Source organism: Pinus tabuliformis, chromosome 3_2, assembly GCF_031772625.1.
Source record: "Pinus tabuliformis cultivar Carrire ecotype Pingquan chromosome 3_2, CPIR1, whole genome shotgun sequence".
Lineage (NCBI taxonomy): Eukaryota > Viridiplantae > Streptophyta > Pinopsida > Pinales > Pinaceae > Pinus > Pinus tabuliformis.
Window position 1 is genome coordinate 993,307,533 of NC_142302.1, and position 72,089 is coordinate 993,379,621.

Consider the following 72,089-nt stretch of genomic DNA (forward strand, 5'->3'; position numbering starts at 1 on the left):
GAATTCACAGTCTTTTGTAAGCAATTTGAAGAGTGGAGATGTTATTTTGGTAAAGTTTTCTATAAATCTTCTGTAATATCCTGTAAATCCTAGAAAACTTCTAACATCTTTTTGACAATTTGGAATAGGTAACTTGGAGATAACTTCAACTTTATACTTTTCTACTTTAATCCCATCCCCTAAAATATGATATCCCAAAACAATACCTTCCGTAAACATCATAAAGCATTTTTCACAGCTTAATGAAAGGTTTGTTTCTTTACATCTTTTAAGGACTTTTTCCAAATTTTCCAAGGCTTCTTCAAATGTGTTACCATAGACTGTAAAATCATCCATATATACCTCTACACAATCATGTATTAGATCAGAAAAAATTCCTAGTACTGCTCTTTGGAATGTTGCGGGTGCATTACATAATCCAAAAGGAAGCACTCAGTAGGCAAAAGTTCTCCATGGACAAGTAAATTTGGTCTTATCCTGATCTTCAGGTGCTACCTGAATTTGATTATAACCACTAAAACCATCCAAAAATGAAAAGTAATTTTTACCTGCTAATGTATCTAATACTTGATCTATAAAGGGCAAAGGAAAGTGGTCCTTCAAGGTTGCTTTATTCAATTCTCTATAATCAATGCACACCCTCCATTTACCGTTCCTTTTAGGCACTATCACCAAGGGAGAAACCCACTGGCTATCTGAGACTGCGTAAATGAAGTTTACATTGAGTAGTTTTTGGAGCTCTTCTTTCACAGTCTCCCTAAGATTTGGATTCATCCTTCTCTGAGGTTGTTTGATTGGTCTACTATTTTCCTCAATATAGATATGATGGATGCAAGTCTTAGGGTCAATACCTTTCATATTATTATACTCCCATGCAAATGCAGCAGAATGTTTTTGTAAGATTTTGGTTAGCTCTTCTTGTTGTAAATTTTCTAAGTTTTTGTTGATATTCAATGTTCTACCTAGAAAAATTTCAATTGCAGAACTGCCAAACTCTTCCATAGAGTAAAGAGACATCTACCTAGATGACAAGTATTCAATATCAGAATCTAACTAAAATTGTGTGTAATCATATTATGAAGATGTTTCAAAATTTTCTAATGTGTTCAAAATTTGACTATCCTCACTAATTTCTGATATAGTAAAGATAGGTTGTATAACATATTCATCATTGACCCATTCATTGTCATCTACTTTTATAATTGCTTTTGCTGGAGGATACAAAGTAAATTTATTTGTTGAACTACCATCGGAAATGTACATGTCACCAAATCTATAACTAATAAAAGCATCAATTGTGGCTAGCCAAGGTCTTCCTAAGATGAGTGGGTGTCCTCCTAGATTACTCTTTGGAGTCAAAATTATGAAATCCACAAGATATTCCCAAGAATCTAAGGAGACTAAAATGTCTTCTAGTACACCATCCGATTTGATTACTGATCTATCTGCAAGTTGCAGTAAGGTAGGTGTGTAAAGAAGATTAGGAAGTTTAAGTTGTTCCATAGTCTGTCTACTCATAATGTTTATAGCTGCCCCTAAGTCAATCAATGTATTTGGAATTTCAATCCCATTTATGTGTGTCTTGACAATTGGACTTCCTAGATTCACATTTTTCTGCATGGTAATCTTTCCCATCATGATATATGATATTTCCTACTAAGTGGATTCTTTTTGTGTCTCTTGGTTTCCTACCTGGTCTTTTGATACTCAACTCCTTTATTGTTTTTGCTAGAATAGGAATTTCTCTAATGGCTTGTAACAAGGGAATCTTGATACAAACATTCTTTAATTCATCTAGGAAATCATAATCAGGCAACAAGATCTGTTTTTCCACCCCCCCGTCAATTTGTATTCTCTCAGGAAAAGGAGGTGTGGATGTAGATACAAGTTGCTCAACTATAAGAGTTGTGTGGGTTGACTCTTTTTTTTTTCTTCTTGAATGGTTGGGTTTTGAAGGGATGTCTCTTCAAAACTTTTATTGACTTTCAGAGAATCCTCCTTAGAAGCATCTTGCTCTTGAATATCTATAGAAGGTTTTTCCTTTTCTAAAATCCTACCAGATCTAAGTTGAACATCATTAAGATCTAGAGGAACAATCATGTAAGTAGCAAATTATTATCCTTCTACCATGTAAGCATTCTGAGGGTTTTTATTATTGGGGTTTGGTAATGGTTGGGCTGGTAGTTGATTTGGATTTTGTTGAAATGGAAGCAGGAGTTGAGGATTTTGACTTTGTTGAGGAGGTTGTTGTTGTGGAAAGAGGGCTTTGATTTGGAACTTGTGGTTGTGTATTTTGCTGTTGGTTTTGTGGGGGAGGATAGCTCTGATAAGATGGAGGATATTGATAATATTGAGTAAATATCCTATGGATTTTGTACCCCTTGTGCCCATGATTGAGATTGATACAAATTTTGAGGTTGAGACCAAGGTTGTTGCCAAGAATTCCAATTTGTTGGGGGTTGAAAATTCATTGGATTGTTAACTCCTTGATTTTGTTGCCCTTGCCAAGGTATTATTGAAACAAAACAAAGAGGTTCTACAGAATTTGGGACTACTTCCTCTTGAAAGATAGCCTTAAGACCTGGGATTGAAGGACAATCCTTGGTCTCATGACTTTCTGAACAAATCATAAATGTTTCTATAACTTTTACATCTAAGGGACATTCTCTTAGAGCACGCTTCTTTCTACATTTTGGACAAAAGATGGCTAAGGCATCAGCTTATGTTTTCTGCTTGTTTTGAATTTTGAGGGTGTCTAGCTGCTCACTAAGGCTCCCTAGAATATCAGTTTTGAACTCATCAAGCATATTGCCAATTTCTGCCCTACTTACAGTTCCAGTTGTAGATTTGTTAGCTCTAATAAGAGAAGGATCTCTAGGCCCTTTCCCAGTTTTAGATTTTCCTCTTGAGAGATGGACACATAGTTCTGCTATGTCACTCAATGGAAGTTGAGAGATGTCTCCCTCCCCCATCATGTTTAAAATATCTATCCATTCATCTCTAATGGCTTTCAACAAAAGGGCTTTCAAGGTCTCTTCATCTAAATTGTTCATTTTTTCTCTTTTCAAGTTGTATTGAAACCTCTCAAGCAAATCCTCTAAGTTTTCATCCTCCTTTTGCATCATTTTGAATACCTCATCCTTACGATTGGTAGGCATACAGTTATTCGAGTATATATCCAAAAATGCCTGCCTCATATCATTCCAAGTCCTAATGGATTGAGTGACTAATCCCATAAACCATTTCAGAGCAGCCCCTTTCAGTGTTGAAGGGAACAATTTGAGTTTTTGAGAGTCTTCTAGATAGTCATAGGTTCGGCATAAGACTTCAAACTCAAACAAAAATGTTTCAGGATCCTCACTTTGCAACCCATAAAAGTTTGGGAGGACGGATGGTGAAATGTTTTTCATTGTTGTATGGGTCTCCTCATCTACTATAGGGAATCCAAATGAGTTATCTTCTTCCCTTTTTCCTCTACCTCCTCCATTGTTACCTCTACCGCCTCCATTGTTTCCTCTACCTCTACCTCTACCCCCTCCTCCAAATAATGAAAATTCTCCATCTTGCTCTTCCTCCGCCATGATAGTTTCCTCAGAATCTTCTGGCTCTTCTATTAATGGCTGATGAGAGAGAGTTTCTACCTCTTCTTCTTCTCTAGGTATTTCTACTTCTTCAACTACAATAGGCTCCCCTATAGAGGTGAAAAAGGGTTCTTCTCCTAGATTTGATTTAGTAGATGAAGTGAGAGAATCTTATAATTTAGTTGTTTCCCCTTGAATTCCAGGAATCCTAAGGCTGGGAGTATGAGTCTGGGATGGAGGTGTATCCTGTCTAATCCTTGGTGGAGTAGTTGGAGTTGTACAAATCGAACTTATGCCCCTAGCTATAAATCTTCCCCTAGAATCTCTTTCTCTATGCATGTCATTTTTTGTTGTTTTCAATGATTTTAATTGGACTAATAATTGTATTTTAGTTTATTTTATTTTATTTTATTTTTTATTTTCTGATCCTCCAGATCACACTAAGTGCAAGAGGAGAGCATACTCGAGAAATTATTAATTCTTTTTTTTTTGAATGTAAGAGATAGGCTACCTAGTTACACTTCCCCGACAACGGCGCCAAAATGTTTAGTCAATTTAGTGTCCTAAATTGCTACATAAATTGTCAATCCGGAAGTCATAAACTGATGAAGTGTAGTGCACTATATGTGCTAGATAACCCTTTTTTTACCTCACTATTTTCAATTTTATGTTGTTTTGGGGGTTTTGTTCTGTTAGTCTCCTAAAGTGCTACAATGCAATTGAAATCCTAATCTGTTGTTAAAGTAAGAGTTTAAAAGTACTTTTTAGATTAAGTTTGGATGTGGAGTTTTCAAGAAGATGAAGACAAAGCTTATTCTCTTGCTTATTGTGATGTTTTCCAAACTATGAGCTTAAGAGACTTTTAAATATGCTATCTACAAAATCAAAACTTGAATGAGAGAGTGAATGTGTAGCTATATAAACCAAACTAAGAATGAAGTACTAAAAATGAAACTACTACCTCTGTTGTCCATCCTATTTGCAGAATTAAAATCTAATGAACTACTGCAACTTAAACCAAAAGTAAAAACTTGAAACTGCTTTTAAACTAATGGTTAGCCAATAATCTCATCCATAATCATAACATTTCTCCAATTAACTTCTAAATCAGTGTTAAGCTACAGGCTCCAGAAATATCATCATATGGCATGAAAGAAATGACATCTAAATTATCTAATTTCATACTAATGAAAAGCAAAGCCAATAATCTCACCTATAATCATAATATTTCACCAATTAACTTCTAAAACAGTGTTAAGCTAAAGGCTCCGGAAACATCATCATATAACATGAAATAAATGACACTAAACTATCTAACTTTACACTACTGAAAAGAAAAGCCAATTATCTCACCTATAATCATAATATTTTGCCAATTAGCTTCTAAAAACAATGTTAAGCTAAAGGCTCCGGAAATATCATCATATAGCATGAAAGAAATGACACTAAACTATCTAACTTTACACTAATGAAAAGCAAAGCCAATTATCTCACCTATAATCATAATATTTCGCCAATTAACTTCTAAAATAGTGTTAAGCTAAAGGCTCCGGAAATATCATCATATAGCATGAAAGAAATGACACTAAACTATCTAACTTTACACTAATGAAAAGCAAAGCCAATTATCTCACCTATAATCATAATATTTTGCCAATTAACTTCTAAAATAGTGTTAAGCTAAAGGCTCCGGAAATATCATCATATAGCATGAAAGAAATGACACTAAACTATATTAAACAAGAAAAGGTACTGAACAACAAACAGATCTCATTAAGAAAAAGCATAAACAACTTTGAATTTGAAAACTAAAGTACAACAAAAGGAGTGAGTCCCAATAATGCTACTTGATGCAAGAATTACAACTAAGAAGCTCGAGCATAAGCAAATTTAAAGACCTACTGCTACTCTGAAATGCATCTATGAGTGTTAGTAAAAATAAGTGACAAGCTGCAAAACATGTACAAGGTTAAAATGATTATGAACATAAACAAAACACAAGCAATATATAGTTTGAACGAAAGGAAATACCCATGGAACTATACAGAAACGAAAAGAAGAACCTCAGCCACGCAGGGGCCCTCTGCATAGCTTTGGATTAACAACGCACTGCTACTTTAAACACGCTTAGACAACCATATAAAAACAGACATTTATATTATGAAAACAGAGCAGTATGTCTCTTGTCCACAGAACATAAATTACACTATATCATTAACATAAAAATGTTAACTAATCTGCGTTACAAATGCTTGAATTTATAGAAGAAATTGCTAGCTGTTGCTAAGAGGAAATTCTTCAGTGATGGACATGTGAACAGGTCATGTATCTGAGGATCCAACCTTCCAGTTGCCATAAGCAGTAAATCTATGCATAGTGGATGTTGGATTTAGTTATGCAGATGGAAAAAATGAATCCACGAGTTCAGGAATAGCTTCAGACTCCTCTTGCATGCAGAAACAGAGTTCTAACCGGCATAGAACTTCTTCGTTGACTCCCCTTTGACCAGGGTCTTTCCTTCCGAATCTGACCAAGTGAATAGGACCCTATCCATGTGTTGACATTTCCTGAGCTGCCCATGTGTCTCATTCCTCTTCTCGACACCTGTAACCTGCAAAAGGATGAAGATGGTTGCGGAAATGCCAGTTAGATGTGGAAAGTGGCTACATTCCGTAGCTGAGAAACAAAACCTAATCCAAATAACACACATAATGATATAATTTAAAAATCACTAAAATACACTCCTGGGATCAACATGCAATAACTTTTGATAGCTTAGGATGCACTGGCACGGGAAAATAAAGGAAAACGGGTTTAACAAAATTCTTGAAAAAGAGGTAGTTTTGGGGCTCAACAGGGTGCTTCTATGTCTAAGAATCAAATGTTGCTAGTTCCACAAAATGAGAAACGTAAAGAAGTTACTGCGACGCAGGATTCAGATCACACGGTGTTAAAATCGTTTTTGCAAGCGTGCATGAAGTTATTACAAGATCAGAAGGTAGTTGAAGGACTGCAAGAACTAATAGATAATTATGCCAGCAAGGATAAGCCGTTACCAAAATAACGGACAGCCAATAAGGTGAACCGAAGCAAGAAGATAATTGGTAGGGGGATGCGGTTGAATGCGGAGATTGGTGATTTCTAAATGGACCAAGCAATCTTAGACTTTCGCTCTGATGCTAACTTACTGCCGAAGAAAACTTGGGAACGTATGGGAAAGCCTAAGTTACAGTGGTCGCCAATTTTGCCATGCATGGAAAATCAACAATAGATAATTCCAATGGGCCACCTACATATAACTATGCTTTGGAATTTTAAATTGTTATGCATTGGTGTATGATAGATGTGATTTTATCATTGTAAAATCACATCACACACAATGCAGTACTCCTAACTTTGTAATTGAATGACTATTATCTGAGATTGTATTGCTTTACACAAGCATATCTTCAAACTATCACAAAAATGGTGGTGATTCCTCCTTCTTAGCATTATAGTATGTTTTTCCTTCTGTTAATTCCATTATGTTCATATTCTTCTTTGTATGTGTGCTACAATAGCTGCTAGAAATTATTTCATGCTTCCTTACAGATCCATGTGTGTTGATTTATTAATGCATAATGCATGTATGAAGGGCTGAAGTATATCTTTAAACTTCTCTATAAGAATCATAGCACCCATCCTCTCTTCAGTCCATTATTTCTGCTTGTAACTCAAACAAGTGTAGAATTTCCCATTGCTTGTGGCTCTATGTTTTCAACATAGAATTCTGGATGTTTTGGGCTCTATATGATGAGTTATGCTCTCTCCTAATCCTCTCTCATTTACTCAATAAAGCCTATTAAGATGTAATCCCCTTTGAAGTAATCGACCTCCGCTATTCTATGTGATACTACTAGGAACTGTGTGTGTGAGGGAGTACCTGAAATACATAACTCATACCTTTGGAGGAATGAACCAAGCCCCCTCATTATATTTTATTACATAACAATTGGAGTGCTAAAAAACCTTAACATATAAGCTTACAAGCACTCATTTATTTAAGATTTCCTAGGAAATGGTCTACAATCAACCCAGAGGTTGTATCTAGGGAGCTTTCCTTGCCTCCTGTTGCACTTGTGCTGCAAGTGCAAGATTTAGTGAAAACATCTTTCTGGTGCCGTTTTCAGGGAACGGATTAGAATATTTTTCCCTAGGTACAACAATGTTTTACATTTCCCCTGTTAAGTGAGCTAGGGAAGTGTCGTTTGAAGATCTCTCACCTTGGCGACTCCACTATCAATTCTATGGTAAACATCCTGGCGAATCCACTGCCCATATCTCTATTTGATCATCCTGGCTTTCAAGCATCCCCATACTGACTCAGATGTTACAACAGCCCAAAACTCTCCCTTCTTTTGAAGCTGAAATCACTCATATAGGGAGGTTTTCAAGATGGCCCTTCCTGCATTCCTAGTCAACAAATTCGCCCCACTGGATCTTTCTTCTATTGTTGGTTCTCCCAATCATGTCCCTTCATTTCATGAGTGGGATAGCTATTTGCCTAGATTCAGTGGGAGCACAAAGAGAAGGCCTGACCAGCACCTCGAAGAGTTTCATGAATGCATGAAACAACAAGGTATCTTCCTTGAAGATGTACAAATGAAGTTGTTCATGTATTATTTAGAGGGGGATGCTAGAGTCTGGTACGGAACAATACCTTGTGGCAGCATATCTTCCCTAAAACGTTTTCATATAACATTAAACCACTACTACAGAAGATCATATCCACCGAATGCTCTATTTGAAGATTGTTGCGCACATTTTAAGGATGAAGACTTTCCCAAGGTCAAACACCCTATTGACGATGTTTGTGGAACTCCTCTCCAAGAAGTCATCTACTCGCATCAAGAAGTATCACAAAATGAGTGAGAAAGTGAAGAGGGAGATATCCTTGAGCTACCAATAGACCCTCAGGGGTCTGACTCGACCGAACTAGATGTTTCTCCTTCCTCTGATGAATACGACTCGGCTGGAGAGTCGAGTGATGCAGAGCCATAATGCTTCCAGTCATGGGAAGATGCGCAAGAAGAGGAGGATGATCAGAAGGTTAGCAAAGAGGCTCTAGTTCATAATGCACACCCTTCACACGAAGAACGAGATCAAGACCCTCTTCTAATTTGTGATTCAAATTATTCAGAGGAGGAAGAGATGGTCGTGGAAGTTCAGAAGGAGTTGTTTACCAGCAAGTGGGGAGAAATCTCTCAGTAGAAAGTTTTTCAAGAAGAGCCCAAAGTTGAATTGCTGCAGAAAGATTTCCAAGACAGTTGTCCCATTGAAAAATGGGTAGTAAAAGTGAAGCAACCAATATTCCTTGAAAATATTGAATTTGAGGAGCTGGAGGGTGTTTGTAGCTGCCATAACCAAAAAGACATTAGCCAAAAGTATGCATGTGAAGAAGAGGCTACTGTAAATGTTCCTTTTCTATTTCATAACCCTGTGGCTGAATACATGAACCTATTCATAAGCCAACAACAAAGGTCATTTCAAGAGCATGTATCAGGTTCCATATTTCCAGATTTTTCATGTTGCATGCCTATTTTAGTTTTTCTTTTTCAACAGTATGAAGGCATGTGGTCCAGTACTCTTATGCTAGCTTATTTCTATTGGAAAATTAAACATACTTAGCAGAATTAAGTACTGTCCATAAGTAGGATTGTACATAAATAAGCTCACCAGTTGAGTATTTACTTTTCAGTCGTTAGAAGTTTTATTTCTACATTCTAGATTGAGGAGGAAAGTCCCATGGAGATTTTGTTGATTACAAGTATGCATTTATTACTGACTCCATGCCCAATGGTGAAGGATACTGGTCTGCAGGTTTCTCATCCCCTTGCCAGCAAGGCACTGTCCCCAATAGGATCCAATGTTGTCACCCACTTCTTTTTCAATCACTAGATGCTTCAAAAGCCAAAAAACAGTGATGTTTGATGCCAATGTTGTCACCCTCTCCATTGCGTAGTGCTTAGAATAAGCTTTCTAGTGTTATATACAAGTCCAGAAAAGGGTTCCTGGATCAAAAGTTAGACCCTATTGAATAATTCCTTTGAAAAACTAAGAAAACAAGGAAAATGGCTAAGTATGGATGAAAATCGTAGTCGAGACCTGGGAGGCTCATCGCATATCGCATATTGGCGTTCAGATGAGTATGGAACACTGACGGAGCATGAAACAATGATCTTTCGATTGTCGATATCGCATATCAGTGATCGGTGGGACAGGGCCCAACATTTATTGGCTATCGGCAGGGTCCTAGGGCACACAACTAAGGTTATCAACATATTACAGTCCCGAACGGCAATATCGCATCTCGTAGATCTAGCGGTCCCTCAGTTACAGCATACTCCAAACCATGTGGGAGACGATTTGCGATATTTTGTTGCGCCGCCGGGGAAGGGCCGGAAAGTGTTAATAAAGAAAATCATGGAAAAACAGGGGTTGGGCCTCCCCTTTTCTCTCTCCTCGACATGGAGAAATCCTACATCTCAGTGACCCCGCATCACTGTAGTCCCACAGTTAGGCATATCGGTGGGTTCTAAAACATTAAAGACCTGCAAACCGCCGATTTGTGATTTTTGTGTAACATCATTGAGGGGCTGAGAAAATAATTTACAAAGGAAAAGGCCGACAAAACTAGGGTGACACATGGAAGTAATGATGTCACCCCACAGATCAGTGATCACAACAGTTAAGGGGTAAAGGCTTAAGAATGCGATTACGATATGCGGTACTCCTCCCCGGGATGCAATAAATGACTAGGGCAGGGTCTATAAGGACCTCGCGTCTAGACTATCGGCCCATGCCAAGGAAAAATCATAGAATAGGGAAAAACAAAGTTGAAGTGTCGATATGAGGGAGAAATCGATAACAATGGAAAAAGGGCCCAGATGCAATATTTCATAACACATTTCATAAAGTTGTCGCATTTAGGAAATCGGCCAATGAGGGACTTATGTGTTATAAAGAAAAAGGCCCCCGCACAGCAAGTCAAGGGCTTAATTGCTTAGTTCAGGCCCTCGATCACGTGAATGAATAAACTGAAAGCATAGGGGCCAAAGGGGAAATTAAAAATGCTTGCCTGTTCGTCTTTTTTTAATGATAAAGGTCTACAACACATATTTCATTAAAATTGGAAATTTTTTATTACAATGACATTACTAGTAATGGATTTTTGGTTATTTTGAAATTCTATATCCACTATTTAATTCCAAATTTAATGAAATATGTGTTCTACGACCGTGTTTCACAGAGAGCATTGTCACGGAGATTTAAATGGGTAGATGGGATGACAGCTAAGGACTTTAATGGAGCATGGCGCTATTGCAGATCAGTATGGGGGAACTCAGGAAGTCTTAATGGCACGACATGGTGCTCCAATCCATTACACAAAAAATGATCGCTCGGGCACACGACTCTCCCACTCCACTTCCTACCCCACCAAGCAGGTCACTCAATTAGTTAAGGCAGAATTGATAGAAACCGACCAAGCAGCAGTGAACCGTCTCATCAACAATGAGAAGCATGATGATAGTAGGTACGTGGATTGATAGGGCCTCCACTAGAACAACAAGGTGACACCTCCTCCTTCATCTCTCCATATTGTTTATCTGTGCTTTTATTTCTGTTTATTTCAAAGAAAGGGATTGGATCCCGATTTTAATCTTTTTGGGGCAACAGAGCCTAACACTGGCCGAGACAACTAATCTAGCATGACAGCTGGGGCTTAGGCTCAGATATTTTGTAGGCTGTAATTCGAGCTCCCCCTCCTCTTATAAATACGGGGAAGCAATATTATACATTGGTTCCAGAATTTCTCACTCGAGAGGGTTGAACTCTATGATACCATTTTGGCTCATAACTCTATAAGTGAATGACTATTATCCAAGATTGTATTAATTTACACAGACAGATCTTCAGACTATCACAAAACTGGTGGTGATTCCTCCTTCTTAGCATTACAATATGTTTTTCCCTCTGTTAATTCCATTATGTTCATATTGTTCTCTGTATGTGTGCTACAATACCTGCTAGAAATTATTTCATGCTTCCTTAAAAATCCATGTGTGTTTATTTATTAATGCATAATGCATCTATGAAGGGCTTAAGTATATCTTTGAACTTCTCTATAAGAATCATTTCACCCATCCTCTCTTCAGTCCATTATTTCTGCTTGTAACTCAAACAAGTGTAGAATTTCCCATTTCTTGTGGCTCTATGTTTTGAACATAGAATTTTGGATTTTTTGGGCTTTATATGATGAGTTATTCTCTCTCCTAATATTCTCTCATTTACTCAACAAAGCCTATTAAGTTGTAACCCCCTTTGAAGTAATTAGCCTCCACTGTTCTATGTGATTGTTGGGCCGCCAAATTAACATACACTTTCACTCCATTTTCACCTTTATCCTCATTTTGTCACCTCATTTCCTCACATTATCATTATATTTCCATTACCATATGGGTTCATATTTTCTTTTTCCAAAGTTATTTATTTTATGTATTTAAAGTGAATTTATGATTAAAAGTTAGAAAAATAACCTGTATTTTCTTATACCTAAAGGTGGAATGAGTTTGGTGACATGTGTAGGTGATTTGGAAGGTTCCAAGACACTCTTATGTGGCCTCCAAGACTCAAATTCGAATTCTCTTGAAGATTTGAAGGAGATTTGGGATAGGGGTCAAGCATATCTCATGGAGAAAAATCATGGATAAAGGAATATGTGTCTCATATTGGTTGTAACCATATGAAGGATTTGTGGAACTAGGAGGGATTAGTGGATCTCCATTAATGAGTTAGTTGCTTATGTTTTTGTATAAATAGGAGTACCTCCTCCATTCCAAAGAGAGGAATCTTGAAGCATGTATCCTAACTTATGATGGAATAGAATAAAGTTTTCTTTCTATAGTTTTAGATATAAATTGTCTTAATATAGTATATGAGTTTATGGAATAGTTTGTCACTTTGTTCTTAAGAGAATTGAGCTCACTCTAAAAGGATCAAAGAAACATTTTATTTCATTATAGATTATATTTTCATGTATTTACTTAGATGTTTGAATATTTTTCATTATTAATGAATGAATTTTAGTTTAAATCTTATCAGTGTATGAAAGGACAAACAAGGGTCTAAGTTATCCTTTCTTCCATTTGATATGAGTAATAATTGAAATTCATTCTCTTTTTCTAGTTTCAAGTGATTTTCTGAATTTCCAGTTTTACAACAATGGCATTAATGATGAATGCATTTGTAATGAAGAACAACAAGGGCCTCCTTAATTAGGAGCCTCTTCTATTATTTGTTTATTCATCTTAAGCTATTGTCCATTAGTGGTTTTTGATTTCTGTTCATGAAGTAGTATTCTAGAAGAAGGACAAATCTAGTTCTCCTAAGTTAGGAGCCACTTCTCATGCTTATTACATAATGAATTAGAAATTACTTAGTTAAATTTTATATTTGTAATATGCACTTCTAAGTTTTACGAAACCCCTAGGTTGACAATTAAATAATAGGGATTTAACAGACAATTTCACCCAACATTTTGGCGTCGTTTCCGGCAGAAGAAAACTTAGATGTAATTAAGTTAGGAGGATTGTTTAGGAAAAATTTTCTTTTAAGGTCATTTTCATTTGGGGTTAGATGCATTTATGCATTTTTCATTTAAGTTTATTTGCATTTGCATATAGAAAACATAGAACATTAAAATCAAGAACCCCCATTCATTAAAAAACAAAAAATAAAAAATAAAAACAAAATAAAAATCCAATTGCAAAAACAAGATCTGAAGAGCTTCATGCTATGACAGTTGAAGAAAATAAAAAACCTAAAGATCACATTCAAATTTGGTTTCAACTAGTCAGTCTTCATGATCATGTCCAAGAACTCAATAGGGTTTATTTTTCAAACTTGGATATGAGTTTACTCATGATCTTGTTGCGCAAATGGATGCATTGGAAATTCTGTTATACTTAAGAGAAATTTTTATTTATTTTTCAATAAAATAGGACTAACAAATAAAAAACAAGTTTTTGTGATTTTTAGGATAAATTTGCGATTTTGTGGTGGAGTAAAAATTTTCAATAAACAAACGATTGTGAACAAAGAGCACAAGCGAAGGTGGAAGAATGATAGTTTCAAGTAAGAGATCGATTCTTTTCATTTCTTTTTTACATCCAAATTTTTAAGAGAGGAATCAACTAATAAAAACTTGAGTATGCTTTCCTCCCGTGCTTTGTGTGACCTAGAGGATAAGAGAAAGAATTTTCATATTAGTATATCTTTTGTTAAAAAAAAATCTCTTTCATTATTTGTTTTCTTTTAATATATATATATATATATATATATATATATGAAAAGTGAATGGAACACATGTAAATTGAAAAACAAAAAGAGATTTGCTTATCTAAACAAATTTGAAATAAAAAATTAATTTAAACACAATCAAAACAACATTAAAAAACAATGAAATAATAAAAATAAATAAAAGCACAAAAATGAAAATGAGAATAAAGAAAATTTAAACAAATTAAAAAAAAACATGGAAGCTAAAGAAACGAATTGTTTCAAATGTTGTGTGATTTTGAAAAAATTAAAGGTCACTGTGCATTCTCCCGATTAAAAAAAAAAAAAATCGTGTGAGCAGAGGCCAAATTAGCAGAGGTTAAAAACGTCATTTTTAAAATGCATTTTGTGACCAAATGAAAATGAATCTAAAAAATATAAAACATGGGTTTTTCTCGGGTGAATTATGTTTTATATGTGAAATTTCCTCAAAATTCATAAGGGTTTGATAGATTTTTGGGGTTCTATGGAGCCTTATTTGCGAGGTTGCGTGAAAAAAAGGGTTTTCAATTAAATGTAGCTAGCAGCCAAGGCCAAGGCCACGGCCATCCAATGGCCCAACCATAGAGCCATTGCCAGCAACCCAGCAACGTTGCCAAGCTGCAGAGAAAAAATCAATCAAAAAAATAAAATAAAATAAAATTCTTACCGCAGATTTTTTCAGAAATGAGATTTTCTACATGTTTACAACCTGCAACAATATATATATATATATATATATATATATATATATATATATATATATATATATATATTTCCCAAATTTTTATAGAATATATATATATATATATATTTCCCAAATTTTTATAGAATAAAAATTGGTTAAAAAATCCACTTTCTAGGCAAAAAGGATGAGTTCAAAAAATATGAAAAATGATTTGGAAAATATTTTGGAATCATATTTTCCGAAAAATCTTGGATTTAGATTGGCCACTTGTCAAGTTGTTGTTTCAATTTTCAGTTTTAGAATAATTAAAATTTCCAAAATTCCATTGAATTTATAAATGTGACTTGTGATCTGTTGGTAAGTCATTTAATTTTCATAATGGAGGTCATGAGTTCAAATCTTGTGGGGATTGGAGTTTGTTATTTATTCTACAATATTGATACAACATTAATTAAACAACAATTTTTCCACCACATGGCAGCACAACATTGGCCAATATTGCACATTCATCGCCAGATCATCAATACACACACACACACACACACACACATATATATATATATTTCCCAAATTTTTATAGAATAAAAATTGGTTAAAAAATTCACTTTCTAGGCAAAAAGGATGAGTTCAAAAAATATGAAAAATGATTTGGAAAATATTTTGGAATCATATTTTCCGAAAAATCTTGGATTTAGATTGGCCACTTGTCAAGTTGTTGTTTCAATTTTCAGTTTTAGAATAATTAAAATTTCCAAAATTCCATTGAATTTATAAATGTGACTTGTGATTTGTTGGTAAGTCATTTAATTTTCATAATGGAGGTCATGAGTTCAAATCTTGTGGGGATTGGAGTTTGTTATTTATTCTACAATTTTGATACAACATTAATTAAACAACAATTTTTCCACCACATGGCAGCACAACATTGGCCAATATTGCACATTCATCGCCAGATCATCAATCAAACTGTCAACATGTCACATCATCCATTTTCCATCTCACCCACTGCCACATCACTATTATACAGTCACCCTCCATCTGCCAGCTCATTTTTCAACACTGAAAATGGATCAAGAAGAATAAAGATAAGGGTGCTTCATCTAAAGGATTACTATTTTGCAAAATGCAGATAATCCTGTAGATGGAAGATTGATTAATCCTGTACACATGCGTTTTCATTTCATAAAGTATTTTTATATGATATTGTTTCTTTGAGTCTTGCAGGTACAGAAGCCAACGACATCGCAAATTGGAAAATTTTATGTCATGATTTAACCGAAGAAGATTGATAGGATTTTTAGATGCGGGAAGGGCGCAATCCTGCAACTGAGAAACCTCATGACAATCTTCATTGTTTCACCCAAATTTCAAATAAGCACAACTTTCTCATACAACATCAAATTTCAACGATTCAAGCATTGTTGGAAAGATACCGACGAGATCTACACGATGAGAAAGATATCATTAGAATTTGAAATAGTTAAAGAATGAAGAAATTGCTGACAAGATATAACAGGTAAAATGAGGCACTAGTTACAGCACATGTATAAATTCTTTCAGTTTTTCTTTCATGAATTTGTTTTATTAGTACCAATTATCAATTTTTTTGTAAATGTCATAAATAGAGAGATTGATCACCTCTTTCATGATAAACTTACATTTCATTGCAAGAAAAGTACTAAGTTTTTGCAGGTTCCAAGAAGATAAATAGATGACCACAAGCAAACAGTGTCTGTCAAAGACCACATTTCATAAATACATCATCAGAGAAACATAAAAGGTTAGACTTCAAGCATGAGGACATGCTTTTGGGTAAGCCAAGGGGAATAATATCATCATGTCCATCACATCATTGAAAATCCTCTCAAAGACCACATTTCTTTCATATGAAAATGATCAAAGTAGCAACAAAGATGAAACATCAATGCATGAGCACATGATGTCAGATCAGAACCATCACTTGCAAGCCTTTTAGATGCCAGTGTCTTCATTGCATTCTCAATTTTTCATTTCATTTTCCTTTTCATGTTTTCAGATAAAACATTGATCCATTGTTCATTTTCCTTCACAGTCATTTTCCTGCCTCACTTTCACTAACTTGTAACCCATCAATGAAAACATTAAGCTCCTCTACAAAGTTGATTCATTCCATTTCCTTTTCATTTTTCCAAATAAACCTTGATCCACTACAAAATTTCTCATCCATAATCCTTCAAAATTATTGTTTCATGCTCGAGTTAGATGATGGAGGATTCCTTAAGGCCTCCCTTCTAACAAGTCTTGGCCTATCAACATCAGCACATTATCTAGGTTCAAGGTTAGAGTCCTTAGTAGTACCTTGAGACTTGTATCCCTTAATGACAGGCTCTCTCACGAGCAATCATGGGAATACACCAATTTCCCTTGATCGTTGTATCTTGCAAGTGGCTCGACATCAGCTCATCTATTCACCCTTCGCAAGATGTACTTAGGTACCTTGTCACTCATTGACATTAACAGTGAGTTTCCTCGCATTGGTTAACGACATATATCAATGGTTGGTAATCCAATGACTTCTCTTCATTCTCGACATCGACACATTTATTCGCATGATTAGAATTGTACCATCGGGTGTTGTAATGATTGAATACTATAGCATTTTAATAGTTTACAATAGATCAATTTCTTATAAGAACAATAAAGATTCAAATCTTGTCATCAGAAAAGAGAACACAGAAGAAGATCCAAATTCTTTTGTTTACATACTCCATGATCCAACAGCATCAACATCCACACTCTTCAACATCCACAACTCATGTACATTGAGGGTAAGTGAAGGTATGTGGTTTTCTAATTTTTAGTCATGCAATTCCTTAAAATTCTTAAAATTGTAACTTTGGAAAGTTCCTCACTTCCTTTTTCACATTGTCATATCTCTAGTTGGAGGGGGAATTCATGTTCATACCTCATATTCACATTTCGCGATATATATCACATTCATATTCCATTATCACCTTTCATATGTCATATATGTCCTTTATACACATGCCATCCTAACCAACATACTTTTCCAAACAACTACTATTGCATTATGATTCAAAACGTTACATGTTTTGCAAATGATGATCATAGAATGAATGGTTGATTAAATGTTTTCAAAGTCTTTTGATGCAACACAAAAATAACAAAAGTATTGTTACACAAGAACCAATACTAATAAAAGTTGGTTTCCACACAAGAACCAACCAAAGTAATATGTTGCAATCAAATATTTTTCAAAATGACACTTTGCAAAAGGAACAAAGTTATCAAATGATTATGCGAAGATGAAAGAAGAATTAACATCAGCCAAAGTTCATATAAAAGGAAGACAATTCAAAATATCAAATCATGATTAAAGTAAATCAATGCAATAGATTGCATAAGGACATGAAATAACTTAAGTTGTGGGGTATGTTGGGTCGCCAAATTAACATACACTTTCACTCCATTTTCACCTTTACCCTCATTTTGTCACCTCATTTCATCACATTATCATTATATTTCCATTACCATATGGGTTCATATTTTCATTTTCCAAAGTTATTTATTTTATGTATTTAAAGTGAATTTATGATTAAAATTTAGAAAAATAACATGTATTTGCTTATACCTAAAGGTGGAATGAGTTTAGTGACATGTGTAGGTGATTTGGAAGGTTCCAAGACACTCTTATGTGGCCTCCAAGACTCAAATTCGAATTCTCTTGAAGATTTGAAGGAGATTTGGGATAGGGGTCAAGCATATCTCATGGAGAAAAATCATGGATAAAGGAATATGTGTCTCATATTGGTTGTAACCATATGAAGGATTTGTGGATCTAGGAGGGATTAATGGATCTCCATTAATCAGTGAGTTGCTTATGTTTTTGTATAAATAGGAGTACCTCCTCCATTCCAAAGAGAGAACTCTTGGAGCATGTATCCTAACTTATGATGGAATAGAATAAAATTTTCTTTCTATAGTTTTAGATATAAATTGTCTTAATGTATTATATGAATTTATGGAATAGTTTGTCACTTTGTTCTTAAGAGAATTGAGCTCACTCTAAAAGGATCAAAGAAACATTTTATTTCATTATAGATTTTATTTTCATTTAATTACTTAGATGTTTGAAGATTTTTCATTATTAATGAATGAATTTTAGTTTAAATCTTATCAGCATATGAAAGGACAAACAAGGGTCTAAGTTAGGCTCTCTTCCATTTGATATGAGTAATAATTGAAATTCATTCTTTTTTTCTAGTTTCAAGTGATTTTTTGAATTTCCAGTTTTCCAACAATGGCATTAATGATGAATGAATTTGTAATGAAGAACAACAAGGACCTCCTTAGTTAGGAGCCTCTTCTATTATTTGTTTATGCATCTTAAGCTATTGTCCATTAGTGGTTTTTTATTTCTGTTCATGAAGTAGTATTCTAGAAGAAGGACAAATCTGGTTCTCCTAAGTTAGGAGCCACTTCTCCTGCTTATTACATAATGAATTAGAAATTACTTAGTTAAATTTTATATTTGTAATATGCACTTCTAATTAGTTTATAATTGCATTCCCTTCAATTTCCATAACTTATCTTCTAAAGCTGATTATAGTTGCATCTGAGGTCCCATATATTTTGGTTTGCTTCTAAGTTTTACGAAACCCCTGGGTTGACAATTAAATAATAGGGATTTAACAGACAATTAAATCACCCAACAGTGATACTACTGGGAACTATGTGTGTGAGGGAGTACTTGAAATCCATAACTCATACCTTTAGAGGAATGAACCAAGCCCCCTCATTATCTTTCATTACGTGACAGTTGGAGCGTTGCAAACCCCACATATAACCTTACAAGCACTCCTCTATTAAAGATGTACTAGGAAATGGTCTACAATAAACCCAGAGGTTGTCTCAGGGATCTTTCCTTGCCCCCTGTTACACTTGTGCTGCAGGTGCAAGATTTAGCGACAACACCAGGGATGAAATTTTGTTCCAGTACAAAAGTATATCAGAGGTTCTTGAGTACTCTTGGGTATATTAGAGGCACTCTAGTATAGCAAGTATATGGGAATGCTCTCATCGAACGGTTATGCATTAGACAATGCTAACACAAACTTGTGCTCCCCGTACCATCGAGTACATATTGGGAGACTCCACTAGGTTTCTATCCATTTGCCACAGGTAACTGAGTCAACCACCTTATAGATGTGATACACTGAACACAACATTCAAGGAGATCATTCATCGTACGTTAAGTCTTTGGTTCCAGATAAGGTGTATATAATGGTTCACGGATACTTGGTAAACCCTCTTGCCTAATACACCCTTTTTTATTTTTTTTTGTTTTTAAGTTCTAAAATTTAACTACCCTCGATAACATGACTTACCTATGCATTTATCCTTGGCCTCGTATTTCCTAATTAATAGTAAATTTTAATTATAGGCTCAAATCAACCACCCCTTATTGTTTTTGAGAGAAGGTCATCATGGCTGAACAAACAGTTTCACCTTACATTTCCCCTTCATCATCTGACACTGAAGGGTCATCACAAGGAGTCCATCTTGAGATTTCACAGTCACTTGAAGACCAAGGTCTTGAACTTGGAATTATCCCGAGTATTCAACCCCTTTCTTCTCATCCTCCACCTCGAGACTCATCATCTCAGGAATATGACCCAGAAACTCCTGAGAGTCCATAGAGGTTTGTATTATTCCCTTTGAATCCGCTTTTTGATCCATTGGTCATATCTCCTCAACTGTCGTATAGTCCATACAATAATCCTAGTGTGCCTTTGGAGTTATCTCCACCATCATCTCATATTCCCCCTTGCCAACTATTTCCACCCATGGCATCAGAAGGTGATTTCCCAACCTCTCCTCAAGGTCCTCCATAAGTCTCAGCGACTCACATTCCTGATGTTGGCAATAGCGATGAATATGACTTTCCACCTGAAGGATTTTTGTATGTGGGACATGTACCACCTCCACCACCACCTGAAAGCAGTGAACCTTTGTTTCCACCTAGTTATATCGCTTTGGCTCAATTGGTTTCAGATAATCCAAGTGCATCTTCACTTTATCACAATCATCTTTGGTCGTCGGGCACGATGCCTACTTTTGGTTTGTTTGTTTCAAGCGTAGCCTCTCAAATTCCTGTACCGACTGTAGTTTCTTCAGTTCTTTTACAATTTACGGTTATGGTTGGGACAATTAATGTCCCTATAGTTTCTTCGGGTCCTCCATTAAGTGGACAATATGTTCCACCACCTATCCTACCGCATGGGAGGCATCAACTACCTCCTCCATATGTACCTCTTGTTTCAGGTGGAACTTATGTGATTGGATCTCAAAATCATGCTACCTGAGCTAGTCAACATGTTGGCAATGTACCTTATCCTAGTGGATCATCTATTCCATATGGATCAAGCCAAATCCCATATCAACAACCTCTTTTGGCCTAGATACCCTACTAGCAACCATACCCTATGTATGGATCACAACAGCCTCAAAATCCACCCTTTATCCAAAAGTGAGGCCCCCAAATGTAGCGTAGTTCAAATCCCTTATTTGGGGCATCTGGTCAATTTCAAGATGCAACCTTATCAGTACCAACCTGGAACTCAACAAATTCCGCAAGAAAAAATTCCAATGATAACAACCTTATGTACAACAAGGACCTTATGTGCAATAGGTGCTTTATCACAACCATTGCAACAGCAAGGACAACCCTTGTAGCAACAAAACCAACCCTTGTATCAACAAGGTAAACCCTTACAGCAACAAGGTCAACCCCTGCAGCAGCAGGGTCAACAATTTTACCACCAGGGTCAACAGTTGCAACAACAACCTTATAATCCATACTCTTCGCAAGTTTTTTATCCACCTTATGGTTCTCAACGTCCTATGACAAGTCAGTATCAACCTTACCCTGGTAAAAAACCACCTTTGTGGGCACAAAATCCACCTTTGTATGGTCAGAATACCTCTTAGTGGGGGTGATATCAAGCTCCCGATGGTAAAAAATCGCCACTTTGGCGGAAAAACCCATACCAACAAGGGTGCAATCCATAAGTTGGGCCTTATCAAAGGCCTCCCATGCCTTTCAATCCACAATTTCCATTTCTAGCAACATTAGAACTACCAGATGTGTCAAGACTCGCGATTGATCCAATACTCCATTTGTCATATTCGCCTCTGGTTCCTACTAAGGTTCTGGACAATTGTACGAAATTCGAAAGAAAGTCTGGAGAAGATGCCCAGGCCGACGTTATGACTTACCATTTATGGTGTTAATCCAATTCTTGGGTTGAGCACTCCATTCGTCTACGTCTTTTCCAGCGAACCCTAAAGGGTGTTGTCACGAAATTGTACATCGAGTTACCTCAAGGTACCTATCAAGACTTCAACTCTTTCGCAATGGCCTTCCGTACTCACTTCCAATTACTAGTTCGCTATGAAACTAGTACTCATCTGCATTAGGGGAGTTTCGAGGTCTAAAATGGGCGTCCTAAGGAAACTATAAAATAATAGTGGAAATAATAAAATAATATTAGATTACATCATCAAATTTTAGAGGGAAAAAATAAAAAAATATTTTTTCAACTCGTATTTTCAATTGATCTCCCTATGGTTTTACTTAAATTTCAAGCATAAACACTTGTTGGATGCATAATTTGATTCCTCGTCGAAAGAGTACCCATGTTGCATACTTTCGATGGACCCTGCTACATGAAAAATGAGAAATACATGAAAAACGTGATTGCAATCACTTTGTTTCATGTATTTTTCATTTTTCATGTAGTAGTGTCCATAAAAAATATGCAACATGGGTACTCCTTGGATGAAGAATTCAATTTTGCATCCAACGAGTACTCTCACTCGAAATTTGAGTAAAACCTTAGGGAGATAAGTTGAAAATACAAGTTGAAAAAGTAGTTTTATTATTTATTAATCTTTTTACTTTTTTACACCAAAAATGGTGAATCATCCCCCATGGTTGACATCATCATCTTTAATCCCATTGGTTCTTATTAATTTTATTTTGGTTGTACATTTTTTTTAGGAGGCACATTTTAGACCTCAAAATTCCCCTAATCCTTACGTCTTTGAAACATAATATTGCTACGTACATCTCTAATCATATCCATGAGTAGAGTTTAAATGTCATCTTATCAAGTTTGATATACTTGATGAGCTATATCTGAACGGTTTACCAAATAATTCGTCAATAAAATTGCTAAGGACATAGCTATCATGGGTGGTTGTGTGACCGAAGATCAAGACATTTTCTGTGCCCAATATTTAGATTTGGTATATTCCCAATCTGGCACATTATATGATCTCTTGCATTATGATCTGAGACCATCTATGGATCTAGCATCCTTTAAACCTCTAGATGTACCACCTGTCGATGGCATTATTTGGTTAGTAATTCAAACTTTCTGTAAAGCTTCTTCGAAGTAGAAATTCATTTCAACTACTACATGCAATCCTCCTTCGAATTCCTCTCCAAATCCTGGTAAAACCTTCGAGGTTAATGTCATTCATTCTACCGTGATAGACAAAACCTCAAAAGGTAAAAGGAAGGGTAAAGGAAAATCCAAATCTAATACCCAAAAACAAGATCCTCCGAAATCATTTGCTAAAGATGCATCTAAATGTAACCCCAAATATCCTTGCCTCATTTATGAGGAAGATCACTATACCAAGGATTGTCCCCGTCGTGCTAAAGTTAGTTGCTTGTTAAAAGGTACTATAGGGACACTAGATATACTAAAATAAACTTTTCCATCAAAGCAAACCCAATTGGTAGAACAAACGTAATCTTCTACATCTTCAATTTCTCAGGTTTATATGAGTGGAAAGGTACCTATTTTTGTTGTGAATCGGTCAAAAGACTATCAAACTTCGGAAATAATCTTACAATCTGAATGCACGAGTTGCCCAACATTACAATATTGTCGAATATTTAGCTCAAGCACCTTCGACAATGTCTGTCTTGGAGGTTTTCCAGCGTTGTCCATCGCAGCGGAAAGCATTACTATCCGCTATAGGAGGAATTGAACCTATTGATTCGAGTCTGATTACTTTTGACCTGGAAAATCATGTTCCACGTCTTCCACATCAACTTGCATTTTTAATCCAAGTCATTATAAAAGGGAAGATGATTCATCAAACTGTGATTGATGAGGGTGCTTCCACCTGCATCATGTCTATCTCATGCTCAAAATTTATTGGCTCTCTGCCTCTCAACTAGTCTCCTAACAACTTAGAAGCCTTTGATCACAAAGGATCTCATCCTTACAGTATTCTCATGTACTTGCCCATAACGTTGGAAGGAAAAACTGTTAACATAGAAGTAGAAGTTGTTGATGCCAATTTTAATTATAACCTTCTACTTGGTCAAAGTTGGACTCATGCTATGTTTTGTGTGGTTTTATTTTTTGTTCCATGTTCTCCGTTATCCTCATGAGGGTAAAATAGTCACTGTTGATCAGTTAGCCTTTTTCTCTTCTAGTTCTTTGAACGGCAATGTGCCATATGTGGTAAATATTGACATCCCTTATGAGAGTGTTGGGGTGGGTCTTTTCAAAGACTCTGCTCTTATGGGAACCTTTCCCCTCCCACCTCCAAACGTCTCTTCCATCAACATGATCTCTAGTTTTTACGATCCTTGGATCGTTCCTCATCTTGATCAAGTTGATTATTTTAGAAATTTCATGTCACTCAACCCAGCAGAACAAGCGTTTCAAGGAAATTTTTTGGCTTCAACACTCACTTCTGAAAGTCATGCTACTCTTGGTATGCATCTAGATGCATATTCACAATCCCCTTGGCTTGGTTCTTGGGATTCTTTGGATCCCTTGAACGAGACATTTCCCACACGAGGGTATCATCGAGGTTATCTCTCTTGAGGAAACTGCCTGGAATGATGCCCATCATTGTACCTCATTTCTCCTGAGTCTCGTAAATATTTAATCGTGTTTAGATACCTTTGTTTCCCATACACTAACCCATCCACTTCAAATGCCTATTTTGGTGCACGAAGTTTTGTCTGAGGGAAACATGGGGAACATTACTGCTATAATTCCCATCAACATTTTTGTTAAACCAAGAATTGTCAAGAACATCCATGTCAGGTTTTCTTATTCTCCAAATGAGATCAATATTTACACTACCCTCTTTAAGGAGTTTTGCGATGTCTTTGCCTAGTCATATGAAGAAATGCCTAGCATAGATCCGAGCATAGTGCTGCACGAAATTCCTACTTATCCAAATGTGAAGCCTATTTGTCAACGCCTTCACCCAGTGCACCCTATAAAGGAAGCCTCTATAAAGGGAGAGGTTGAAAAACTTCTAAAGGCTAGTTTCATTTACCCCATTCCATTAACATATTGGGTTTTGAACATTGTCCCTGTGATTAAAAAACAAGGGACTATTCGTGTTTGTGTTAATTATCGTGATATCATTTGGGCGTATCTGAAACATAATTATCCAACTCATTTTATAGACCAGATCATTACTGAATGTGACGAGAGTGATATTTTTTCTTTTATGGACGACTTTTCTGGCTACAACCAGATTAACATTCTTCCGCTGATCAGCATAAAACTTCTTTTATCTGTCCATGGGGAACCTTTGCCTACAAAAAACTCCCTTTTGGTTGAAAAATGTTGGCGCTACCTTCCAATGAGCAATGTATTATGATTTTCATGACATCAAAAACATCATTCAACCATATCTTGACGACTTACCAACCCATTCTACTAAGTGTCATGATCATCCTAACCACCTTCGAGCGATTTTTCTTCGTTGTAAACACTACAATATTCACTTGAATTTTCATAAGTGTCTCTTCTACATCGAATCTGGTCATCTCCTAGGATTTGTGGTATCTAAGGAAGGCATTCGAATTGACGCCCTCAAAGTTGAGGCCATTGTGAATTTACCCCCTCCATCATCTTTACACCAATTGCAGAGCTTGCAAGGGAAATCTAATTTCCTTCATCGTTTTGTACCCAATTATGCTAAACTTGCCAAGGGATTTACTCGTTTACTGAAAAATGGGATCCCATTTATTTGGGATGAAATTGCTCAAAATTATTTTGTTGCATTAAAGGACACCCTCATTAGTGCTCCTTTACTGCATCCCCCCAATTATCATCGCGATTACTTCTTGCACTTCGCTGCAACCGATAGTACTATTACCATGGAACTCACGCAGGATGATGATGATGGAAACGAACACGTGTTTTACTACTTAAGCTGAAATATTATCGAGACTAAGACTCGATATGCCCATGTTGAGAAATTGGATTTAGCAGTTGTTCACATTGTTCAACCCTTTCGACACTATATTCTCTTGCGGAAAACCACTGTGAATTCTGACTACAACCCCATGACCTACATCATGACTTGTCAGTTACTGGGTGGAAAGTATTCTAAGTGGATTGTTAGTCTTCAGGAGTTTGATTTGGAATTTTTTACTTCCAAATCAAAGAAATCAGTGGTTTTCGCTGAGTTAATTTGTGACCTTCCCTCCGCAACCACATCTACGACTTTTAATGAGCTCATTCCTGATGAAACTCTCTTTCTCATCAACACTCTTGACCCATGGTACGGGGATATTTCTTTTTATCTCTAAAGAAAAAAATTTCGATCAGAGTTGTCCAATTTTGAACGTCATCGCATTCGACATCAGTCCCAACCCTATCAAATCATTGGCAATACTTTGTACCGTGTTGGTGTCGATTCTATCCTTCATAGATGTTTGACACTCGAAGAAGCTGAGAGTGTCCTAAATGACTGCCACTCTAGGGCTTGTGATGGTCACATGTCAGTATATGCTACTGCTTAGAAAATCCTTCGTGTATGTTATTTTTGGCCTTTGGTCTTTAAAGATTGCATTTTAGCAGTCCAAAAATGTCACGCCTACCATATTTACAACCGTAAATAATGCGCCCCACCTGCACCCCTACACCCATTTGTTATTGTCAACCCCTTTTCTAAATGGGGTATTGATTTCATGACATGTAACCCTCGCTCGACTGGGGGGCATGGTTATATCATCGTTGTCGTTGATTATTTCACTAAATGGGCCCAAGCGATGCCCACACGTGATGTTGATAGTAGAAATGCCACTCAATTTATTTTCAACCATGTTATAGCTTGATTTGGTGTCCCTCATGCCATCGTTATTGGTCATGTATCTCATTTCTGAAATTACATGATGGCAGAGCTCACTGCTTGGTTGGGTTTGCATCATGACAACTCAAGTCCTTATTATCAATAGGCCAATGGCGAGGTTAAGGCAGTCAACAAAGTCTTGGTTACCATGCTTCAACGCACCATTGGGATGCATAGACTAAATTAGCATCTCATGCTATTTTCAGCTCTTTGGGCTTATCGAACCACAGCTAAGACTGCCACTGGATTCACACCCTTTCAGTTGGTGTATGGTCTAGAGGAAACTCTTCCAATTGAGTGTGAAATTCCTTCACTGAAACTACTTTTCGAATTACTCCCTGATACCTCACCTGAGGAGGAACATTTACTTTACCTCGAAAGACTCTATGAAACTCGTCGTCTTGCAACGTTAGTAATTGAAGCCCAAAAGAAATGAGTTAAGGCTCAATATGATAGAATTGTTTCTCCATGCATTTTTTTTTTTAAGGTGACTTCATCTTGCTATATGATCAAGTCAATGATAAATTGGGATTTAGGAAATTTGAACCAATGTGCCATGGGCCTTACATTGTCAAATAATTTTTACAAAAAGGTGCCTATGAGTTAGTAGATTATGAATGAAATTCTTTGGTTGAACCCCGAACTGGGTTTACCTAAATAATTATTATGCGTATGTACATTAGTGTGTAGTGCGGTTTTGGTGTGTTAGTTTGCTTTTACAAATGATTTCCTTTCCTTACCTCGTGCTCTACTTGGTTTGCAAATGTCATCCAACCGTTACATCAGTTTTTGTGATTGATCCAAGATATTTTACTTACAAATGCATCATAATCACATATAACAGAGCTAATTAAGAATGAAACTTAAAAGCACATAAATAATGCAGAAATAATCAGAAGAACATAAAAAACCATGACATAATGATATGATTATGGATTTCGTCCATTTTGGACTATGTCTCTGGGCTCTTCTCAATAATGGAGAGGCCTTCATTCATTAAGTGGAATAAAAAGAGATAAAAGTAAAAGAAACATTATTTACAATCCTTATACCTCCACGCTAGAAGATGGACAAAGAATGGAGAGCCCAACTACAGAAACAGACAATACCATTGAAATCCTGGCGAAAAATCGTGCAAAAACACTTATCCAAACACCCAATTTGGATAATCGGGCCTTCTACAACTTCTCGGAACCTCCCTACTACTCAAGGCAAGGTCTCGACCCGCTACTTGGTCAGGGTCTGTTGCATGCAATGCTTCTGAACTATTCTGTTGATCCCTCTGCCTTCTTCCGACACAAATGGCCTTTTATATATGCATGGCAGAAAATCCCTCAATACTTGGGAAATTTCCAACGATAGACCAATTTAAGCAGGTAGGCTTGATTTTGCCAACAGAGGTTCTTGGGCCTAAATAAGACATGGAAAAAACCTTACAAACATGGGAAAACTCCTTTAAACTGTGTGTTTAACTCAGCGACATGACTATCGGCGTTCCCTGCAATCGGCGGTCAAACCCAAGCCAAAACAACAAGCACTATGCGATACGGTGGACCCGTTGGGAGTACTAAACATGACATATAAAATATCACATTTGGGAACCCTATCGAAAGTCACAATTAGAAGATCCTGGGGTGGTACTCCATATGACTGCTCCCGCTGTGATTTGCGATTGCGATTTGATCGCATCACAACTTGCCTATGGATGATTTCCTTAAGTCGCTTCTTCTCCTTGCTACAATATGTGATATGTGGGACCAATGGTAGCCTGCCACTTGGTGCTTCCCCATTCGCTAAGAATTTTTCCTCGTCATCTCAGCTTGCCACTTGGACAAGTCAAACATAAAATTTGACTTGCTCTAACCTATTCATATGAACTCATATTTGAGTGATGTTCGCACCATTCAAATTAGGATGACGAGCACTTCGATCTAATGCTAAGTTTACCCAAATTCGGCCACTTTGAGTTTTGAGCCTTTTACCATGCCACTGGTACTTTCTGAAGATCCACCTGGATCGACCCTCCTAGATCAATCCTCCATTGATCCACTTGGATTAGTCCTCCCCACTAAGAGATTTTGGACCACCAAAAGCCTTTTCAGTCCATTGGAAAGTGAGGAAATTACTCCCTCACTTTCTCTTTCTCCATCCATTGAGATTTTCTCAGATTCATTCCATTGAAGCCAACACGAATGTACTCCACATATACCTTTCATGAAGTTCTGTTTTTCCTGTTGAGAATTATATCTTCGAGCAACTTGTCTAGATAATCTAGTGCAAAATTGTTCACTGTAGGAATCTGTGCAACCTCCTTGGTATCCATAATCAATGGAGGTTCATAAAGCTTCAAGTTTTCAACATTTACCACTGAGTACATTTGCATATAAGTGGGCAAGTCAAGATGAAAATAATTGTCTCCAATATTTGCCAATATGGTTAAGGGACCATGTCAAATGGGTATCAAATTCTTCCCTTCTCCCTTCATTCTATCCTTGCTTATGTGGAGCCATACCTTGTCCCCAACTTGAAATTGATGGTCAACTCAGTGCTTATCATGTCGAGCTTTATACCGAGCCTAACTCTTCTCCAACTGCTCCTGTACTACCTAATGAATCACATGTATCCGTTGAATAAACTTCCGTGCTTTGTCTCTATCATCTTGTCCATTGCCATTGTCATATTTCCCAAATACCATGTCTAAGGGATCCCTTGGTAGATAGCCAAAACATGTCTCAAATGGTGAGCTCTATGTAGATGAATGTGCTACTCGATTGTATGCATGATGCACATAAGGAAGTTATTCATCCCACAACTTGGGATGTTTTCCACAATAACCTTGTAACAAGTGTACCACAATGCGGTTGACGACCTCTATCTACCCATCAGTCTGTGGATGAAATGTCATGCTTCTTTTCATCTTAGTGTTCATCATTCTCCACAAGCTAGTCTAAAAATCTCCAAGAAAGCGAGAATATCGATTCGACACAATAGATGTGGGCAACCCAAAATGGGCCCAAACACGCTGAAAGAAAGATAAGCAGTGACCTTCTTTTTACAAGGCATTAAAATACACATTTTACTAAAATGATCCATAATGACATACAAATAGTCGTGACCTTTCCTAGACATAGGCAAACCTCCTACAAAATCCATGGACACCCTTTCCCATGGTTGACTCAGAATAGGGAGTGGTCTATAGAGACCAAGTTTTTATTAGAGGGCTTGGAAACAGAACACAACACACAACCCTTTACAAAGCGAGTCACAATGTTTTTCATATGAGGCCAAAAACAAAACCTCTGTAAATGACATAAAGTTGTTTCAATCCCAAAATGACCAAACACCAGAGAGATATGAGCCTCTCGGATTACATGTACCCTTTCATCAATGGGTATGCACCGTTTTCTAAGGTGGTACAATAGATTTCCCTACAAGTAATAATTGTCCAACTACAATCCACGAGTCAGTTTTGCATTGATGTCCTTAAAATCATAACTTTATAATGATAAAGAAAAATTTTGGCAAAACTATAGATGCAGAAATATGAGGGAGAGAAAACATATCTGCTACTTTGCTGCTCGCGCCCTTGTTGTAACTTATTACCAAATGAAATTGTTGGAGGAATCCCATCCATCTGAAATGACAGGCTTGTTGAAGCTCGGTATGTGACTGAAGGTAATTCAAGGGCTGATGGCCAGTATGGATGATGGTCTCCTTGTCGATCGGGTAGTGTTTCCACTTCTTTACACTCTGAACCAAGGCATACAATTCCCCTTCGTACGTGGGATAATTCACAACAACCTGGGAGAAAGTCTCTGAATGGTAACATACAAGATTTCTCTGTTGCATCAATATAGTGCCCATGGTATATCCACTGGCATTTGTTTCAATCTAAAAAGCTGTTGAAGGTGTGGTAAGGCTAGCACTGGTGCTGTGATGATCTTATCTTTCATCATGTCGAAGGATTTTTGTTGCTTTTCTCCCCACTGAAAGGCCTGCTTCACACGGGTCAATGTGTGCAAGGGGGCTGCAATAATAGAGAATTTCGCAATGAACCTTCTCCAATATTGTACCACGCCGAAGAAACTTTAGACCTCTGTAACATTTGTGGGCTTGGTCCAGTTCATATTCGTGTCCAATTTAGAGCTGTCTATCCTCAATTTCCCATTGCGACTATGTGGCATAAATAAACCAGAGAGGCTTTCCCAAACTCACACTTTGATAGTTTCAAATACAATTTTTCATTTTTTAGAACATCAAGCACTTTCTTCATATGACACACATGTTCATCCCATGTCCTACTATACACAAGAATATCGTCTAGATATACAAGCACAAAATGATCAAGAAAAGGCCTAAATAGATCATTCATTACCCTCATAAACATGGCCAGAGTATTGCATAGTCTGAATGGCATCACCATCCATTTGAACAACCCTTGTTTGGTTTTGAATGTAGTCTTCCAAATGTCCTGCTCTACAATTCTAACCTGGTGATATCCACTATGCAAATCCAGTTTTTTAAAATAAACAACATTTTTCAATTGATCTAACAATTCATCAATGCAAGGGAGAGGGTATCGATTCTTCATCGTAATCTTGTTTAGCACCTTGTAGTCTACATACATTCTCCATGTGTCATATTTATTTGGCACCAACACGATTGGTGAGACACAAGGAGAAGAACTCAGTCTGATGACTCCTTGATTTAACAGTGCCTGCACCTGTTCCTTGATCTCCTACATCTCGATAGACGCCATCCTGTACATGTTATTATTCGGTAAAGGAGCATCCTATTGTAAATGGATCTCATTTTGGATTTCCCATTTTGGGGGCAACCCTCTCGGTTCCTGAAACAATCCATCATAGTCATAAATAATTTCAAACAATTCTTTCTTATGATCAAGATTACAACCTTTGAAAGCGTCAGCCATCTCGACCTCTTTCGCTCTCACTATCATGAGCATGAACCCTTTGTTGGAATTAACCAGTCATTTAATATGTCTTGCACTTACAAGGCTAGCATTAACTTTTGTATGATGAGCTTTGACTATATATTCTACCCCATCCTTTGTGAGGTGGTATTTTTTTTCATGCCGAAAGAAAACTGCCTTTCTGTCATATAGATATGGGCTTCCCAAGATGATTCCATAGATGTCCAAAGGCACAACATCTAACTCTACCTCATCAACTAATTTGGAAGTAATAAAAAATTTGGCCCTACACTGCTTGGTGACCTATAATTTGGCTTTATCACTTACCCAACCAAGCGGGTATGGACTCGGATGAGGCTTAGTTTCCAAGCCTCACTTTTTCACTAAGGAATCTGAGATTAATTTTTCTTGGGAACCTGAATCAAACAGAGTTTCCATCTTTGTGTGTTTTATAATAACTCTAATGTGGAATAACTCAATTCTCTTTCCCTCGTTACTTACAGGCTCATTCAAATAACTAGTACTTGCAATCACATCAGAACTATCATTAATAGAAAGAATACCTCTTGCGCCTATGATTGTGATCAATGTCTCATTGCCAGAATCTAATCCAAGGTCCTGCGTTGTTTCCACTATCTTCTGCTTCCCCTTTCCACTGAATCTCTTTGGTCTCAGCTCCATATGCAGCTTCCAACAATGGTCCTATTCATGACCATCTTCCTTGCAATGAGTGCAAGACAGTGTTGCTATGTCCCCTTTATTGGCTACGACAGTCTTCTTATCCTTCCCTTTGCCTTTCTTCTGGAATTTTCCATGCTGAGGCTTGAATGGTGGTTTCTTGGCTTGATCATATCTGTCATTCTTGCCTCAATTTTCAAGATGAATATCCTTTACATTGGCCACATCAATTGTAGTAGGCTCGAACAATAATAGTGAGTGTTTGATGTAACTATGTAGCACACCTACATACTTAGTTACAGTCTCGGGTGAATCTAATGAGATGCCCAGATTTAATGCTTGCTTCCAAAATTCTTCACTGAAGCTTTGCAGATTTTGGCCTTTACCTTGCCTTAGATATTTCCATTCCATAAGTGCCTTTTGTTTACAACCCAAAGGGTAAAATTGGTCTTTGAATGCATAAATAAAACTAGACCAAGAGGACAGAAGGTTACCTGACTTTGTGTTGCCCTTTTGCAACTTATTCTCCCACCAAACGAGAGAAGTGTCGCTCAACTGAAGAGATGCTAAATAGACTTTCGCCTCATCTTCTTCAATCTGCTGGATCCGGCCGTAAACCTCTATCTGTCTTATCCAATTATTAAGTTTTTCTGCACTACACTCTCCATTGTACATCGACAGGTCAAACTTTACATCTAACTTGAAGAATGGTTTCTTAGATGAATGTTTGGAATCATGATGAGAGTGATGAGAGCTATATCTTGAAGAAGGAGAGGGAGGAGGATCTTCTCCACCACCTTCATGATTTGTTGATCTATTATCATCGACACCTTCCTTCTTGTGCCCAAGTGCCTTCTCATACTCTGAAAACAACTTGTCCACTTTCTTTGCCATATTGTAGAATACCTTGCGGAAATTTTGTTCCTCTTCCCAACGAGCTTCTTCGTTTGCCATGTTTCTTCTTCATTGTGCACGTCCTACTTCAAGATCAAAGGACTTAAGCATTCCTTCTCCTTTTCGCAGCTTGTTTCGGGTTAGCATATACTCATGCAATTCGCATCTACAAAGACCTGCTCTGATACCAAACTTGATCCAAGATCTTTTACTTACAGATGCATCGAAATTACATATAACAGATCTAATTAACCATGGAACTTAAAAGCACATAAACAATACAGAAATATTCAGAAGAACATAAAAAACCATGACACAATGATTTGATTACGGAGTTCATCTAATTTGGACTACGTCTCTGGGCCCTGCTCAATAGTGGGGAGGCCTTCATTCATTAAGTGACATAAAAAGAGATAAAAGTACAAGAAACATTCTTTAAAATCATTATACATCCACACTGGAATATTTACGAAGAATGGAGAGCCCAGCTTCATAAACAAACAATACCACTGAAACCCTGGCGAAAAATAGTGCAAAAATGCCTATCCAAACACCCAATTTGGATAATCGAGCCTTCTGCAACTTCTCAAAACCTCCTTGCTGCTCAAGACGAGGTCTTGACCTATTGCCAAGTCAAGGTTTACTGAGTGGAATGCTTATGAACTATTCCTCTGATCCCCTCTGCCTTCTTCTGACACAAATGGCCTTTTATATAAGCATGGTGACAAATCCCTCAATACCTGAGCAATTTCCAACCATAGACCAAGTTAAGCAAGTGTGCTTGATTTCCCAACAGAGGTTCTCGGGCCTAAATAAGACATGGCAACAACCTTATAAATATGGAAAAATTCCTTTAAATTATGTGTTCAACTCAACGGCATGACTATCAGTGTTCCCCGCAATCGGTGGTTAGACCCAAGCCAAAACAACAGGCACTCTACGATACGGCAGACCCGCCTGGAGTATTAGACATGACATATAAAATATCGCATTCGGGAACCCCATCGCAAATTGCAATCGACGGATCTCGGGCGGTACTCCATATGACTTCTTCCGCTGCAATTTGCGATTGCGATTTGATCACATCGCAACCTTGGTTCTGCCGCCGGCCAATTTTTTAACACTTTCCTTTTGTGATTACGATAAGCGATTATCACATGACAACTTGCCTAGGGACAATTTTCCTTAAGTCGCTTCTTCTCCTTGCTATGATATGCGATATGCGGGACCAATGGCAGCCTGCCACTTGGCACTTCCCCATTCGCTGATACTTTTTCCTCGTCATCTCATCCTGCCACTTGGACAAGTCAAACATAAACTTTCACTTTCTCTAACCTCTTCATATGAACTCGGATTTGAGTGTCCTTTACACTGTTAGAATCAGGATGACAAGCACTTCGATCTGATGCTAAGTTTATCCAAATTCTACCACTTTGAGTTTTGAGCCTTTTACCATGCCACTGGTACTTTCTGAAGATCCACCTGGATCAATTCTCTAGGATCCTCCTGGATCAATCATCCTAGATCAGTGATGGTGCTTATCGTAGTACACATAATCTATCTTTCGTTGCATGGGAAATCTATGACCTTAATTGTGAGTTAGTGAATTTACAAGGTATATGTTTAGGTCGTACGACTAATAACATGGTCAAATATAATGCGGTCATCGAGCTTTTGTCAGAGGCTATCACTCTTGGCATTAGGGTGTTAATCGTGAAACTTGATTCACAACTCATTGTAATGCAACTTAATGGACAATATTCAGTTAGAAACCCTCAAATTTTGAGAATGTATTTGCGAGTTTGTATTTTGGGAGGAGACTTTGAGTTTATTACTTATCATCACATTCTGAGACACATGAACACATTAACAGATGTATTGGCTAACTGCGTGTTAGATAGACATTTGTGAAAGATGTAAATCATAAAGCATCCCATAATAGACATGGTAAACAGAAAAACATGTATATATATATATATATATATATATATATAGAGAGAGAGAGAGAGAGAGAGAGAGAGAGAGAGAGAGAGAGAGAGAGAGAGAGAGAGAGAGAGAGTCTGCTACATCAAAATGACAAAATCTGTGTTCTAAGACACATGGCTTTATAACCCTACAACAGTGCAGAAATTAAACTAGAGTTGGCTATACGCCCACATGGTTCTCATGATAGCACAAAATGACACTTCATCAATCAAGGCTTACTCTAGAATGCCCTTGGTTAAAGCTTCTAGGTTACACTCTAACTCGACAATAGGATCCGCTCTCTCCTCATAAGGAGCCTCCTCAATCTAGCGTGCCACTCGACTGCCTACTGGAGAAACCCCTGGAGGTCTCTTTGGTCCCACATCTACAAATAATCATAAGTTAAATCTCATTACACATACAAAACAATAAAATAAAAAACTTCAAAACTTCAAAAATAGTTTTTACCTGAATCGGTCCACTGTGCCCTTGGAGGAAGTGGAAGATCTAAATCTCCTCAAAAATTTGTGCATGCGTATTCCCAATCGTCAACCATGATTAGTTGTTGACGCAACCATCTAAAAAATGCAGAAGGGAATGACATCTGCTAGCTGCCTCCATGACGAGGCATCAACCCTCCCCATATGAGTAACCATGGATCTATAGGCACTAGTGCATCCACTTCTAACCATTGATAGTGAAATAATGGTACACGTTCCAGGATGAACGTCACCAAAATGGATCCGAAACCCAAATTGTTTCATACTCCCTAACTTGCACTTGGTAAGTTGGTGCTTCATGCACACCAACAAACCCTCACTCCAATTGAAAACCGTGGGATTCAGGCACTCGATTGCATACTGGAAATGAGATTTTGTTGCCTTATGCAATGCTTGAGCCCCACCTATTCGGGCCATAGTATGCAGGATTGTTCTAAGTGGGAGATTTGTAATGGTATTTATGTCGATTTTCCCACTTTGGCTCATTTTGGTCCCTGGACAATGCCTCGCAATGAGCATGTTTGTGTTCTCTCCTCTGGTACGTGAACCGGACAACTGAACTCGTTGTCCCTTTCTAGACAACCTGGTAATGAAATAAATGTCGCAACCTCTATTTCAAGTTCTTGATCCCCAATCATGAATTGGTAGTGATCCACATCCCACCAACTGATCTGATGTTGTAATAACTCAAGCTGTGATCTGATCCCAGGAATCCTGAAGAACTTGAGCAACCCACATGCTCATCTTTAGCTTCATGTCCCCTTTCTTTCCATTCAACCACCATTTTGGACTAATTATCCTGTGGAAAATTAATAAAACAACATTTCGTGAGCTTCCATGGAGACAAACTCCAAGATAAACTATTTAACATGGAGGATTTCACATAAAAAAAATTACCTCGGCTCTAGTGTGACTGTTTATGAATTTTCTCGCGCTGATAATGTGAGGGCCTAATTGACCACAAGGTGAGCAGTGTGAGTCCGATGGAGAAAACTCGCGTTGGTCACCCACTGATCCAGATTTAAATACGAACGCAACAAATTACAGATATAACTATAAATACAAAGATGCAATAGAAATAACACTTCATTTCATTAATATCAAATACTGAAATATGCTTACAAACATAATGGAAATAAGACTAGCAATGATAGCTTATCTTTGAGAAGAGATGTGGCGACTACATGCCTCTGAATTGTGTTACAATGAGGCTCAAAGGCCTATTTATTTTTGAGAAAGAATGGAAAACCCTAAACATCCAAAAACCTAACCTTAGGAGATGAAACGCCAAACTATGGACCCTGTATGGGTAAATTGGTACATCAACTCTGGGGTCGTAACTTTGGCATACGATCTCCGTTTGATGCGCACAATATGTCGTTAGAAAGATCTATTTGAGGGGTACAACTTTTGAGTGAGAAACATGGCCCAAATCCATGTTGCTCCCAATTTTCCCAAAAAAATGTTTAGGGCCTCAAAACAGCTCCGGAAGTTTGGGACCAAAAAAACTGCCAAAAATAGTAAACTGTGCTACAAATAAGGAAACTGAAAAACTGAAAGAAACAATGGTGGGGGTCCAAGTGGAATAGGTGGGTGGCCACCAATATCCACCGGGATCACCCACGATATAGAATTTTTGCGAGCGCTCCTTATAGATTAATCTATGGATGAAAATGCATGAAATTAGTACAAAAATGAAGTGAAGGGACACATCTCTTACATGCAACAAGTGGCTTGGTGAATGGTGTCTAGGATTGATCGTGCTCCTTGCCTGAAAATCGAGGTAAAATGAGGTAAAAATTCTCTCACAATTGAAAATTGGTAAAATGGTAAAAATCATTTACTTTTTGCCCTATTTATAAGTTTTAAATAATATTTTTACCAAATTAGGGCATATTTCACTCATTTTTTAATATTTTTCCTCGAAATCGGTAATGTGTGTTTCCTTGTGCAGCGAAAGGTCATATATTCTTGGTGATATTTTTTATCTTGAATGATTCAACGAGTTTTATTTTATCACTTTTTTGGACTCGTAAAAAATAAACAAAAAAGCGACCCCCTAGAGTCATCTTTAAGCTCTTTTCTGACTCTCAAAAAATGAAAAGATTGTCAAGTATTTGTCGTTTCAAACTCATTAAAGTAAATGAAATGATGTCTACTCAGTATAAGTTTAACCCTTTTCCAGACTGAGATAGACTATTGTACGAAAAAGGAATACCTTAGTCGAACATGGCTAAGAGGTTCTCTTGTATATTGTTTTCTACCTTTTTGGGTTCAAGAGAGAATTTACGAAAAGTGACCTTTGGAGGTTTCTTTTTCGCTTTTTTTTCAAACTCTCTAAACATGAAAACGATGCCGAGTTTTACATTCGTTGGACTCATAAAACTTAAACGATGCAGGACTTGTCACCATGACGAGACCGAGTTTCTCCTTCTTAGGACTCGTAAAACTTACTAGGATGGATTCATCTTAAGAATGAACTTATATCGCAAGCATATGTTATCCCATTCAAGCTTGCGACAAAAAATATATGGGGTACTCACTAGAAATGGTGGGGGGAAGTGAAAGTGATCATATCTTGTATTTTGTAAAGGTAGAATGTCACTCTTGAACATGACACTCATCTATTGCTCATGTTGGGTCTAGGACATCCTCACTTAGTCACTTGCCTTCCTGGGTTTGGGAAATCCATTTTCCCTCTCATCTGATTATACCATTTCGTCATCATGACCTTTGATCCTATGTTGAGTCAAATGCTGCTAAACTCTCGAATCGAGTCGCTAATATGTTCAAAAGAAGTCTTATCTGCATTTCTTTATTTCTTATACATTTTTCGACTTTCTGCCACAGTCCTGGATTACACTTATCTACTCTACTACATCCAATTTTATTTTGTGTCGATGATGTGGGATTCATTATGGCCCTCCTTTGATGGATCAATTCCTGTTGACTTCAGCTCATTATCTGGGAAGATGATTTAGAAGCTGCCTTATAGTACCTTCGATCTTGCATGCCTCAATGGCAAGTTCTTCGCATTCGACGACATGTTTACACCATTGACCTTTGATCGAGTGATTCCACAGGTGTTCAAATTTAGCTCTATTATTCACATTCGTGGATTTTGCTGATTGTATCTTGAAAGCCATTGTCAATATTGGTGGTTTCTCTCATGCCTGTTAATGGTTTACATCATTGATCGGTAATCAGGTGGTTTTCTATCATGTTCGACTTCGACACATCTATTCACATGTTAGAATTCATACATTGATCGGGTCGATATGGAGCACAAGACCCTGGATTATGTCTGATTAAATCCATGTTGCATTGAGTTATGAGTTATTCATGACTGTACACATGTTTCCTCTGGACGGATGGCTGCAACTATACCGTGGGTCCATATTCATGATTCTTTCTATTCGAATGGTTGCGACCATACTGTGGGTCCATATTCATGATCCTTTCTATTTATATGGATACGACCATACCGATTATCCATACACATGATCCCTTATATTCATATGGTTGCATCCATATTGTAAATTCATTTATTATTAGATGCTTATTCATGTATGATTAGGCATGATCATCAAATATGTCAGATATGTATATGTATATATATATGCTTCATTTGCAGGTCTCCTTATGATGTTGTTCTTGTCCTTGCAGTGACTTGTAAAGCATCTCAACCATCACTCCCTGTTTTGCCTTCATGATTTAGGGGGCATCTGTTACACAATATTTTGTCACACCTCCTATTCACTTCCTGTTCCATATCTCGAAATTCCAAAACATCGACAATTGTGCATCATATCCATCATGATATATAGACCAAAACCTCTCTGAACAATCAAAGGAAAACTACCTTGAATCCATTCTGAAGAAGGTTGACTAAAAACCTAAATTTTAGAATGAGCACGTTTCGCTACATTGGCTACCCGTGCTAAAGGCAGGTTGCACAGTTCTACACTAGAGCTGCCAGCGTGGGTTTTGATATGAAAACCCACGTTGAACCTCTTCTGGCAAGTTTTTCCAAACTAGAGGAGAATCCTCGTACACTAGAACCTTCGAGAACAACGAGCTAGATATTGGTTGTTGTTGATATGGTCGAACTCTCCCATTTGGACCTCTTGATATTATCATCATGAGCTCTCCCCTTGATTTGTGGACCTTCCTCCCTCTTTTATGGATCCCTAACTCCCTCTCCCTTCCTATAAATTCACTCCCTTCCATCCCCAAATGGTTGGTCATTGATTGTTGCATTCATATGTTGAGATTATGCTTACAATCTACCCATTCTAGCTTGGAGAAGGAGTGCTTGAAGAGTATTTGCTTGGAGTCACTTGGAAATCCACTGAAAGGAGGTCTCCAACATCAAAGCATAGGTGGTATGCTTCCCTTTTTAACTTATTAATATATACATCTGATGTTCACTTTCCATAATTGCGTAAATGTTTCTGCTTTTAGCTTAATACTCCTTGATCTATTGAATAGTTTATGTTTGATGTATTCCATATATGCTCTTGTATTTTGCACAACTCTTTGATCTTCCTTGTGGGTACTCAAACGTGAAGAACAAGTAAGGAGCAAGGCCTGGAGCGAAAGAATCAAAGTCCTCTTCAAAAGGATTGAGCGACTAGCATCAGAGCGAGGTAGACCACTCTGTCTCTCTGCATTTGTTAAACATAAGCTAAGAAAGTTTATGTTAGTTTGTTTAGTTTGTTACTAGACCCACTCATTGGGCTAGAGGGATCACATATGTCCACAGAGGGAATTTACCTTCATAGTAGTTGTGTCGGGTGTAGCAGGGGGGTCACAGGGCAGTGGTAGCCCCCCTAGCCCCCTTATCTGGTGGCGTGTAGGGTAGAAGAGAGAGATGGAGCTGGAGGATGAATGAGAGGGAGGGAAGAATAAAGAAATAGAGAGATATAGTTAGAGAGAGAGAGGGAGTGACAAGGGAGGGATGGAATTAGAAAATTTTTGAGGTCTAAAATGGACCTCCTAAAGAATATTATAAAAAAATAGTGGAAATAATAAAATAATATTAGATCACCTCATCAAGCTTTGGAACACTTGTTGGATGCATAAATTATTTTTTCATCCAAGGAGTACCCATATTACATATTTTCAATGGACCCTACTACATAAAAAATGTGAAATACATGAGATCACCATTTTTCATGTATTTCACAATTTTGGTGTAGTAGGCTCCATTGAAAGTATGCAACATGGGTACTCCTTTGATGAAAAATTAAATTTCGCATCCAATGATTGCTTCCGCTTGAAATTTGAATAAAATCGTAGGGAGATAAGTTGAAATTTTTATTTTTTATTTTTTTAACCTCTTACTCAAAAAATGATGAATCACCCCCCACGGATGACATCATCATATTGAATCTTATTGGTTCTTATAAAGTTTAATTTTTATCTACATTTTTGTTTTGAGACCCATTTTTGACCTCAAAATTTCTCTAATGAGAGAGTGGGGGAGAGAAGGAGGGAAGAGAGAGAGAAGGAAAGAAGAGAGAGGGAGAGAAGTGGAAGAGAGAGAAAGGGAAACATAGAGATGAAGGGGGGAGATAGGGGGAGAGAGAGAGGGGGGATGGAGATAGTGACAGAGCTGGAGGAGAGAGAGAGAGAGAAAGAGATGGTGAGAGAGGAAGGAAGAGAGAGAGGCAGGGATAGAGAGAAGGAGGGGGGGGGAAAGAGAGATGGAGTTGGAGGGGGATATAGTGACAAATTTGGAGGGTGGAGAGAGAGAGAGAGTGATGGGGGGAAGATAAAGGGAGGTGCAATAAAAAGGGAGAGAGAGGAAGGAAAAGAGAGACAACTTGAGAAAGAGGAGGGAGAGAGGCAAAGAGAGAGAGAGAGATGAAGTTGTTGGGGGATATAGAGGGAGGGAAGAATAAAGACATAAAGAGAGAAAGGTGGAGGGAGAGAGCGAGTGAGAAGGGAGAGATAGTGAGAAACTAAGGGGGATGGGAAGTGGGAGGGAAGAGATAGAAAGAGAGAGAGAGCCTGATGCAGGAGCATCCGAGCACCCTTAATCAAAATTGGAATCCAAAGCCGTGAAAGAGGAAACGTGGACAATCTTTGTAAACCGGGGCAAATTCTATTTTAAACAGGGCTAAATTGATGGAATTGATGAGTCTTTAGAAGACTTAATTAAATGTAATTATCTGCCATGTATGCATATAGAGAGATTTAGGGGATTTGATTGAGCGATTAAGGGAGGAAATCGTGGATCTTAGATTATCCACGCCTTTGTAATTTCCTATATAAAGATAGTTTTTGTTGTGTGAAATATATATAGAGGGGATACAATGTAGTCACAGGAGAATTTGTGATTAAGGCTGAGACGCCTTAGACTATAACCTTATTCTTTATATAATTGAAATATTGTGTGTTGTCTGTATTTTTTGTATCTGTATATTGTTTACCTATAGTTTAGATGTATGCGTTGAAAGAGTTAAATCCCATGTTACAGGTTTTTTGATTGACCATCAATCACTACAAGGATCGATGGTAATCTAGAGATAATTCGATATCATAGAGTGAGCTGTGTATGGAGTGATGCGAGTGTAATATGAAGTTCCTATGAACTTCACCTTAAACAGAGCATGGCAGAGATAACTCTGTGTTATAACATAATTCCACTAATAGCGAATGAGATCAAGTCAATGGAGGAGATTGAATAAACCCAACGAGAATCGTTGGATCGTCTAGATCGACGGATAATAATGGCGGAAGAAGAACCTGGAGGAACTATCATAGCTGTGCGATGGAAGGAGATCTACAGTGATCGCGCGGAGAACTTGCAAGCAAGTTATCTCGGCTAGCGGACCTAAGAAAATCATCCAAATGAGTTTAAAGTCCAAAGGTGATCGAACCGCCCGTTGAAAGGTGATTGGACGCATATTTCATGCAAACAAGCACGACCGTTAATTCCAAAAACAGACGCGATAAGGTTTTATTCAACGAGCTTAAAACCTCGTTGAGTTCCAATCATCAGGATCATTCGTTGGTTGACTGATTGGATGATAATTGTGAATGTGCATGTGGGTTAACACATTGGGCGGACTCGATGAATTATTCAAAGAAGTTTAACTTCTTTGAGTTCCGGCAGAATTTGTTAAAGTTGGAGAATGCGTGATAGTCGTTGATCTGATGGAGTAGAATTGACGGCGCGGATTGAAGCGCTCAACCAAGTGGAGAAGTCAAAGAAGGACCAATGTTCGATTGGTCGGGTTTTGTTTGTAAAGTCCGCCTATTAAAAACCTTCTGATATATACCTGGGCCCATAACCCATCGGTCCACAGATGAAATTTGTAAATATGCAACTTTGTTGTGTAAAAGCGGCTTAGTTGTCATCAGAGCCCGAGAGAAGGGGAGGAGAGAGAGTGAGAAGAAGAGGGAGGGAGGGAGAGGGAGAGAAATATCTATGGAAAGAGAGTGTGTATTTTTGTGGGGTGAGATAGAAAGAAAAAGGAGACACAAAGGAGAGGGAGGGGGAGATACATTGTTATTCACTGAAATAAATGCATTGTTTTTAGTGTAGATGTTGATTCCTAATCATATTTAATTGAATGCACTGGATGCATTGATTTTAGTGCGGTTGATTTCTAATCTTATTTGATTGGTTGCACTAGATGCATTGATTTCAGTGTATATGTTTAGTTCTAATCCTATTTGATTGTTTTCACTAGACACATTGATTTCAGTGTATATGTTGATTTCTAATTCTATTGGAATGCTTGTAGTAGATGCATTGATTTTAGTGTAGATATTGATTTTTTATTTCATGTAACTAGATGTATGATGTACATTCATTTCAAACTAATTAGAATGATAGTGTGGATTGACTTCAATGTATGCAAGAAAAAAATTCTATGTTATAGTAATTCAACCATAAATAAAATATTTGAATTTTCATATTAGACATATTTAACATATTTAAAATTATTAGAATAATTAGATGTTCAACAAATTTTCCATGGTCGGACATGATTGAAACCATCTTGGATCCATCATAACCACATATCTACCAAGTGTCAAAAGGATCAAATCTCTCAATGTGTAAATTTTTCCTCAAGTTTTTTACTCAAAAAAATGATCTGCACGACCACTGTTGACATTATTTTTAAAAATGTTACATATCAACTTCATATAAGCATGTAAGGAATTATAAAGCTCACTCATACCTTGAATTGGAAAGCACCTATCCATGGAATGAGAAGACATTTTTTATGTATTCCATTTTGAATTTTTTTACACAAATGTGTATATTGGAAAATTTTATGTTTTAAAATATTTTTTTGTTATTAACATATTTTTGTTTTAAATATCACATATCAATAAAAATGAATGACCCATATCATTCATATTGAATTGTAATATAATTAATGCTATTTTTAGATGTCACTTGTGAACTCCATATTGAGTTGTGAAGGAATTATACATATCGCTCATACTAAAGGGTTAAAAACAATTATAACCTTTTTTTTTAACTTTCAATTACTTTATTTATGTCGATGTAAATTTAAAGTATAATTTAGAATATTATATTTATGAGACAACTTTACTTAAAAAATAAATTAGTTAAAAACTAAAGTAAAGTTATGTGTTAATTAAATCAAATAAAAAATATATAGCCAAAAAAAATGAAGTATACCATTTAAGACAATAATTTACCAAAACCAAATAAATAATTTCAACATTGGGGCTCGGTCTGTCTAGTTAGAAAGAAAAAGAAAAAAGAAGTTATGATATTTAATATGGATATTGAAATTTTTTATTTATTACTGATTAAATTTTTTTTATTTATTAAAGTATTTTTGTTTTAAATATCACATATCAATAGAAATGAATGACCCATATCATTCATATTGAATTGTAATATGAGTAATGCTATTTTTAGATGTCACTTGTGAACTCCATATTGAGTTGTGAAGGAATTATCCATATTGCTCATACTAAAAAGTTAAAAACAATTGTAATTTAACTTTTTTTAACTTTTAATTACTTTATTTATCTCGATGTAAAATTAAAGTATAATTTAGAATATTATATTTATGAGACAACTTTACTTAAAAAAATAAATAAATTTAAAATTAATTAAAAAGTAAAGTTATGTGTTAATTAAATCAAATAAAAAATATATAGCCAAAAAAATGAAGTGAACCATTTAAGACAATAATTTACCAAAAGCAATAAAAAATTGAAGAGTTACAAAAATATATAATCACAAGGCAAAATGCATTGGTTTATTAGCTAAAAATACAATAGTTGCATTCAAAATGCACACCGCCCAAGGATTAGGAAAAAATTGGAAATATACAATTACATATAAAAACACTAAATAAAATTGTTGGAAATAAGGAAGGATGCCATAAAAAATTGGACATTGTTGAATTTAGGATTTTGAACTGAAAATGCAACAATTATTCAAATTCAACCAATATTTCCTTTTTACTTTTAACATTCATCAATTGTTCCAATTCAATCCATGCCTCTTTCTACTTTCTTTGTCACTCTTTCATAATTGTTCTAATTCAATCAAGGTCTCCTTTCTACTTTCTTTGTCACCATTGATCAATTGTTGTACCAAACCCTTTGCTTTGTCATGTGAATGTTCTTCGGATAATAATTTTATAATTTTTTTTCCTTGCGTTGTTATCAGATTTCCATCTTCATCCATTATAATCATACATGGTTCAAATCTGGAAAATTCCCTAAGCCAAGTAAAGTCAAAGTCTGGAAGTTTTCCCGTGTCAAAGAATCCATCTTGAATGATAACCTGAATCCGTGCCCAAAATCTGATAGCCTGGTGCTCAGATAAACTTAATGAACACATCCCTTCCATCTCGACTTGTGTCACGGCCGTAGGGTGTTGTAAAGGGGTATATACTTCCCTTCTACCATGAGTGAGACGCAGAGTTTTCCATCCTGCTCCAGGAGCATAAAAATTTGGAATATAAATGGTGTAAATGTTATCATTCCACTCTACCAACATACTCTTCATAAAAGTTGTACAATCCCCGATACACAACCAGAACATCTTTTGTTGACGCATCGCATTTTCCACCTTTGCATCATCGGCACAAGGGGGGAAAATGAGAAATGACAGATATTTTTCCCGAATTTATAATATAATAAGAAAAACAAACACACAACATATAAATTACTGACCTGCTCCGATATTCCTTGCAAATGCTGAAAGAGGAACATCAAACTAGACATTTCCTTCATTTGTTTCGCTTCTTTATTTATTAATTCCCTCCTTTTTTCCTCCGTAAAAGGAAAAGCTTTTGTCCCCCATGTGTTCACCATACACAAAATGCCCGGTGAATTGTAAGCTGCAATTGTCCCGTTGCTTTCTATTACCCTCATTTTACTGGGGTAGCACGCCTCCCAGGACCACGGATTCAATCGTTGGCTGCCCTCAAGGAGAAAATATTTAGTTGCATTTGGCAGGTCCCACGGATTTTGGAGGACCAACCACGGAACTTCTCCGGAAAAGCTGTTAGATACATCCCTCCTTGTATTTTTCTGCATCATTGGAATTGTTATAATTTCAAAATCAAATCTCTCTCTATACAGATCCACTAAAGACTGAAGTGGAATATCATAACAAAGGTTGGCAGGCCTCATATCTAATAAAAAAATTTTCCCTTTCAATTCCTCCACCCCGACCTACAATTTTCATATCAACAGAAGAAAAATAAACAATTAGTCACCAAAATATTTGAAGGAAGAATTATAAACAAAATAAAATATAAAACTTGAATATACCTTCGCTGATGCACCATTCTTAAGAAATTCTCCATTTGCGAAGAGCTCTCTTAACAACTCTATATTACTGTCTCCAGGTGTTTTCACCAGTTGTTTAAATGTAAGGTATCTTCCGCATTTCTCCACCACAAATTCCTCCACGGACTCTTTGTCTAAAATTTGTCCACAAGAAAGGGTCTTCTCACCTTTTTCGCCGGGCACAATCTCCGCTATAATCGCAGACAATTCAAACTCCTCCTCCTGTTGATAAGCAAGGTGTGGGAACAGCTGTCCAAACAATTTAGCAGGAGCATGGCCGCGAATTCCACCCGCCACTTTGTGAGGCAACTTACTAAAATGGTTGCCAAAATAAATCATTTCCAAATTATCATCCATATTCTCCTCAATTAATGTCAATGTGGAACAATGACGGAATTCTTGTTGGCAATCAAACAACACAAGTAGATCGGTGTTCAGAGGAAGATCGGAAATATTGAACGCTTTTCCTTGTCCATTAGTGAGGTTGAAATGACCTTTTCCCTGCAATGAACCCTGAAAAGAAATCATACGTGAGTGGGAAGGAAATTTAGTGTATGCTTAGCAACTTAATGTGGATATAAAGCAGGTTTGAATAATCACCTCCCCTGTTTCCACTGCAAAGGACCATGATTGATCGCATTGTTTTTTAATTTCGCCCCATTTCTCGAGCAACGACGGACTTCCTCGAATCAACACAATCCGTAGCTTTTTCAACTTTACAATGCCCTCCATCGATTTCCCTTCCAACATATCGCAATCTTTTAGATCCAAAGTATCCAAAGATTGGAGACAATGGAAATCCTCGGGGAGCTTTTCTAGCTTTTTGCATTTAGCCAATAATAGAACTCGCAGTGATGAGAGACCTTTGAAGTGTTCAGATAATTCGTTAAGATTCTCGCACCATGATAAATTCAAGTACTCCAAGTACTTGAGTTGGCTGAAACTTTCTGGAAGCTTCTCTAGACAGCTACATCCACCCAGGCTTAGCATTCTTAAGCTTGTTACTGCTCCAAATCGATCCGGAAGCCTCTCTAGACTCCTGCAACGATCCATTGCAAGTCTTGTTATAGAGGAGAGGTCGCAAAACCGATCGGGTAGTTCTTTTAAATCGGTCCAAGATAAGTTGATTGAGTCCAACGACGTCAACCGCCAAATGCTTTCTGGAATACTTTCTAGACGCCGACAACCATGTAGAGCAAGGCTAACGAGGGATGTTAACTTTCCTAAGCCATCTGGGAGATGTTCTATCCTTTTAGCGCCGGATAATTGCAATAATCTCAGAGATGAAAGCTCCTCAAGACTGCCAGGAAGAGCTTCTAGATTTTCACACCCAACCAATTGGAGTTCTTGCAATGATGTAAGCTTTCCAAAATATTCTGGCAGCCGCGTCAAAAGAGAACAGGGAGCCATTCTCAACACTCTTAAACATCCAAGCGTTGAAACCGATTCCGGAAATTCTTCTAAAAAATTGCAATTTATAAGTGTGAGCTCCTGCAAACCATCCCCCTGCAAACCATCTCCCAGATCTCCTAGGTTTTGAGGTAATCTTTTGAACTCTGCGTTCTTCAGTCGCAGAACTCGCAACTTGCTGAGTTGCTTAATACACTTGGAAGAGATTTGGAAAAAGGGAGACTTTAATTGGAAATCGATGTGTCTAAGATCGGAGGGCATCTGCAAATTATGCAATTATTGATGTATGAAAGTCTTATTTTAATAATATATACAATTAAGAGAAAAGAGGAAAAGGGCATGTATACTTAATAGAAAAAAGTTGTTTTTAGTTTAAATTTTATTTGTGTTATTTAAACTGGTTTTTTTACTCTATATAGATTCAGTATCCTGAAAAACTTTAAAACACTTAACAGAAATTATCCTAAAATTTTTTAAAATACTCTATATAGATTCAGTATCCTGAAAAACTTTAAAACACTTAACAGAAATTATCCTAAAAAATTTTAAAAAAATTAATTAAAAACCAACCAAAAACAACTTCAAAAAAACCCTAACTAAAAACAACTTCCAAAAAAGAAATTGCGAAGAGAAGAGAAATAACGGGACCGGATATTTGAAGTGAACTTGCCTGCGTTAGATTTTGTAAATCTTCCGGGTTGTAGCATAAATGTCTCAACTCCTTTGACTTTGACACATCAAAAGGGAGATGGGAAATTCCCGCACTGAAAAAGACTAGCTCTTCAAACTTCTTTTGACATTTGTCCTCCACAACTGTTAAAGGTCCAAGTTTAAGAACTCTTAAAGATGCAGCCATCAAATCTAGTTTTGTTGCGGATATATACAATGGGTGGTCGGTGTTGTCGCTCGACCATATGCCTTTGATATTTCCGAGGGTCTGCATTTTTGTTAAACATTATTGAGTCAGTCATAAGAATTACGATAGACATATTTTGAAACAAAACTGTATATATTTTTTTGAGAAATTGCTCCTTACCTCATTTTCCTGATCTAAGAACTCTCGAATTTCACTTGCACTGGAAAATCTGAATCTTTCTTTCTTTGTTTCCCGGAGACCAACTGTCAAGATAACATCGTGTACCGTTGCAGTCATGCTTTTCACATCTTTGGTTACCAGCGTTCTTCTCTGTAAACTATGCAGTGCAGGCTTTCCCACAATATTTGAAAGTTCTTCCCAGTCCCATCCTTGAAAAAAGGAACAAATATCCAGAAACGCTTCTTTCAAATCCTTCTCCAGCTTATTGCAGGCAAAGACGTAGCGCTCTATATCATCTCCAATTTTACCTTTCCAGTTATTTTCCCACGCTTCCTTTACTGTAAGAAAAGCTTCTTGTGCGTTTCCCTCGCAACCTATGAAACCTGCGACCACCGTCAAAAGCTTTGGAACGCCCCCGCAAATGCTGACTATATGGTCCATTTGGCTAGGATTTAGTTGCGCCTCATTGTCATCCAGCACTTTCTTGATAAGTATTTTGGCCTCCGTTTCGGGAAGGGTTTCAATTGGGTAGAATTCTCGTTTTACACTGATTATGCTGTCTGTGGCGGTTGCATCTCGTGCAGTGAGAAGCAACCTCAATTTTCTTGCTTTCCTCATATTCTGAGGGAGAAGTTGTTCAAGTGCATCTCGGTGTTGGCCGACTTTGTCCGGAAGCAAAACATTGTCGATATAGATAAAGGCCACCTGTTGATCCAACAAGCGGCTAATTTCTCGCTGTCCTTCTTCAAATGTTTTGATCTCTGGCATAGCCTCGGCTTCTTCTGTTGTTCCCGTCCTCAGATCTTTTATCAGTTGTGTTTGCAAATCTATTACATTTGGAGTCGATTCTATGGTATCAAATAGTTTAACCATACAGTATTGACATCCTTCTATGGTATCAAATAGTGTTGCATACACAGCATCGGCAAGGGTAGTCTTTCCCAGTCCACCAAAACCATGGACAACAACTGCTAAAGCATTTTTCTCACTTTCCCAGTCTAGAAGTTGTATAACCTTTCTCAATGGTTCATCCATTCCAACTGTTTAACAATATTAAACATGGAGTAAATCACATAACTCTGACAAACCTTAAAACAATAAATAATTTATAATACATATTCCAGCTTACCCGTGTCTTGGGGATATTCTATGGGTACTGCCTTCCGCCTCTTTTGACTATTGACGACATTATGTAGACTACCGGCAATATGATCGAGGACATGACGATTGGCAATAAACTTTCCATTGTCCAGATCTCTGTACATGGCTTTTAACTCCTTTCGAACCCGAAGCAGGTTTTCCTTGTTGTCGGACGTTGAGAAAAATCTGCAATGAGTAAAATTCGATGAAGAAACTGCAGAATAGGACTCTGAACTTGGATGCACGCATACAACAAAGGGGCTTCCACAACATATCCATTTAAACACAACGTTTATCGCATGGATGCTCACCTGGCAAATTTTGAAGAATCTATTTGAAAGCAGCAAAGGACGGAAGCTTCCAGTATCAGCTCCGTTGCTTTTTTGAGTGGATCCTTCAACTCTTCTTTCAACTGAGGAACTCCTTGAAGCTCCCGAACATGTTTGGCCAGACGGTACATTTCTTCAATAAGATCCAGGCACTCCTCTTCGATCTTAGAAACATTTTCAAAGCTTTCTAAAACAGTGGCACACACAAGAAGGCCTGCAGTAGCCAACGAGCCTGCCTGCCCTATTGCTTTTAAGACATCCACGGCTACGGCGTTTGCTGAAAGAATTTCTTCCTGGAATGCAATACAGATTTTATATGAATTGCAGTCAGAGAAATATTTAGACTTAACATTTTCTCATAGTCTGCTTGAATATCATGAAACTATAGAGTAGGCTTAATACATACCATTGCGGAAGCAGCCTCTGTTGCCCCCGTCAAGCCTGCCTTAAAGCTCAGTAAACCCGTTGAGGTTGGAGCGGGTGATTTTTTCCGTTGCAATTTTTTTTCCGCCAATTTTTTCAGTGGTGACTTTTCCTAAGAAAACAAGAAAATGATACGTATTCAGTATGGCGTGTCAAGACGTACTAATAATAATAAGAACAACAGGGGAATGTGAATACGGATGGATGGATCTGAAAGATTATTATGATATTCGACGTACCCTAAGTATTTCCAGAAGCTCACTCATATAATCGATAAGTCCATCCAGATCCGCGTCGGCCCCTTCTATCTCGTCCATTGCGACTACAGCAGTTCTCCTAATTTCGCCAGTAAAATAGGACACTCCTTGAACGCTGTAGCCATCACCTTTTGATGGGCCTCCTTTTTCAGAGGAGGAAATGCCACTACCCTGTGGTGGAGTGGGTGGAGAGGGGTCATCTCGTGTCGTCAAACATGGGCAACAGAAATTTAGAGCCATGTCCATGGCCGCTCTGAGAGAAGAAATGATAATTGCCATAGGGGTAGCGAAGGAATGAGAGAAACAAGTGCGACAATTAGTGCAGAAGGGCTCACGCTACTCGATCTGACTGTAATAACTTCAATTAGTGCAAAAGGGCTCACGCTACTCGATCTGACAATTAGTGCAAAAGGGCTCACGCTACTCGATCTGATTGTAGAACTTCAATCACATCCACCTTACCCTTATATTTGCAAGTCTCTTCCACGATCTCATAAACAATTACGGTTGAAGGTTCTTCCTTCAGTTAAACAATACAACCTGATCGCAGAATTGGCTGTCATGAAAGACTGAGTAATAGTAATTAATTTTTTCTGTAGGAACTTGTCATATTTTTAATTATCCGGAGACAATGAGAATTATTTGTTAAATCATTAATGAGTTGTTGTGATCGATAAGTAATAATTTCATATATTTTCAAGCGATTTTTAAAGGACGAAGCTTCCTACGTGATGTGGAAATTAGGTCAGTGATGACGTGGCCATTAATAATTCGACATTCTTTATTTCCTTAAGGTGGAAAACATGTTGCGTGACAGCTTGTGATTCACTAAAAACAATAATAGTATTACAGAATTTTTTAATTTTAAGTCAATGCTACTAACTAAATAACTTAAATGTCAGTCAGAACCTTTCACGTGATGACAGCAAACGGAGGCCAATTGTCACGATGGATAAGTAAGTAATAGTTTGAAAATATAAATTAGTTATTTTATCTATTTTTTAAATATTATGTGAAGAAGAAATGGTCTGTACTATTTGTCAACTTATAAAATTTTAATGCCATTTATAATGTTTAATAATGAAAATAGAGTATAAATTACTCCATGTCTATACTATCGATTTTACTTACGTTAAAAAATTATTAGTCAAAGTTTTGTAATGGTGGAGGCCAATAATTATATGTGATTAGAGCCATCGTGTAGTTTAGGTATTTCAAAGGTTTTCTAAAACTATAATATTAATGTAAAATTTAATTTAAAATAAAGTTGTTATTCTGTTCTTAGTTATAAAAGTATAATATTAATGTAATTTAATTTAAAATATAGTTGTTATTATGTTATTAGTTAAGGAAGTTTGATTAGTTTGAAAAATATTTTATTTATTAATATTAAAAAAATAATAATTTTAAAAATAAAGGTGTGTGTAAGTAGTGGTTGTAATTGTTAATGTTATGATTTCTGGGGTGTATATCAATGGGTTTATATGGGATTTAGTTTTTATTAGGTTTTAACTTCAAAGTTTATGGCGAGAATTTGAGAGTAGGAGTTTCTTGTGGGGAAATAGACTATCCCATGGAGTTTCTAGAAACATAATCCTAGTGACACCATTTCACTAGTTTATTAATATTAACAAATAATAATATTAAAAATAAAGGTGTGTCTAAGTAGTGGTTGTAATTGTTAATGTTATGATTTATGGGGTGTATATCAATTGGTTTATGTGGGATTTAGTTTTTATTAGGTTTTAAGTTCAAAGTTTATGGCGAGAATTTGAGAGTAGGAATTTCTTCTGGGGAAATAGACTATCCCATGGAGTTCCTAGAAACATAATCCTAGTGACACCATCTCACTAGTAGGGATGTCATTCTTCCATTCAACATTAGGCTCTACATAGATGGCAAAAAAATGCAATGATAACTATGTTTAGTAATTTAGAGTTATGCAATGATAACTCTATTTAGCAATTTGGGTTGCTCATATTTGATTAAATGGCGAAAGTTCATTATATTGATGGCTAGTCCCATAATATATTACTTTTTGCAATGGAGTTTTATGATTATTTTTCCCTTGTAATTGAAGATGGGTTATTGTGGTCCTTGTGGGTGATGAGTGGAAGACTTCATTCACTACTGCTTCATGCCAACATGTCCTTGTAGTTTAGTTTGGTGAATCATATTGGTTTATGTTTGTCTTCCTTTCTTCGAAAATGCCCTATACACATTTCTTGTTGTAGGTGTTTGTGCCAATTGCTTTGTGTTTTTTTCACAAGTATACATTTAGGGCTTGCAAGCTAGGTTGGAAATTTCAGTGTTAATTTGGAAATTTATATAAAGATGAAAAAATTGTGAGCATTTAGGCATGTTAAATTTCTTGACATTTCGTGCATTTGTGGCTTGTGCTTCTACTCTCTATAAATTTCCCTACATAACATTTTCATTGCTATTGGGCCATTGTAATTTTAAGTGTCACCACCTTCATGCCTTTTAATATTTATAAATCACTTTATTTAAGAAAAATAAATAAAATTAAAAAATTATGGTTTATGTGATCTCTTATTTCTATTTATTTGGCACTCTTGCTATAGCTTATGCCATTGGTGAAGCTAGAAATCTTCATTTGGTTCCCAACTGATGAAATTTAGAATTTTTCATTATTAGAAAAAAAAGGGATGCAAAGCATCGTCATGGTTGTTTCATTTCCTATGGCCTTTTTATTATAATTGGACGTTTTTAAATTGGGAAAAAAATCCATCGTGACAAATCCTTGGGTGAATTGCATTTGTTGTTGAAGCTCTTAATCTATGGATATTTAGATCATTAAGAAATTTATAATTCAAAGGTTGTTTCAACTTAGAGAATAAGGTGTTTGTCTACACACTCTCTTGTGTTAAAATACGATAATTACTCCTACATGAGGAGTTAGCTAAATATAGAGATTCTGTTAACTGAGTGATTGAGTATTTGAGTGTTAGTCAAGTCGAGTTAAGTGATAGACATGTGGTTGCATGTGCATGCATGTCAAGGCAAGTCGTTAATCGAAAAGGATAAATACCCTTCACCGGGTTCATTGTAATCATCATGTTTTGTGTGATCAATAGAAGAGTAAGAGCTCGTATTTTGTGTGAATTCATGCTTTGTCTCCTTCGCCTTTCCAACAAATTGGTATCAGAGCGAGGTTACACAGAGGGAAGAAGAACAGATTTGCAATAGTCTGTGTAAGAGGAAAAATCTATTTCACCTCTCGCGGTTTGAGAATTAGCGCACCTTATAGTGGCATACAGGGCGCTATAATGTGCTCAGGCTTAGGAGAGCCCCGTGTTAATACTCAAAAACCTACATTATTTTGCATGCACGCGGGTTCCATTGGAATTTGTCGCGTTAAACATGCATGCGGGAGTTCTTTTGCATAAAGGCGTTAATCGCAAGCCATCCTCACAAGAAACGTGTTAGAGATTCGCTGTCAAACATTCTGAATATTCACAGTTTCAAAGTTCACAGTCCAACGTTACAAAGATTCATATATGTGGGAAGGATTTGAAGTCTTTTATTAAAAGAGTGTGGTGTTTTTTTTATTAAAAGATTTTATAAATGTTGGAAAATGTAACTCCTACTTGTAATAGTTGTGATTCTTACTAAGTAAAGGAGTTTGTTCCTAGTAGTTAGGATCTATTTCCTACATTAGTGTGTGGTTGAGATATTCTCTCAACCAATAGATTGTGTGTGCATGTATATATGTAATTGCATTTGATTAATGAAACAATTGACATTATCAGTTTTTATCGTGGTATCAAAGCCCCGAGGGCCTCGCCCCTCGTGGGCTTGGCCCCTCCTAAGCGAGGAAATAAAGAGCTTGGTTTGCCAATCCATTTTTTGTGTTTGTCCGTCATTTTTTTTTTTATTTGTTTAAATGAAGCTCATTGATTGGAGCGATTTGCGTTAGCGTTCCCAGGAGTGTGGTGAGTACAAGAAAAATTACCACAGTGAGGCTAGCAGGGAACCTTCCATGAGTGTTGTGGTATGAATGCCCTGAACTTGTGTTGGAATCTGAGATCCCAAGAAGCCATCACCGGTCTGAGGAGATTGGCTAGCAGAGGCATTATTGTGCAGCAACGAAAGGTTAGATCAGACACGGTGCTGGCATAACCCATCAAAACCGGTCATAGCCTGGTGCCAAACAAGTCACAACTTGGTGCCTTCACGTGGGAGACTGGTGGCTACTGTGGAAATCCAGATTCAGTTTGATTCATACACGTGATCTTCATAAATACCGCATTTTTGAAAATGAAAATGATTTTTCGTGTTTTTGTTATCTTCATTGGTGTGCTTGAATGACAAGGAAGAAGTGTACTGTGATGGGAGAGACCGTGGACAATAATTGGGGGAGCAAGTGCTCGGTTTTCCTTGCACATATATGCTGCCCCAAATTGTTATCATTATCAGTATTATTATCTTCTTCCAATGACGAAAGAATGACAGACATATCCTCTCTTCTCCCTGCGTCTGTGCTGCGAAATCTCGTGGACAAGCTCTATGAGAAGCGCAAATAAACATGACCTTGGAGGTTGAAGGAGTTGTCAGAACATTGACTGCTACTGGTGACCATGAAAAGATATCGGAAATAATCAATTTTCTGGCTGTGACAATTGTTGGTTTGGCAAAAAAAGCTGCTCATCATCTAGAGCAGATTGTTCCACCTGTTCTCAACTCTTTTTTGTGATCAAGATAGCAGGGTCCATTATAATGCCGGTGAAGCCCTCTATAACATTGCAAAGGTTGCAAGAGGCGAATCTATTATATTCTTTAACAAATGTTTTGATGTGATATGCAAACTTTCAGCAGATTCATATGCTAATGTTCAAAGTGTTGTGCATCTTTGTTTTTGCTTCTGAGATCCGCAGTTTTGGTAGGCTCGACACGGTTGACAACTCTGTTAGCTAGCATCTGATGAAGGTTGTGAGGATCGATCTCGAGCGTATCCTCCATCAAAGCATCTTCTATAACCAAAGAAGGAACTGGATGAGTTATTTTTTGTCATGGAATAACCCATGCTGAACTTTTGACCCTGCAATTAAATTGAAGAGCTTCACTCTTGTCTCAACCATGTTTTTTGTTGACTCATTGCAGATGAGCTCTTATTTTGAGAGCCATTGTTTAAATTTTATTTTTTAGAAAGTGTTATGTCTGTAATGTAATTCTGGTTAAAAGAATATAGTGGCATTTAGTTTGGCCAACTATTGTCACACATTTGTGTCTCTGTTGGAACTGGCCATTCCAACAATAAACAAATTTATTTGCAGGAATTCTTAACAACCAGATATGATGAAGACATGACAGTGAAGATGGCATTAAAGGATCTGCATCAGAGATTGGAGGATGATGGACAATCTAGTTTGTGTGAGTTTGAGTGTGTTGTGGAATAGACTCATGATGATTATAGTATATCACACATTTTAATTTTAAGCAAGTATAGGATGTTTTGTGGTGGTCTTTTGTAATGTGTGTACCTGGTAACTCCAAAAGTTGGAGTGTGTAATGTAAGCCTGACGAGGAATGTGTATCCCCATATAGTTTGTGGTAATCTTAAGACCACTTTGTAATTGCAAGTTTGTGGTAAGCCAGAAACCACGTGTGAGAGTGAAGTGGAAAAAGATTCCAGTAGGCATGGTTTAGGGTACGCCGACAAAACCCTTGGCCCAGAGTGGCTGGAGTGCCTTAGTGGCAGATTTGTAGCCTAGAGCGGCTGGAGAGCCTTCGTGGCTGAATTGAGTGCCTTGGTGGCATTGTTGAGCTTTTGTGGTTGTGTTTAGCCTTGGTGGTTGAGAGCCCTTGGAAGCATGGTTGAGGCTGATCTGGTAAAACCTAATGCATGGTTACGGGTAATCCGACAAAACCCAGGTTAACAATAATGGAGGGCGATTTACAGGTACAAGTACATGTATGCAACTATAATGGTTGACAGAACCATGTATGCGAATAAATCACTAAAGGTACAGGTACATATATGCAACTATAATGGCTGACATAACTATGTACGCGAATTACTGCAATAAATTTGGTCATTATGCTTGTGATTGCCGGAAGAAAATAGCTAATCAAGGGAACCAGAGAGCTAATGTCACTACAGAGAGTAATAACTCCATGTTCCTAGCTTGTCATACCATGCATGAACCTTCTACTAGTGTGTGGCTGTTAGACAGTGGTTGTAGTAACCACATGACAGGAAACAAGGATTTGGTTGCAAATTTCGATCAATCTATGAAAACAAAGGTAAAGTTGGGGACTGACAAGACTATGGAAGTAGATGGAAAAGGAGTGGTCAACATTTCGACCAAGCAGGGGGAGCCGAAGACAATATCAGAGGTATATTATGTTCTTAGTCTCAAACATAATTTGTTAAGTGTTGATCAATTGACACAGAAAGGATACAAAGTTATCTTTCAAGGTCAAGAATGTGTTATATATGACAAGCCCCCAAGCAAGCAGCTGATAGAAAAGGTGCAGATGACGAGGAACATACTCTTTCGTCTAATTTTGAATTACAGTGGTTAGGTAAGTTCTTTTATAGTTGCATGTTCTGATGATTATTGGTTATGGCACTTTCAATTTGGACACTTGCACTTTTCTGGTTTAATAATGCTGCAGCAGAAACAGATGGTCAGAGGATTACCTCCCATCAAAGAGCCTGCTAGTACTTGTGAGCGTTGCATATTGGAAAAACAACACTGTGAAAGTTTTCCAAAGGGAGTTGCATACAGAGAAAAGCAACCGCTTGAGCTAGTGCATACAGACTTGTGTGGACATATGAGGACACAGTCAATTGGTGGAAGTTGCTACTTCGTCACTTTCATTGATGACTATAGCAGAAAGACATGGGTTTACTTCTTGAAACAAAAGTCTGAAACTTTTGCAAAGTTCAAAGAATTCAAATCCTTAGTAGAGAACCAAAGTGATTGACAGATCAAGGTATTGAGGTCAGATCGTGGTGGAGAATATGACTCAAAGGCATTCCATGATTACTGCAAACAACATGGAATCAGAAGATAGTTTACAACTAGGTACACACCACAGTAGAATGGTGTAGCAGAGAGAAAGAAAAGGATAATTATGAACATGGTAAGAAGCATGTTGAAAGGCAAAAACTTGTCTAATGAGTATTGGGCAGAAGCAGTTTCATGTGTTATTTATGTGATCAACAGATCTCCTACAAAGAGTGTAATGAACAAAGTACCAGAATAAGCATGGTCATGTATGTATTGCAGCATATCTCATCTTACCGTATTTGGATGTGTAGCTTATGCACATGTGCCTAAGGAACGAAGAGGCAAATTGGATGATAAAAGTGAAAAATGCATATTCACTGGTTATAGTGAGAAATCAAAATCTTACAAATTGTATAACCCTGTCACAAAGAAGACCATAACTAGTAGAGATGTTGTGTTCAAAGAACATGAGTCATGGAATGGAACTGTAGACAAAATAGTTGATGCACAAGTTCCACTGATGGAAGAAGATGATGTAGCAGAAAAGGAGCAACAAGAATCACATGTGAAGACACCAAACAGAGACACACCAACAAGGACTCCAAGATTTTCAGACCGGCATGGATCCTCAAGCAGATCAATAGATCAAGATTCTCCAAGAAATCAATCAGGTGATGAATCAAGCAATGGTAAGAGAAAGATGAGAAGTTTGAAAGATATTTATGATGATTTGGATGTTAGTTCAAATTTTGCATTGTTGTCATTCCAAACTTCTTCGTTTGAAGAAGCAATCAGAGATGAAAATTGGGTGCAAGCCATGGACGAAGAAATTGAAGCTATTGAAAAGTATGACACATGGGATTTGGTTGATTTACCAAAGGACAAAAATCTCATTGGTGTGAAGTGGGTGTACAAGACAAAGTTGAATGAAAAAGTTGAAATTGACATATTTAAAGCAATACTTGTAGCAAAAGGATTCTCGCAGCAAACGAGAATAGACTTTGGAAAAACGTTTGCTCCGGTAGCCAGATTGGATACTGTAAGAGTAGTTCTAGCCATAGCAACTCAGAACAAGTGGAAATTATATCAGATGGATGTGAAATCAACCTTCTTGAATGGAATTCTAGAAGAAGAAATTTATGTGCAATAGCCTCCAGGATATGAAGTTGAAAGTAATGAAGAGAAAGTTTACAGGTTGAAGAAAGCGCTCTATGGACTGAAGCAAGTGCCTAGAGCTTGGTATAGCAGAATTGATAGCTACATGATCAAGAATGGATTTTGCAGAAGCAACATTGAGCCTACCTTGTACACAAAGGTAAATGAGCATGGACAATTTTTTATTGTTTTCTTATATGTTGATGACATGATTTTTATAGGTGATTTTGAGATAGATGAATTTAAAGTAGCCATGATGAAAGAATTTGAGATGACAGATCTTGGTCTCATGAAATATTTTCTTGGCATAGAAGTTGAGCAATCTGAAAAAGGAATTTTTATTTGTCAAAATAAATATTCCAAAGATTTGTTGAAAAGATTCAGGATGGAAAATTGCAAACTTGTCCCTACACCAGTTGCAACAGGTACAAAGTTAAGCAAGGATGATGAAGGATCATATGTCAATCCAACTCTATTCAAAAGATTGGTTGGAAGCCTCATGTATCTCACAGCTACAAGACCGGATATCATGCAAGGAGTGAGTTTGATTTCCAAATTTATGGAGACTCCAAAAGACACACATTGGAGTGCGGGAAAAAGAATTTTAAGATACATATCAAGAACTAGAGATTGTGGCATAATGTATGAAAGCACAGAAGAGAAAGATTTGGTTGGATACACAGATAGTGATTTTGCAGGAAGTTTCGATGATAGGAAGAGCACTTCTGGTTATGTGTTCCATCTTGGTTGAGGTGTGATTTCATGGGCATCTAAGAAGCATCCCATTGTGACACTTTTGTTAGCAAAAGCAAAATATGTAGCAGCAACATTAGTAGTGTGTCAAGCAGTATGGTTAAGAAGAGTATTTGATGGACTCAAGAAGAAACAACAAGGATCAACAGTAATATATTGTGACAACACCTCAGCAATTGCACTAGCTAAGAATAGTGTGTTTCATGAGAAGAGAAAGCATATTGATACTAGATATCACTTTATTAGAGAACTTGTGAGCAATGGAGAAGTTCACTTGAAGCCTTGTAAATCTAGTGATCAATTGGCTGATATATTTACTAAGTCATTAGCACAAGATGTGTTTTAGTTTCATAGAAGAAACTTGGGTGTTGTAAGCCTAGCTGAAACATAGACCAGCAGGCATGTTTGAGTTGTCATGAGTCATGTTTTAGTTTAGCAGACGTAATTAAGGGGGAGTGTTAAAATAAGATAATTACTCCTGCATGAGGAGTTAGCTAAACATAGAGAGTCAATTAACTGAGTGATTGAGTATTTGAGTGTAAGTCAAATCGAGTTAAGTGATAGACATGTGGTTGCATGTGCATGCATGTCAAGGCGATTCGTTAGTCGAAAAGGATAAATACCCTTCACTAGGTTCATTGTAATCATCATGTTTTGTGTGATCAATAGAAGAGAAGTAGCTCGTGTTTTGTGTGAATTCATGCTTTGTCTCCTCCGCCTTTCCAACATCTTGCACTACAAAACATTGAATACACTTATGGCTAGTCATATATCTCTATGCCTTTTGGTGTTAGGGAATTATATTTATCTCTCTTTGTTTGAATCATTAATAAAATATTGGGGCTTTCTAAGGGGTTATGCTTGTCTATCTTTGATTGAATAGATAATCAATGGTATATCTACTCTTTGATAATTTTGTGCTCCTTCAATAGCTTGTGTAGTGGCTTGAGATAAATACATTTGTTTGGTTTTGTTAATGGTGCTGGACCTGCCAACATGTCAGGCGATCTCTTCGATAAGAAGTCCTAACTAGACCTCAGACTGTTTGGTGTAGGAGTCCCAACAGTGGGGTAGTACGGTATCACCTTGACCGCGGTTGCGTGCAGAGGTAAGTAAGATGTACTTGTTGGTAGCAAGGGTGTGACATTTGCAGCAAGTCAAGGAAGGTGAATGAAAGGCTCTAACACATGGAATGGGGGGATGAGTGCGCCCCTTAAAAACCTGTGATAGCATGTAGCTTGAAAGGGAACACACGAGTAGCAAGACTTCACAAGCTGGAAAGCAGGTTAGCCGACGATCCAAAGTGATGGTTATACCAACATCACATTTCGATAAGATTCATACAAACATATATAAAATAGTCCATACATACATGTGTAAATAACAACCACATATATCATTAGAGTAACCAAGATAGTTGAACCACAATAAAAACATATGCATGAAATGTGTTGGCTTTGTTATATTAAAAGAGTGAAATATCCAATCATACATACAACCATGACCAACCACTAGTCCCGACAGTGGAACGTTACAGTCACTGCCGCCTGCTCCTCCAAAGAGATATAATAGCTCTACACTATGGAGAAGCCAAGGCTCATTACCTATAGGAATCTTGGCTCCCAAAAGCCTGTATAATGAGTTATGAGGTTCTATAAATAGAAAAGGGTGGGGTGACCCTTGACATTCCTCTTTGTGACTCTTCACCTACCCTCATGACTCTTCAACTACTACATGACTGTTACATTCTACTATCAACACTTGGTCATTCACTTTTACAATATGCTTCATTACAATCTGCACATGTACCCATGTGAGACAAAATAGGCCTGAGTAAGCCATGCAAGGCATCACTAAGACTCGGACAACTGTGGGAAGACCAACTCTTCAACATCCTCATGATGATCGACGGTGGCGAACTGAAGCCAAGCTTGGTAGTCCGTTATGGTGTCATCATGCTCTATGGTGATATCCCTCAGAAAGCGAACTCTTTCCTTTGTTGCATTCGGGTACAATGATTTGGCACCTTTGTCCAACTCGTCTGATAACATGCACATCACAGTCTTAAGTGCAACCAGACCAGCGACATACTAATGCATAATGTTTGTGTTGATCTCCAAATCTGCGTTGGTGGCTACACGCATCAACCCATCAAATTACATGTCCAGCTCCAGTCGAACTTGGTTATTTGACTTCGCCTCGGTGAGTGTGCCAATGGATGGGATCACATGCATGCATACAATGACATCCATCCTCCTGAACACTCGTGAATGTGAAGCCTACAAACTGGTGATGAACTGCTAGAGTTCCTCATAGTTCCGTATCTGACTCCAGATGCATGCTGTCAACTCTACCGCCTTTGGATTCATCATCTTGGGCAAGTGAAATGGGGATCCTTTGTACCTCATTGTCCATGTTTGCATGCGATCGACAGTAGTGTGTAGATTTGACAAGATGCATGCTCTCTTAACACAACGTTGTTGCCAACCATTGAGATGGACAACTGAATTATGCACGGTGATGAATCTGGAGTACAACGTCTACACGACTGTGTCGAGAGACGATACTTCATCCAATATCGCTCTCTTTAGCTTTGCTCTGGCAGATGTTGTAACCTGTTCTCCTCCCTTCTTGGCCGCTTGTAAGTCCTTAGCCATGCACTCATTCTCAGCTATCAAGAATCTAATGCTTGAGCTGGTGACTTCGGCATATGATTTTGTAGCATTGGCCAATGTTGATGGATGTTTGTGCACATCGGATACAATCACTCGTTCTTCAAACTCCGGAGGAGATATATGGACATCCGAAGTGGGCACTCTACGTGACTGCACAACTCTGTGTTGTGACTCATCGAAACATATGTTGTGCATATCCACTTCCAAATTGTATTTAAGGATCTCTGTGTCACCTTGATCACTTGGGACTTGCTTTACTTCCAGATTTGGTGAAGTTGTGGGATGACCTCTTGGTTCTGAGGTATGAGGTCAATATCCTAATCTGACTTTGGTTGAACCATATTCGTGTCCATCTTCTCTAGCATCTGTTCAATCTCTTGAGCTAAGTCCTGCTCCTGCAACTGCTCACCCTGTCTTCTCTATGCCAGCTGCTCGGATGAGTCTATAACCTGTATGGGTGCAATTTCATCAGTCTGTGCATGTTGTGCATCCTACTTTACCTATTCCTAATGCGCTTCCTTCTCTCTTCTGCACAGCTCTTGTTCTTCCCTAAGTTGTTGCTTCAACTCCTGCAACTCCTTTTCTGTTTCCACCATCCTCTGTTTCTCTCTTTTCCTTTGTGTGATCGTCCTGTTCCACTGTCGACTCTTAGCCTCAATCTCCAAAGCTACTTTCAACACCAATGGATCTTCTTTGAACTTGCAGCTTTGCTCTGCCTCTGCGTTGTCAACAACCTTTCTCCTACCTTTGTCACGTGCAGGTCTGCTACCCTTTGCTATTGGTGATGATGCTACTCTTTGAGATATTGCTTCCCTCTACTTTTCTAACTACTCTATAGCTATGCTAACCAGTTCATTGAGCCTGTAGAAGTGATAGCGGTATCTACATGGGACTTCATCATGCCAATGACACACCCAGTGGATCCAAGGATGTTTCACTCTCGCATAGTGGTCCTTCACTAAAAAATGCGGGTCATACAGATTGAAATTTCTAGTGCCAAAGGTGAATCTCTTGAATTGCTCCATCTCAGCCTCAGCATGCTTGAGATTCTAAATCTCACACAATCCGATATGCAAAGGTAGAGAAGGCCAAGGTGCCTTCTTCTTTATGTGCAGTCTCACTGACAACCATGTCGAGATGTGATACGACTCTTCTTGCATGATGAGATTATCCATGGCAAATTTCGATAAAACATGCAGAGCCTTCTCCATGTTGTACATCTGTATGAAGGTGCCAAGGGGTGAGGCATACCAATCTACTATTTCGATCAATGCCTCCATCATTGCCTACGACATGCAAGGTGGATCCTGCTCGAATATCATTTTGCACACCGGCGTGATGAAGTGGTCTGATAACTTTATGACAACTCCGCGGAAGTTGCATTCAAAGAACACTCTGCAATAAGTATGCACAAAGGTTTATGAAGGTGTCCATGCCCAATCCAAGCCTGAGGACTGTTGATGGGCATAGACTGCATATAGTATGTAGGAAGACATGTATATCTTCGCTTGCTGACCCTTGGGCAGATGTCGAGATTTTGTAACCTGTTCCTTCAACCTGAGAGCCAACATGTTGGACTAGTTGCAAGGTCTTCCTTCGCTCGCCAATTGATACAACACGATCACCCAACTCTGTGGGAAGGTTTATGTGCTCTCTTGGCCATATAAGTAGCATGAAAAGATGACCAAGAACTGATATGCCTTCTGTAGTATATTCGTCTTGTAAACTTGGTTGGGTGTTGTCCCGAACTTGGTTGGCTCTTTCACCCAACTCTTCAAGATATCTCTTGAATTTTCACTACTACTGGGTCTGCTGAAGGGTTTCTCCATCGTTATCACTGGCTGTAGCAAGTGATACATCTCCTAAAAGTCCTTTGCCCTAAAGGTAGCAAGTTTTGTTCCACAGACACTGCTTAGCACCATTGTCTCGGGATCAGTATATGAGACAATCCAGTGGATCACGTTCACGCATGGAAATGCGAGATACCTACATGCAATCCGTTACAAGCCAGACTTTTGAATGTTGACCTAGACCCTGTGGTCTTCCAAATTTTCCTCAAATGTGCCTAAGAATGTGTCATTGATGTCCTGCCATTTCATCTTAATATCTTTGTCTATGAACAATGTTGGCTTGAGGGGGCCTCCCCCAGGTTCAGCGTTAATTACCAAACAAATCCCTACACTACTGGCCCTTTCGGCATCAGCCTGCAGAGTGCGGACTGAAGTCTCACCCGAAGCAGTATGGGGGGATGTTGGAACCAAGTTTCCACACCCTGAGATGGTTGTGATGTCGTTTGATTTCTTCTATCCCTGCCTTTGCGCAGGTGGTTTCTCTCTAGGGCTTGCAAGACAAATCCTCTATTCCGGTCCTCAATACCTTCGCGAAAGTATATGATCGACCTTCATGCAACCCTAACCTGTGGCTCAGGTATTTTCGCACTGCTATGGCAGTGTGCCGTGCAGATTCCTCAATTATCCTAAGTGATTTGCTTATCATAATATATCCAAACCCATCAACAGAGAAAAGACACTGAAATTGCAGAATTACTCCTTCTATTAATATCTCCCAAGTGTTACAGACTCTGTCCACCCTACGCACATAGTTGTAGGGGTCCACGCAGTCAGCTACATATGTCTACCCTAGGCCTCTGTGCACTCAGCTACAGAGCCTCTATCTACACTACTTTCCAAGACTTAGACTTCTTCAGAGCTATCACTCTATTACATGATCTGCCATTCTATTGATTGATGCCTAAACTACTTAGAGCTTAGCTCTTTTTATACAATCCCATGGTCCGCGGACCATGGGTAGGTCTCTTACAGTCAATTTTACTTTACAAAGATAAGGGTGGACTACCCTTTTTGACACACAACACCTTCGCACTACGTGACCACAAAATGTGGATTCTTTACAATTATATTACAAAAATTGACTTAACATGGGCTTTTAGCCCCAAAACTACCCTTGGGGGATCCTGCTCCCAATAGGCCCCTAACACAAACATCGTGACTTGCCCTCAAGTCACTTGGTAGGCACGAAGATATTTGCACGAAGCCTGTCCAGCTCGACCTTGATGACCGCAATTTTGGCCATGCACTGAGTTGCTGCCTTATTCACATATTCAACCGTTTTCTCGGTTATTGCCCCTGTGTTGTTAGCTACTACATTGGATTCATAGGCGCTTAAGATCTCAACCGCTGAATACTCAAAATGCCAAGTGTTTTTTGCTGGACAACCACTTGTAATTTATAGGGCATTTTGAATTCAAATCTGACCGTTCCACCCAAAATCGGTTCATTAATTCCGGATTGGTGGCAAATTTTCAAGGATACAAGCCATAAATTTCGTCTTAAATGTCGGTTTCCCGCTCCATTTGGCCTCACTTTTGCCGTATTTTCATGAATAGTGACTTTAACGGTCACTTTTTGGCTGACCTGTGCGATTTCTCCCTGGGTAGCGCAGCTCCCTCCACGCTGCAGCGGACCCAGTGACACGTCCTTGCTTCGCACCATCTTCCATTCACACAGCTCCCCAACCTGAGCAATGTAGTTTATAGTCCTGCGCCTCCTTTTAGCTACATAAGCACTAAGAATGTGCTACTTTCATTTAGTCACATGGTCAGACTTCCGGTGTATGGCTTCAAGCGATTGCCATTCACCTTTCCTGGGAAGGGTTCTCCATTTAATCTGACCAACTGTACTGCTCCTCTGTCGGTAATCTCCTTAATAACATAAGGCCCTAACCAGTGCATCCTAAATTTCCCTGGAAATTTATCAAACTTACTATCATATAACAAAACCAAGTCATTTACCTTAAATGTGCGTAGCTTAATGTGTCAAACATGTCATGCCTTTTCGTGCTGCTTTTGGACCTGTTGGTGAATTCCAACCAAAAATATTTCTTCTTCGAGCTCATCTAGCTGCACGAGCCTCTCCTCCAGGGCTCTACGATCCATCATACCTGTAAGAACTTCTATGCGCAGACTAGGCATGATGTATTCCATAGGCATTACTGCTTCCACACCATAGACAAGCCTAAAAGGGGTTTGTCCAGTCAACTTCTTGCATGTTGTTCGATAAGCCCATAGTACTGCATGTATGTGTAGGTCCCAATCACTTCGCTGAGCATTCCAAACCTTGGTCAGCGCATTTTCGAGCACTTTGTTGAATGCCTCCACTATCCCATTAGCCTATGGGTGATAAGGTGTGCTCTTCTGGTGATATACCTGAAATTCCTCCGTTAGTGCACTGATCGTCTCATTCAGGAAGTGCATACCATGATCACTCATTAAGATCTTCAGACATCCAAACTACATCAGTACAAACTCAAATAGGAACTTTGCGGCAGTCACGACTGTGAAATCCTTCATCGGCTGTGCTTCTTCCCAACGAGTCAAATACTCCGTCGTAATGATAATGTACCTTGCTCCTATCTTTCCTTGTGGCTGAATGGGTCCTACAAAATCTATCGCCCACTTCTCGAAGGGTTGCAACATCATTTGTGAATTCAAAGGAATTTCATCCCTCTGTAATGGCTTGCCCGTTCTTTGACATACATCACATGCCTTGCAATATGCTTTTGAATCCTGATGAAGGGTTGGACACCACAACCCTGCGTGTAGAATCTTCTGTGCAGTTGCTCTCCCTGCATAATGTCCTCCCGTGGCGCCCCCATGAGTGTCCGCGAGGATGCTTCTTTGTTCGAACTCAGGTACATACCATCGCAATATCTCATCAGTCCCCATCTTGTATAGATGCCCAGCAATGACAGAGAAATCGGTCGTGTGCACCACTAATTCCTTCTTTTGTTGGACAGTGTATCCTTCTGATGTAGTTCCTATTAGGAAGTGTATTATATCCTCAAAATGACCATCCGCGACATGCACTGCAAATAGTTGCGCGTCAAGCAATCCTTCTTCCAAGTTAGTAGGTTCCTCCCCTGTTTCGATGCGCGACAGATGGTCTGGTCCTGCGTTCAATCGTCCAAGCTTCATAACAACTTCAAAATCATACTCCTAGAACAATAAGAGCCATCTGCAGATTCTTCCCCCCAACACAGGCTTATTGACTAGGTACTTTAGCGCGGAGTGATCCGTATACATCTTAAAATGGCCTCCTAGCAAGTAATGCCTATACTTCTGGAGCGCATACACCATAGCTAGCCCCTTGCGCTCAGTGGTGGAATAGTTCTTCTCTGCTTTGGATAATTTGCGGCTTGCGAACGCGATAGGATGGTCCAATCCTTCTCCGTCAGCCTGTGTCAGTACTTCTCCCAACGCTATACATGGCGTGTCGATATGTACGTGAAACTCTTTTTTCCAGTCCGAGAAGACTGTTATAGATCTGATACCACTTGTTATAGATCTGATATGAAAATATAAGACAATGAAAATAAACCCAGAAACAATAAGAGAGAAATAGATAGAAAAATGCTTCTTTATTGATCAAACCCTTAAGGTAGGGCAACACCATATATTCACTCCTTAAGGAAGGAGAACACTCCACAAGCCATATGCCTGTTCATACAATATTCCTTGACATCCCTCAATGTGGAGTCTCTAGCCTCTATATAGGCCTCATACATACAATACCATGGGTCATTACCATGGTTCCCTCAATACCATCTATCTAATACCATGGGCCCATAACATTATTACTAACTACTTGTGGTCCCTTACATGATACGGGTTAGCCGCCTTATTTATTACTATGGCCCATCCCATTATTACATTATTCCATTGGGTACCTCCCTTTGTACCCCATATTATCCCCCTAGGTATATAACATTTCACCCCCCTTAACATGTTTCGTCCCCGAAACATGGGAAGAACACAAATAATAAGATCTACTCAAAAGAGTAGTCCACTGGTACCATGCACGTGCATCTAGCCATCCAAGAGAAAGGTGAACCCTCGATATCACTGGTGCCTCGCTCGCTTGAGATGGAAGTTGACCGTGGCAGCTCTTTTGTGTTGATGTGTAGTAGGTGGATCTTCGCTCCTCGCTATCCGTCATGAAAGGTTTGTTGTCCTTGTGGCGAATTGGTTGCCATCTTGTTGGTTGTTTTCTTGCAAGGTGATGTGGGTGATGATATGTTGAAGTTTTAACCCATGGTGTCTTTTTCTTTAATTCACCCTTTATTGGAGCCTGACTATTATTTGGTGCATGTTGTGGTGCTTGCTGCGGTGTCTTATCTTCCAATATTACTTCAACCACTGAGCCCTCATCTGATGTATCAGCACCTGTAACATTTTCTTCTTCAGCCTCTGTTTGTGTTTGATGGTCGATCATCACTGGCTCATCATCTGATATGTCAGTCCCTAGAACATCTTCTGCTTCAGCCTCCATGTACTCTACCTGTTTATTGATGGAAATATCCTGTAATGTAATTTTCTTATTTTTATACCAGAGCTTAGGGAATTTATTCTGCACATTAATATTGATAGTACCCATATATTCCATCCAAGGATATCCCAAAACAACATCCATATTATCCATCTCCGAAGTATAAAAATCACCATGCAACACATACTTATCCATAGAAATCTTCAAATCCTTATACGCTTGAACATCCTCATCATCCATTTGTATGTTTTCAATGTGTTTTGCTGGAACTTGCAATTTTTTTGCCAAATTAACATTGATAAAATTATGCTTGCAACTAGGATTTATAGAAACAATGATCTTCTCCTTCTGAATCAATCCATGAACTTGCAATAAGGAGATACCAGCAGCAAATAACCCTTTAGGTTTCTTGGTTTCCTTTTTTCCTGTAAAAATAGAATCCTTGCTAGGTTGTGTGTCTATCTATGTGAGCTTAGTAATAGGACCCACAAGATTAGATTTACGGTCAAAGTGGTCACAAATAGCTTTTGTGAACATCTGCCAAGTAGTTGTCCTTAGATGGCATTTTTTATGACACTACCACCATTGCCATCTTTCATGGTCCAAGTGAATTTTTCCCACACTCAGCTGAGTCGCATCATCCATGATGTAATTCAATCTAAAATATTTCTCCATTTGTGCTAGCCATCTGGCTGGATGAGAGCCATAAAATTTATACACGTTCCTCTGATCTAGGCCCGCCATCACAAAAAAATTTGGCAAAAATTTGAAATGGGCACAATTCTATCAATATTGCTCAGAATCCCTATTATGACTTGTTTTTGGAAATGGAGCAACCATTCTGCATCTGCCCATGTGATAGAAATCTTAATCCAGGCACTGGAATTTCATATATGCGCTGCAACTCTCCCACCATCACCAAAATTTCTGACAAAAGAGCTGATTTTAATTCAGCGATATCTCCCTCATCCGAACTCCGATTCGACTGATTTTTTTTTTTTTTTGAAATTGGGTAATTTTTCTCAAACAATCAAGATCTGCAATTAGATTTTGTAGATCTTGCACTAGGACTTCCAGATCTGCGCCGCAAACTTGCTGCCCGAAAAATTGTCTACAACACCACTGATTTTTAGATCAATGATATCTCCTTCATCTGGACTCTAATTCGGCTGATTTTTTTTTTGAAATCGGGTATTTTTTCACAAAGAATCCATATCTATAATTGGATTTTTCAGATTTTTCCCCAAAATGTACAAATCTGATCTGCAAACTCGCCGCCCTAGAAATCCTGCAAAAGAAAAAAAAATTCTCCACTTTTTCCCAAGAAAGTGCTCTGATACCACTTATTATAGATCTAATACCACTTGTTATAGATATGATATGAAAATATAAGACAATGCAAATAAACACAGAAACAATAAGAGAGAAATAGATAGAAAAATGCCTTTTTATTGATAAACCCTTAAGGTAGGGAAACACCATACATTAACTCCTTAAGGAAGGAGAACACTCCACAAGCCATATGCCTGTTCATACAATATTTCTTGACATCCCTCAATGTGGAGTCTCTAGCCTTTATACAGGCCTCATACATACAATACCATGGGTCATTATCATGGTTCCCTCAATACCATCTATCTAATACCATGGGCCCATAACATTATTACTAACTACTTGTGGTTCCTTACAAGATACGGGTTAACCACCTTATTTATTACTATGGCCCATCCCATTATTACATTATTCCCTTGGGTACCTCCCTTTGTACCCCATATTATCCCCCCTCGGTATATAAAAAAGACTAGAATCGACACGGTAATCGTATTTTCTTTCAATATATCGAAGATCTTCCTACAGTCATTGTTCCAACAGAACGTGATGTCATTCTTAACCAATTTATCCATAGGTGCAGTGATCTGGGCGTAGCCCTTGATAAACTTTCTGTAATATCCCGTATGTTCCAGAGTAGAATATTACACTCCTCAGTTCTTCCAAGTTCAATATCACCACAATCTTCGCGGGGTCTACCATCAGTCCTTGTTTGCAAACCACATGCCCCAATAGGTTCCCAAATGGAACACAAAATAGACACTTCTTGAGATTGAGCGCAATCTGGTATCTTCGACAGGTATCCAACATCAGGTGCAAGCTTGCTACATGGCGCTTAACCAGCCCAAATATAGTCTAGTCATCAAAATATACCTCCAAGAACTTATGAATAAATTCCTTGAATGTCGCAACAACCACGCGCAAGAAGATTGCAGGCGCATTCTTCAATCCAAACAGCATTACAATGTACTGAAAACAACCCCACTCAGTTGCAAAGGTTGTCTTGCTCCTATCCTCCAGCGCGATTTTGATTTGGTGGTACTGGTGGGCCCCAGTATTGTAGCAATAATGCTACAACTCCTAGAACTCCCTTCTTTAATTTTATCAACCCGGTAGTTCGTAACAAACTTGGAAGCGACGGTGATGTATGCACAAGTACTAGCTCTTGCCGCAGCTGTCACTTGGTCAGCTGGCACAAGTCCACTAGGAGCTTAAGCCAACTTCTATGAGCTCTTAGAAGAAGCTTTTTAATTGATGGATGAAAGCTAACTCAAAGGAAGCTAATCTACTTGCGGAAAGAAACTGAAAGCCAAACAGAAACACAAACCCTAGCAAACCCTAATTCTACCAGCTAGTCCTACTGATGCAAAGGAGAGAATACAAACTACGAAAAGAGGTGCCATTACTTCTAGGAAGGTAAAATGCATGTGTCTAAGTTATCACTATCTGAAGAAAACATCTTTTTGTATTCTTGATTACGTTATTAGAATTATCATGCATGTGCTTTTAACTGGCTTTTCATTGTGCAGAGGTGGATCAAGGAGGAGAAATGCATGGAAGAGGTCAGGAAGGTACAGAGAGGGTCTAAGGGATCCCTAACATTCTTTCCGAGAGTTTCACAAAGTCTGGATGCCATGCAACCGTGTTTATGAACTTCTACAGGAAGTCTGC

General features: G+C 37.9%; 1 protein-coding gene across 1 annotated transcript; it reads right to left on the minus strand.

Annotated features, from left to right (window-relative positions):
* Nucleotides 1-21,211: 21,211 nt before the first annotated feature.
* LOC149183953 (uncharacterized) lies at nucleotides 21,212-51,780 on the minus strand. Its single transcript, XM_089415156.1, has 11 exons — nucleotides 51,165-51,780; nucleotides 50,909-51,037; nucleotides 50,485-50,795; nucleotides 50,163-50,359; nucleotides 49,034-50,073; nucleotides 48,605-48,934; nucleotides 47,188-48,258; nucleotides 46,570-47,100; nucleotides 45,967-46,470; nucleotides 45,575-45,862; nucleotides 21,212-21,526 (listed from the first exon to the last, which is right to left on the minus strand). The coding sequence occupies exons 1-11, from the start codon at nucleotides 51,459-51,461 to the stop codon at nucleotides 21,212-21,214; spliced, it is 5,013 nt and encodes a 1,670-aa protein (XP_089271282.1). The 5' UTR covers nucleotides 51,462-51,780.
* Between the last annotated feature and the right edge of the window lie 20,309 nt (nucleotides 51,781-72,089).

Excerpts from the sequence above, each read along its gene's own strand:
- LOC149183953 (XM_089415156.1), bottom strand. The coding sequence starts at position 51,461 with ATGGCAATTATCATTTCTTCTCTCAGAGCGGCCATGGACATGGCTCTA. Across the intron at positions 51,038-51,164 it reads AGCTTCTGGAAATACTTAGG|GAAAAGTCACCACTGAAAAA; the intron begins GTACGTCGAATA and ends TTGTTTTCTTAG. Across the intron at positions 47,101-47,187 it reads TTGCAGTGGAAACAGGGGAG|GGTTCATTGCAGGGAAAAGG; the intron begins GTGATTATTCAA and ends ATTTCTTTTCAG.